The 72089-nt window shown below is 37.3% G+C and overlaps 1 protein-coding gene and 1 long non-coding RNA gene across 2 annotated transcripts; one reads left to right on the forward strand and one right to left on the reverse strand.

Moving 5' to 3' along the window:
* Positions 1-5324: 5324 nt before the first annotated feature.
* On the reverse strand, positions 5325-7098 carry LOC141638055 (uncharacterized). The gene is made up of 3 exons (XR_012541979.1): positions 6967-7098; positions 6098-6158; positions 5325-5453 (listed from the first exon to the last, which is right to left on the reverse strand). It is a non-coding gene; the product is annotated as an uncharacterized LOC141638055 (long non-coding RNA).
* A 5736-nt stretch (positions 7099-12834) lies between these two features.
* On the forward strand, positions 12835-34306 carry LOC141638053 (uncharacterized). Its single transcript, XM_074447501.1, has 17 exons — positions 12835-13223; positions 13332-13497; positions 13584-13892; positions 13991-14080; positions 14265-14732; positions 14937-15044; positions 16121-16251; positions 16334-16466; positions 18453-18801; positions 18906-19396; positions 19781-19960; positions 20037-20195; positions 27491-27565; positions 31213-31357; positions 31863-32044; positions 32421-32636; positions 33412-34306. Exons 1-17 carry the CDS (start codon positions 13066-13068, stop codon positions 34045-34047), a joined length of 3996 nt encoding a protein of 1331 aa, XP_074303602.1. The 5' UTR covers positions 12835-13065; the 3' UTR covers positions 34048-34306.
* Positions 34307-72089: the final 37783 nt, after the last annotated feature.

The following is a 72089-nucleotide window of genomic DNA, read 5'->3' on the forward strand; positions in this document are numbered from 1 at the left end:
GAGTTCTTTGGAGGGTAACAATTCTCACACAAATTGACAAAATTATAGGTAGATATTCGTTATAAAATGCTTTCAAACAACAATCTCAAGATAAATATCAGAAATTATTTTTTGATATTACCCGGCCAATGGCCGGGCATGAAATTTAGTAACTATATGAACTAAGAAATGACCCCAACCTCCTTCCTACAGTAAGCCCCTTATACTAAACCCGACAAAACTGACCCGACCGACTGAATAGGCCCAATCCTGACCCACACCTGAATTGAGGAACTGGATTTGACCCAAAATCCGACTTGAATGTTTACTTTTGCAAATGGATCATTATATACAAATAGCTTGAAAACAATCCACCCGAAAATAACCTGAATCTGAAATGAGTCGACCCAACCCGGGTTGTACAACCTAAGCCCAAACCCAAACCCAAACCCGACTTGATTAATCTGTTTGCCATGTCCCACCCCCTTACTCTCCCACCTCGCCTAACTACGGCAAACATATCCTATATATATATATATATATATATATATATATAGAGAGAGAGAGAGAGAGAGAGAGTCCGGATCCGGTGAGGCCGTTAATTATGGCGAGGCGGCCGGACTCACCAAAATGATACATGTTGAGTGGACTGTGATATATTGCGCGCTACTGGGCTTAGATCAAAATTGACCCAATTACATTATTACAAACAACGTTCTTTCTTCATCATCAAACCTCCTCTCAGCCATCTTTCCCAAATCAATCTCCATAACCTAATCAATTGAAGTAATTGTTCGTAGATTGCAGCGATTTTCCGATCAATTGTAGCGATTTTCCAATCAGTTTGATCTATTCCAGATTTTTTTCGATCAATTTGATCAGTTCCGGCGTTTTTTCGATCAATTTGATCAATTTGGCGATTTTCAGATCAATTGTAGCGATTTTCCAATTGCATCAATTCAACAACCCCCAAATCGCCATCGCCTCTCGCCTCTCGCCGCCGTTGTTACACAATACACACCAGGGTTTACTCTGCCTTTGTTCCCTCCTCTTTGCTCACGACGCCTCTGCGGCTCTGCCCCTGTTTCTCTGCTCTCGACGCATTCATCGAGTAATAGCTAGAACATCAAAGGTGCGCCTTACTACTTATCGACATATAGCATCTATAAGTTTTGTCTATTGCTTTTCTATACGCATTCATCGAGTAATAGCTAGAATAATTGAATTTTTGTGAACCATTTTATTGCTATTTGAGTAGTTAAGCCGATTTTGGTGACCATTTTGGGTCTTACGCTGCTGCTGTTGTTATTGTATTCTACAAAAATGTTTTTATTTTAGTTTTTGGAATATGAAAATTGTTGGTTGCATGATAGGGTCGTGAATTGTGTATACATTTTGTTGTTGTCAATTGGGCATTTTGAGATTGGTTAATTTGTTGTTAGGTTATGCTAATGGTTTTGACAGGAATTGGGGATTACACGAGTATATTGTAAACCGATTAAATTTTATGATTGTGGCTGACTTTACTTTTGATATACTTCCTTTCTCTTAAACGGTGTTCAGCTTTGACTATTTGTTTTCCCAAGTATATAAACAGATACATTGTGGAATGCTTCATGGTTGATTTTTATTTTCATATTGTGCGTCTCTTTTTTTGCACCACCAAATGCGCCAATATTGCTTCGATTCAAGATTAGGATGTGTTCATCGTTTTTAGTTAGATTTCTGTAGTGATAGTTGAGGAAGAGTTTACATGTCAGGAAGCTAGTTAGATTTCTATAGTAATAGTTGAGGAGGCTATTTAGTTTGTCAATGATTGCCATATTGGATTGTTATGTATTGTGATATTTAAACCTTGTCGTAATTACTGTTAATATCATCTGTTGAGTGGAAATCTACTGACCAAAATTCGTCTATTAGCTCAAATTGCTAGAGCATTATGAGATTTCTGTAATGATCCTTAACATCTAATGAATTCAAATGTACATCCTAGAGTCTTACACTTCAATTGATTGTCAAGTGTCAAGTGTCAACATAAACCTACATTTGAGGCTTAAAACATGAAATTTCTTATACTCTGGTATTGTCAGTCTGTCACTTGAAGATTAGTTTGAGTACATAATCATGCATGGGATTGCTTTCTTGATTTAAGTCGTTTAGGCAAGTTTGAGTAGAATGAAATCCTGTTACTCTGGCACTATATTTTGATCTTGGGCAATGTAATAGGTGTACCAATGTTGTCATCTTTCAAATTGGAGCGGAACACGTAACATTTGTGTTTCCATAATAATAAAGCAAAACTGAAAAAGCTGCTAATTTGGTCATATTCGGACAAACAAAGTGGTTGTTGATTATCGATTTAATTATGAATCCGATTGGTTTTAATTTATCAAATTTTCAGGTTTACTTCTATTGATAAAATTTTGTTATAAGTGATAAGAGATAACCTGTTTTGCTCTTCTCCTGATTTTGTGAATCTCGGTCCTTATGTTGTGAATCCTATAGCTTGTTTTGTGAACCTGTAAGATAATTTTCTAAAACTTGGTCATTATAGGTGTTAGGAATCACCTATTTTGTTCTTTGCCTTATTTTGTGAATCTCAGTCCTTGTGTTGTGAATCCTAGAGCTTGTTTTGTGAACTTGTAAAATAATTTTCTAGAACTTGGTCACCATAAGTGTTAGGAATCACCTATTTTGCTCTTTGCCTTATTTTTGTGAATCTCAGTCCTTGTGTTATGAATCCTAGAGCTTGTTTTGTGAACCTGTAAGATTATTTTCTAAAACTTGGTCACCATAAGTGTTAGGAATCACCTATTTTGCTCTTTGCCTTATTTTGTGAATCTCAGTTCTTGTTTTGTGAATCTCAGACCTTGTTCAGTGAATCGTGGGGCTTGTTTTGTGAAACTTGGTCATCATAAGTAGTTAAAGTCGCCTATTTTGCCCTTTTCCTTATTTGGTGAATCTCAGACCTCGTTTTGTGAATCTCAGACCTTATTCTGTTAATCTCAAACCTTATTATGTGAATGTCAGACCTTATTCTATTAATCTTAGAGCTTAATTTGTGAACTTAGAAGCTAATATTCTTAAATTTTGTTATAAGTGATAAGAGATAACCTGTTTTGCTCTTCTCCTGATTTTGTGAATCTCGGTCCTTATGTTGTGAATCCTATAGCTTGTTTTGTGAACCTGTAAGATAATTTTCTAAAACTTGGTCATTATAGGTGTTAGGAATCACCTATTTTGTTCTTTGCCTTATTTTGTGAATCTCAGTCCTTGTGTTGTGAATCCTAGAGCTTGTTTTGTGAACTTGTAAAATAATTTTCTAGAACTTGGTCACCATAAGTGTTAGGAATCACCTATTTTGCTCTTTGCCTTATTTTTGTGAATCTCAGTCCTTGTGTTATGAATCCTAGAGCTTGTTTTGTGAACCTGTAAGATTATTTTCTAAAACTTGGTCACCATAAGTGTTAGGAATCACCTATTTTGCTCTTTGCCTTATTTTGTGAATCTCAGTTCTTGTTTTGTGAATCTCAGACCTTGTTCAGTGAATCGTGGGGCTTGTTTTGTGAAACTTGGTCATCATAAGTAGTTAAAGTCGCCTATTTTGCCCTTTTCCTTATTTGGTGAATCTCAGACCTCGTTTTGTGAATCTCAGACCTTATTCTGTTAATCTCAAACCTTATTATGTGAATGTCAGACCTTATTCTATTAATCTTAGAGCTTAATTTGTGAACTTAGAAGCTAATATTCTTAAATTTTGTTATAAGTGATAAGAGATAACCTGTTTTGCTCTTCTCCTGATTTTGTGAATCTCGGTCCTTATGTTGTGAATCCTATAGCTTGTTTTGTGAACCTGTAAGATAATTTTCTAAAACTTGGTCATTATAGGTGTTAGGAATCACCTATTTTGTTCTTTGCCTTATTTTGTGAATCTCAGTCCTTATTTTGTGAATCTCATACTTTATTCAGTGAATCTTAAGGCTTGTTTTGTGAAACTTGATCATCAAAAGTGGTTAAAATCATCTATTTTGCTCTTTTCTTTATTAGGTGAATCTCAGACTTTGTTTTGTAAATCTCAGACCCTGTTCAGTAAATCTTAGAGGTTGTTTTGTGAAACTTGGTCATCATAAGTGGTTAAAATCACGTTTTTTGCTCTTTTCCTTATTTGGTGAATCTCAGACCTTATTTTGTGAATCTCATACCTTATTCAGTGAATCTTAAGACTTGTTTTGTGAAACTTGATCATCATAAGTGGTTAAAATAACCTATTTTGCTCTTTTCTTTATTAGGTGAATCTCAGACTTTGTTTTATGAATCTCAGACCTTGTTCAGTGAATCTTAGAGCTTATTTTGTGAAACATGGTCATCATAAGTGGCTAATATTCTTAAATTTTGTTATAAGTGATAAGAGATAACCTGTTTTGCTCTTCTCCTGATTTTGTGAGTCTCGGTCCTTATGTTGTGAATCCTATAGCTTGTTTTGTGAACCTGTAAGATAATTTTCTAAAACTTGGTCATTATAGGTGTTAGGAATCACCTATTTTGTTCTTTGCCTTATTTTGTGAATCTCAGTCCTTATTTTGTGAATCTCATACCTTATTCAGTGAATTTTAAGACTTGTTTTGTGAAACTTGATCATCATAAGTGGTTAAAATAACCTATTTTGCTCTTTTCTTTATTAGGTGAATCTCAGACTTTGTTTTGTGAATCTCAGACCTTGTTCAGTGAATCTTAGAGCTTATTTTGTGAAACATGGTCATCATAAGTGGTTAAAATCACGTTTTTTGCTCTTTTCCTTATTTGGTGAATCTCAGACCTTATTTTGTGAATCTCATACCTTATTCAGAGAATTTTAAGGCTTGTTTTGTGAAACTTGATCATCATAAGTGGTTAAAATCACCTATTTTGTTCTTTTCTTTATTAGGTGAATCTCAGACTTTGTTTTGTGAATCTCAGACCTTGTTCAGTGAATCTTAGAGCTTGTTTTGTGAAACTTGGTCATCATAAGTGGTTAAAATCACGTTTCTTGCTCTTTTCCTTATTTGGTGAATCTCAAACCTTATTTTGTGAATCTCATACCTTTTTCAGTGAATCTTAAAGCTTGTTTTGTGAAACTTGATCATCATAAGTGTAACAGCCCTAAATTTTCACGACCAAAACGGTAAAGAATATATGGAAAATTCACGGCTGTCACTCCACACTTAGCTAAAAATGCCAGGTGCAAGGTAAATACAGGGTAACCCTTAAAACAAAGTACATGTCTCAAAATTGTATCAAATAATTAAAACGTTGCAGCGGAAGACTAAGTCTTACAAAAATCCAAAACAATAAGTATAACTCAAATCCAACGATATTATAAAATTATAAATAGATTAAAACAAAGCCTTTATTCAAAATCCTTCCACGCTCGTACAAATCCCCGGATCCAGCATGCACTCATGCAGCATCTCAAGCATCTCAATTGTACCTATCAACTGTACCCAAAACATAAATAGGTACAGGTTCCAGTGGGGGAACGACCCAAAACATAAGGACGTCAGCGAAAGCTGAGTTTAAGGAAATAAGGAATATTGACAAATTCAAAAACAGTATTACCAATTAACAAAGCTTTGAAACCAAAGTAAAAACAAGAAATATATTCCAAAACCAATTGTTGTAAATCCAATAGTATTAATCAAACAATTGAAAACCAAAACTTTTACCACCTGTGTGCCAAGGTCCTACCCTTGACACGGTCTAGAGGCACCACCTGTGCTTTGTTAGACTCATAAAAGTGCGCACCTCTCACATTTGGGCAGTCAGTAGGATGGAACCGCCAAAGGAGAAAGTCTAACTACCTAGCGAGTGGGGGCCGGACAATCCCCACCCAAATGAACTCGGGCCAAGAGTTTAGTTTCGGGACGTAATCCCAGGAGCGTCAGAGACGACCTTAAACCATCTAGACCAGAAGAAACCAAATTTTCCAAAGCGGCCAGAGCCGAAACCATTCCAATGTGGAATATTCAAAAATTTAGAAATACAAGTAGAATCTCATCAATGTCACAATATTACAAAAACAGTTTAATGATTAATCCGAACATGCTCTTTAATTAAATTTAAAAAGGGTAAAAGTCCTTACCTCTTGAGACGGTCAAGCCAATCTAGCTTAATCCAAAAATCCCTTTATTCGAAACCATAAGCTACAATACACCAAGTCACCGGATTACAAAATTATTCAATATTATAATAACCCCAAGTCTACAACATAGATCTATTTTCATATAAACATGATCTACATACCGAATACTGTACTAAACTCATTTTGAGAAAATACTAAATTGCTCAATGCTAAGACACATTCCAATTTATTCATCCATTAGTCAAGTACTCTAGTCCAAGACAACAATTATGATGCAAACAATACAAAACAACTCCATATCCCAAACTAATATAAGTACACAGTAATTAGATATTCACAATCTGATTTGGCTAGCTTCAAAATTTGACGCAACCATAGAGTTTCAAAAGCTCAACCCAATCCTTTCATATTCACGCTAACGCCGTTTATCACGCTTAGTTATTTCCGAACAACCTTCTTATACATGACTGAATTCACATTAATACACTTGCACTATTTCTGTTCTATGTACCCATAGTATCACCTCATGGAAGTATATTTACAAGCACTAAGCTCAAGATCCATAAACAAATCAGAAGTTGTAAACTCCTCAGTCCAATCCCAATTTCAACTCGACATATAAAATAATCTAATGATCAACCAAACCAAGATATTACTCTTATCAATTAATTTCGCCTTAACCTTAAAACACCCGATGATAAAAAAAAACTATACCAATAGTCATCACCATTAACCACCCATATTCAGCTCTATGACTAAGAACAGAGTAGCACACACCAACTTATAGTAAAAATAATACGGTGACGTAAATTGTATTGCCCTTAAAACGAAATCAGACTTATAAAATAATACTGGACAAAATTACTTACAATTTTATATAATATGAAGGAAGTGACAAAGCGAAGGTGCGGTGGTTGAACTCGAGATTAGGAAGCCCCGCTCGCCGCCGTTAAGATTTAAGAATGATCATCGTACAAGACAATACAAGGGAAAAGGAAGGATTTGTGTGTGGGTGCGGAAAACCAAATAAAAAGAAAGTGTATAAGGAGGATGAAAGAGTCATGTGTTTGTTTGATAGGGTTTCATAAATTGTAATTTGTTTTCTTTTTTCTTTGTAGGTTAAAAGTTGGGTTCAAGTCCAAGTCAAAGCCAAAATCGATCTTTTAAAACAATCTTCCACTTTCGGAATTTTCAAATAAAATTTCTTTCTCAAAGCTTGAAATATTTTGTTTCACATTAATAATAATAATAATAATAATAATAATAATAATAATATATTATTATTTCTTTACATTTCCTATTTGAAGACAAAACTCAACAAAGATCGAGAAAGTAACATTCTATAGATAACTTAGAAAATAATGGGGTGTTACAATAAGTGGTTAAAATCACCTATTTTGCTCTTTTCTTTATTAGGTGAACCTTAGAGCTTGTTTTGTAAAACTTGGTCATCATAAGTGGTTAAAATCACGTTTTTTGCTCTTTTCCTTATTTGGTGAATCTCAAACCTTATTTTGTGAATCTTATACCTTATTCAGTGAATCTTAAGGCTTGTTTTGTGAAACTTGATCATCAAAAGTGGTTAAAATAACCTATTTTGCTCTTTTCTTTATTAGGTGAATCTCAGACTTTGTTTTGTGAATCTCAGACCTTGTTCAGTGAATCTTAGAGCTTGTTTTGTGAAACTTGGTCATCATAAGTGGTTAAAATCACGTTTTTGCTCTTTTCTTTATTAGGTGAATCTCAGACTTTATTTTGTGAATCTCAGACCTTGTTCAGTGAATCTTAGAGGTTGTTTTGTGAAACTTGGTCATCATAAGTGGTTAAAATCACGTTTTTTGCTCTTTTCCTTATTTGGTGAATCTCATACCTTATTCAGTGAATCTTAAGACTTGTTTTGTGAAACCTGATCATCATAAGTGGTTAAAATAACCTATTTTGCTCTTTTCTTTATTAGGTGAATCTCAGACTTTGTTTTGTGAATCTCAGACCTTGTTCAGTGAATCTTAGAGCTTGTTTTGTGAAACTTGGTCATCATAAGTGGTTAAAATCACGTTTTTTGCTCTTTTCCTTATTTGGTGAATCTCAGACCTTATTTTGTGAATCTCATACCTTATTCAGTGAATCTAAAGGCTTGTTTTGTGAAACTTGATCATCATAAGTGGTTAAAATCACCTATTTTGCTCTTTTCTTTATTAGGTGAATCTCAGACTTTGTTTTGTGAAACTTGATCATCATAAGTGGTTAAAATAAATGGGGGTATGATTTTCTTTCACATTCTTTCAAGATGGAATGAACTAAAGCAGCACATATTCAAAAAAACCGCAATTAATTTTGTTCCTCAACATGAACGTGGAAAAAGATCAGAAGCTATATACATAACTATACTAGTACAGAGCAAAATACCAAAGTGACAACTATTTCTTTTCAGCGTAGCAGTTAACCAAAAAATGGAAAGTTCCAAGGTAAGGACTAGAGCACACCTCGAGAATCAATTTCTTCACTCGTTCCTCTAATGGTAGGGGGGCAGAGATAATGGAACAACTCACATAATGAAAACTAGTGGAATGATTTAATTATTTTAAAACCAATTAGCTCAAATGGCAGAGCGTTGTGCAATGCACAAGGTGAGTCGTTCCTCTAATGGCAGGGGGAGCAGAGATAAGGGAACTCACATGACGAAAACTAGTGGAATGATTTAATTATTTTAAAATCAATTAGCTCAAATGGCAGAGCGTTGTGCAATGCACAAGGTGTGGGTTCGACTCCCATGTTGGTTATTGACTGCTACTGTTACTTCAAAGCCTAATTGGTATTTCTCTAGTGGATTTTTGGGTTTTGGCCTTTTCTGTCATGTCCAATTGCACCCAATTTAGATCATTTCTAACATTGACTTTACAAAAGGACTCAAAATTGTAATCCTTTGCTCCTTTAGTGGCTCTGCACGACGTTTTGGCTTATGCACGCCGTTTGTGCACATCTAAGATTGAGCTTCTTCTACTTATCCTCAATTTTGCACATCTGAGTACAGATTTGGCTAACTCATCCTCAATGTTATTGTATTTAAGTTTAATACACTAAATTCTTAAATTAACTAGACTATATGAGATTCGAACTCATACCTTTGTGCAAGATTTGCACATTGCTCTCCCATTTGAGCTAATAGCCGTTAAGATATACGAGTACATAACAAAGATTAAATAAGGGGAACCTTAAGCTAATAGCTAACAAAGATATACGAGTACATATAGTATGTTCATTAGATGGCTGGAATTAGTGAGCTAGTACCAAATTGGTAGCCAACATGCCTTAATAGTTGGAAAACAAATATTAGGTAGTTGTTTGAAAAAGCGAGTTATAAGGTAATAATTTCAGGATTGATGAATGACATGTACTTCTCGACCAATTTCTGTTCCTCCACTGAGCTTGTTGAACTACCTTTCATGTGTTTCTTTAATATTTCCACCGTGTTAGTTTGACCTTCACGCAGCGCCCAATTTAAAGCATTGCTTCCATCACGAGCCTGTAAATGACACCGGTGACAATTAATTGCATGGAGATGATAATACGGGCATTTAGTCTAAAAATCTGAGTGTAAAATATCTAACAAGCGTGCACATAATTTACGCCATATGAATTGCATTTAGAGAGGTTAAGTCTGGAAATTTGGATTGACAATGGTGCGACATTATCGGCAAACCAAACAGCGCCAAGAAGAATAATTGAATAAAGCTAACAATGCTAACACGAAAACTGCTGGATATGCAAGTATTATATATAAATGGATACCAAGATTGCCTAATTCAACATGAAGATGTAACATTCGGTTCAATAGGCTCTCTCTCGAGTAGCTAGCGATGGATGAAACAAGTATTGTGATACAAATATGGTTGACTTACGGGGTTAGGCTTCCCCTTCTCGACAGTGGCCATAACATGTCACCAACACAACCCTTTGGGTAACCTGTTAAGCTTACCCAATGTTGGTGTGAAATTGTCTCTAAGGAGGCCAGAGACCAACTGATGGAACAAAATGATACGTACTCCATCCTCGACCATTACTATAGCTACTAGAGTTATTTGTCGGTCATTCTAGCTATAACAAACAGGAGAACCAACTTTACCTGCAATGCATACACCATAGATTAAAAAAAGGAAACAAATGTCAAAACCCGTGGAGATAATACAGCTTCAGATTATAACACAACTGTACTTCGCAGAATTGTCGGGACTTGAAAAATCAATTGGTAAGCATATTAGAACTTGGTTCATTTCACTCTGATTTTTCACAACCTTCACAAACATATCAGTACATTATCTAACACAAATTACAGTGGCGTATGCCAATAACTAATCAATCCCTAAAAGTGTATAGTACTCCATACTCCATAATAAACAGTAAAGAGAAAAAATCGTGTATAATTAACCTAAGTACCTAATTACGGTTTTACCACTAATATAAACACGAGTAAAGCATGGCACATTATGAATTTATATGATTATAATAAAGTGTTCTGAAATAAAAGCTACACAAGCCACAAAATTAAACCTCCATAAAAACAAAATAATAAGGAATGTAAGCACAGTGATAGTGGTGAAGACGAGATTAATCGGAGAAGACGGAAGGAAAAGTACGGATAAATTGAAACCACAAACTATTCAATTGAAAGTACCTGAGTTAATGGCGGGTAGCGATTGACGAAGTGAAACTCATTATTAATGGCGATCGAAAGCTCAATAAACAATTAAACCTGCGTAAAAACAAAATAATAAGGAATGTAAGCACAGTGATAGTGGTGAAGACGAGATTAATCGGAGAAGACAGAAGGAAAAGTACGGATAAATTGAAACCACAACTATTGAATCGAAAGTACCCGAGTTAATGGCGGATGGCGATTGACGAAGTGAAGCTCACTATTAATGGCGATCGAAAGCTCACCTTTAATGGCGATTAATCAAAGTGAAGATGAGTTAATTAAGGATGAGTTGAAGAGACAGGATGAGGAAGAAATAATTGGCGGATGGGAAGCTCACTAGTAATGGCGATCGATCGAAAGCTCACCTTTAATGGCGAAATTCGAGCTTAAGCAAGATGAATATGGTTTGAAGAGAGAGAAAACAAAAAAGACTAAATGAAGGTGATGTATAGAATGTGTCGTTAGTTAGGAATAATAAAGGGGACAGGTGTCATAATCTGATGAATCTATAATAGTTAGATCCAATGGTTTAGAAAGGGTTCAGCTGCCTCACCCTAAGAAGGGTGCCTCACGAGATTCAATTTCTATATATATATATATATATATATATATATATATATATATATATATATATATATATATATATATATATATATATATATATATATATATATATATATAAAACTGGGTTGAAGCGATGTGGATGCGCCACGTATCAACCCAGCATTAAATACAAGTATTAATTACAGCTGAACATTAAATACAAACATAATAAATGCTATATAAATCTCAACAAAGTATTAATTAGAGTTTAATAAATGTATTATAAAATTAGATATAACAATTGCGGTGATTTGATTTTAAATTTATATTAAAAGAATTTTTGATAAAAAATCTAAAATGTAAATAAATACGTTTATTCCGAAAAATGCATTCATATGAGTATAATTTCCATTACATTTATTGAAATATTTTGATATGTAGAGATGATTAAAGTGAGTGTCTCACAATTTTTTACATTTACCCAAAAAAAAATATTTTGAGAAAGTTATAAAACTTAGACCATTAAATTCAGTAGGAAAAATATTTTTAAAAAAGTCATTGTATTTATTAAAAACAAAACTTAAAGAAAACTACTAAGAGATTTGTTTTTATAGTGTGGAATGAAAAAAATTATAATACGAGAAGTTGAATACATATGATCGAGATTTTGGTTGGTTTTTATAGTGTGATAACGGGTATGTGTACGAGTATGTATGTACACAACGATCGCGATTACATTTGAATAATAAAATAATAATAATTATTAAGTAATATAGTATTATAAACGACATGAAAAAGTAGCAAACACCTTACAATTTTCTTTAATATCTTCAATTAAATATGTATACGTCAAGTATAAAATATTGATTATGACTAACTAAAATATTTTACTTTTAGTTAAATATTTTATATGTTATGTTTTAAATACTTTGAAGTTAAACCTCACAAAATAATATTTGAGAAAGTTCAACCTATTTTATTTATAGATAAACTCTTAAACATCATTATATATAGTTGTTTAAAAAAATAAAAGGTGCAAATTTCTTACAAATATGTTTGACACATAGCACATGCAAGACACAATCAAAACATTTGAATAAGTTGAGTTTGGACCCTATATATTTGATACATAAATATCACATACACTTTATACATAAAAAATAAAAAATTACATAAAATTCTATTCACATAATTTTGAACAATTTTAATTGATTTTGAACATAACGTATCATGAAATGATATGATTTGAGAACTTAGTGTTGATTGCTGCATTATTCGAATAAATTTTATTTTAATTTTAATTAATATGATATTTGACCAGTCACAAATTTATTTAAAAAACGTTGATCATGCATAATTAATTATCACTTATTAGTTTAAATTAAAATTATATGTATTTTATTTTAAAACATTGAAGTTAAACCTAAAAGAATCAATTTGAGAAAAAAATAATTTATTTTTATATATAAGTAAAAATATTAAAACTTATGTATGAATTATATTATTTTTCATCAATTATAATAATAAAATTATAAAACAGGCCGCGTGAAGCGCGGATAGTACCTAGTTTTACATATATAGTCTAGAAAATTTGTGAATTGGTTTTGTTACTTGTATAGTTCCAGTTGAATTGAATGGAGAAGAAGGTGAAAGTTGAATAGAAAAGAGAAGTGGAGAAGCAAACACCCAGATTGAATTGAATTGAATTGAAGTAGGACGACGGACGGCGATGGAAAGCAGTAACAGCGGCGTATTCAGAGAGCTTAAAATATGGTGTTTAGAATTACTCCAACTGGCGCAAACCCCAAAGAAAAACTCCCCTGCTCTTTCTCAATTACTCCTCCTTCTTCGCTCTTCTCCTCCTCCGTCTCTCCAACCCCTTTTCGAGTACGTCCGACTCTCTTTTTCACTTTTGCCTCTAAAGTATTGTTTCACACCAAAACGACCCTCCTTATTTGTGTGTGTGTGTGTGTGTGTGTGTGTGTTTTTTTTCAGCTATGTTTTGTTCCCATTATTGCTTCTATTGGATTCAGCCGTTAGCTGCAGGTCTTCTCAAAACTCCCCTTCTCAGCCTAATTTTATCAACGATGCTGTTGCCGAACCCGTCCTTCACTGTCTACAGGAACTCTTATCCAAATGCCATTTAGCTTCTGTTAATCAGGTTCGCCTTTTCATTTCAACCCTTTCTTCTGCCTATTCATCATGTATTTCACATTTTGACCTCATGTTTGAGTCTATTTTTTCCAGTTGACTGTGTTGATAAAGAAATTAACATATGGTGCTATGTTATCTGCAACCGAGGCTTCCGAAGAGTTTCGTGGAGGAGTGGTTAAGTGCTTTAGAACATTGCTTATCAATCTAAGTCCTTGTTTACAAACTTCTTGCTCCTGTAAACACAGTTTAGCCAAACCCGAACTTTTAGACACAACACACTCCAAAGCCTTGACTGCTCAACACTCGACCTATCACTGCCAACCACCCGACTGCTTAATTGCATTTCTTCAATCACAAAGTGCTTCAGCTGCTCTTGGTCACTGGCTCTCCCTCCTTCTCAATGTATGCTCAACTCCTCTGTCCAATAAATCTTTTACATGAAGCCGGTTGACATTTTACAAACTCAGTTGCACTTAGTAATATACTTCCCTTGTGCAAAGATTGCAGATGCTGAGGTTGGACGGGGTCTTAGGGGCAGTGCAAAGCTCCGAGTGGAAGCTCTTATAACCGTACGAGTACTTGTAGCAAAGGTAAACCTTAAATTATCTTGGGACCTGTACTGAACATAAAAGGGTAGTTGTTGAGCTTTCTTTATTCCGTCCCTATCTAGCCATTCACAGAAAACATATTTCTACCAATTTTTTCGCGCTCCTTTTAGATGGCATTGACAAACCTTTTTCTGGCATATTGACGAAAGTTTTCTGTCTCTGATAGGTTGGTATTCCTGATGCCTTGGCTTTCTTTCTACCTGGGGTTGTCAGCCAATTGGCCAAGGTTTTGCACGTCTCCAAGTCCATGATTAGTGGGGCTGCTGGAAGCACAGAAGCTACTGAACACGCTATTAGAGGCTTGGCCGAATTTCTCACGATTGTCCTTCAGGATGATGCTGATGCATTTGACCTTCATATGTCCAACGAGCTGCTTGATTTGAACTCACACGAGTTTGGATCTTCACAATCATACCTAGAAAAGCTACGGCACCTGCATGATAAAGCTCAGGATCCTAGGCACACTTCTGGTGATTCAAGTGGAATAAATGTTATCTCAAACCAAGACCTAAGTGCTAAGCAACTTCGCAAAGCTGGTGGTGGAGTAGGTCCTTTATACGTGAAGCGTACACCAGAATGGATTGAAAGAGCTACTAACAATGTTGACAAATTGTTGAGCAACACATTTCCGCATGTATGCCAATAGAATGGTTCATTTGTCTATATTTTACCACACTTAAGAATCAGGATCGTCTCTCATGAGCTGAGACAATTTTGAAACGGAGTGAATGATATCTCCAAAGAAGTTGACTTTTGTCCATGATGACCTTTCTGTACCTTGCTCTAAATTTTCGTATATATTTTGCTTAATTGATTTGCCTTTTGGTATTCTTGCCAGCTATGCACGCATCCATCAAAAAGAGTGAGACATGGACTTCTATCAGCCGTACAAGGGCTATTGTCAAATTGCAATAACGTTTTGAATGGGAGCAGATTGATGCTTTTGGTAGGATGCAATTTTTGCTGTTAAAACTTATATGCTTGTTATTGCTGGCCTGCATGTAATAAATTCTGTTGATCACGAGTGGATCTCAAGTTTCGCAAAGTCATAACTAGTTAGCTTGTATGACTTTCAGCTTACAAAAATGTTCTTTCCTTCCTGCTAACTTCAATAGATAAAAATATAAAATAATGAGAAAATGTAGAGAAATTTAGAAGAATGTGGGATGATAGGGCTGAAGATGAGCAATGGGAATGCGTGCCTGAGAACGAAGAATCGGCTACTGACCTTTCCTCTTTGTTGCTGAGTCTTTGTTTTTTGCCACTTACCTTTAGCATTGTTCAGGTTGAGTTTGTTTCATCCTGTAAATGTTTTGGAAGAATGTTTTTTTTTTTTTTTTTTTTTTTTTCTTGATTTTTAGCTAAAATAATTCATGATAGCTTTAGGGCGTTCCTTGATATTTCTCTTTTATACTTAGAAAATAAGTTCTCTCCCATCTATGAAAAACCACAAAATCCTTCATTTAGATGTAAGCTGTAAAGATTAGCTTTCCTCTCGTGAAGTTAATGCCTGCTTAAGCTGGAAACATATTACTCAACAACAGCAACAAAATCAGTTCCACAATAATTTGGGCTGGTTAAAATCATACACCTGTGAAAATAAAAATATAGAAACTAAAGGAAAAATGTAACTCTCTATGAATGGAAATTCTTATATTAATTTAACCTGTGTTTCATAGAAGTTTCTTGTAAGTACTGTGAGCATTTCTAAATTACCATGACAATGCTAGCGAGTAGCGAGCCCTAGCTCTCTGTATCTTTCATATTGTTAAAAGACCTTTGGCATGGTATTAAATATCAGCCTTGCCTGCCACAGCGCATTGCGACCGAGTTATGAAGGCTTACGTCGACTGTATATATTGTGAAACGACCAAGACCAGGCTGTGATTCCCGATTCCAGGATCAAGTATCCAACCAAGACTTAATACCATGACATTTGTGCAACGTTGTCAGCTCGTCACATTTCTGCTTTAATACCTGCACCTTTTACTCATGCTGTTTCGCTTCTTGTATTATTTGTAGGAATGCTTGTGTACATTGGTTTGTGATGATTCTAGAGAAGTGTGTACGGCTGCACAAGATTTTCTTGGATGCTTGTTCGTATCACATGGGAAACTTACTGTTCAGGCTGATATAGCTGAACTGTTCAACAGGTCTGTTCTTCGAGGATACATGATTTTAACCTTGTCAAAAGTCTCATTTCTTCTAATTTCTGCCACTGCCTATTAAAATCAGGCTACTTGAGAGGCTGCCAAAGGTGGTGCTTGGAAGCGAGGAATCTGTGGCTTTGGCTTCTGCTCAGCAGATGCTTGCAGTGATTTATTATTCTGGACCTCAGCTTATCATGGATCACCTTCTGTGCTTTCCTGTATGTTTTTTCTTTTGTGAGAATATTGGCTTTTTGTGTCTTGTTTATATGATATACCATACATATTGAATGTACTAGCTTAATGTTTATGAAATTGATGGGACGCTTCCTATTTCATCTTCTAGGTGTAGTAAAGCTATTTTTTCAGATGAACATATTTTTTCAAGCTGCTTTCATCTTCCCACACCGTGGGAAATCTTAAGTGCTGGCTAAAATGAAGAGTTTGCACCTAGTTCCGAAGCCTTTCTCAAATTTTTGGCTTATTTCTTGCCAAAGCACATGACCTGCACATGTGCCTGTTACTGTCAAAATGTTTGCCAAAAAGTTTTCTGGTTATTAGATATGTTCGGGTCATTCCCTAAGCTCTATTTCCCTTCTCTTTTCCATTTGAACTCAATTCTCAAGATTGGGTCACATATTGACAAAAACATATTTTGTTCTCTCCAATGTTACTCCCGTAAGCTGCCGTGTCACGACACTTCGACACTTCAATTTAGACCACAAATAAGAAAAATTCGAACAAAATAGCCGTATCCGACTCTCCGGCACTTGTCCGACACAGTGTCGGAGAGTCGGAGTAACACAGGTTCTCTCTGAAATTTTATGTTAAGCTAATTAGGAATTTTAATTTTTTGAATTTACAATTTCATCTAAAATTTTTGTGGTTCAATTTTTGCACTCATTGTGTAATGGTATGGGCTTTTCCAGTTCACTCTGTTTAGTAGACGGGAAAGTTGTTCTCTCAATCTGTGGTTAAAGGGCCATCTATTTTTTGTACATCATTGTCATTGACTTCCCTCTTTTCATGCATTCACACTCACCACCTACTTTTGTTGCTTTACTGAATATTCTTCTCTTTTAACGCCCTACATGCCTAGGTCTATCAAGCAAGAGAGTAAGTAGAAAGAATGATTATTATAAGAAACTGACAAGAAGTGGAAGGATAATGAGATTAAAGGATTGACATCTCACTGAGGAATACATATCATTGTTTTAGTGAAAGTGATGAGTAAGGCAACTTCTGAGGCTATTTTGGAGACAAGGAAAAAAAAAAATCTTTGCAAATTGGCCTAAATTTCAGTGGTGTAGATAAGTTGTTGAGAGATTGCGTACCTTTTTCTCTTCTCCAAGTGCTAAGCATCACTTTGTTTTGATTCCTTTCGCGGAGGTGTATCTGTGGAAGTACCATCTCTATATGATATGTGGTTCTAACTTCTAAGTGAACTTAACTTATATAAAGGTGATTGATCTGTATTTTATTTTTTATGAATTGAGATTGCTTTAGTTTTCTACTTGGTGAGTTGTTACTAATTTTTTCACTTAACGTCTATGGTGATATCTTGGCATAAAAGAAACAGCGAAATCTTTCATAGGCCAGATTTTATACCTGCTGAATGCTGATATTGTGTGTACAATTTAGACCTAGTAGAATGGTCTGGACCCCGAAGATAAACTAGCGAAATCAAACTTGATTCGAAACCCAAATTGACCCGATCAGTTCGAAACTTCAGTTGAAATTAGCCTGACTCAAAATGACCTGAAATGACTGTATCTCAAATTCAAATGACCTTGGTTGGGTAGAAGTGATCTAGACTTGACCCGGCCTGAAAATGTACAGTCTTCGAAACTTCGTCATTTTTATTCTTAAGTTGACCTAAAATATTGATGACCAGATTCTATCCAAATGATCCATGTGCGAGGTGTAGCAGTATATGCTAATCTATTAATAACGCTTTTGGTCATGCATGTAATCAGTGTGATTTATGGTATTTAGATCTCCATCGTGATATTGTTGGGCTTCTTGCATGTAGCAATATCTGATAGCTTAAAAGTTGGCTGGTCATTACATAGCTTTTTTCCTGGATGAATATGTTTTTTTAGCCCTCAAAGACTCCGCTTAAATGTTAATACTACTTCCTCTGTGCAGACATTGTTGATTTTTGTCAATCATCTGGACTGATCGTCTTAAATGTGTGGCTCATGCAGGTTAAGGCAGCCAAGTTGTTCGATGTATTTGCTCTATGCTTGAGTCAGGAGTCTGTGTTTGCGGGTTCTCTTGGGAAATTAGTCTTGTCAACGCCTTCTGCAACTGGATACTTGCATTCTCTTACGGAACTAAGGGATGGCAGTAAGAACGCAATCAGTGAACATTCTGTCGTCAGGTCCAAAAGGTCAGAAGAGTCTAGTATGAATGCATTGGTAAAAGAAATGAAGCAGCCATGCAATGATTATGAACTTCCGCGCATGCCTCCATGGTTTGTCCATGTTGGCAGTTCCAAACTATACCGAGTCCTTGCAGGAATTCTTAGACTAGTGGGTCTATCATTAATTGTTGGTACTATTATTTTATATGTTCACCAGTTTTTATCTTGATATTCTGATCAGGTTAATGAGCACGTATAACATCTTTTTTCCTGATCCTATATCTGTTTGTGACAGACTGTAGGAATGAAGTTACATTGTTGCAAATTGTCGAGATTCCTCTTGGATTTTTGCGTAAATTGGTTGCTGATTTCCGCAAGAAAGGCTCCAGTAAAGAAAGCTGGGAATCTTGGTACGCAAGATCACAATCAGGACAATTGCTAAGGCAGGCTAGCACTGCCGCTTGTATTCTCAATGAGATGCTGTTTGGCATGTCTGATCAAGCAATTGATGTTGTCAAAGACATATTTACTGTGTCTGTATTGAAAGATGAAGAGAAACAAAACAGTGATGGGTTTCCTTTCAACCACTTTCCTGCTAAATCATATTGGAATGTTACTCAAACACCGTGTGTAAGGCAGCATGTCATTGATTGCGTGGGTATTATTTTACACGAGTTCATGTCTCCTGAAGTTTGGGATGTCCCAGTTGCACCACTTGTTCAATCGGGCAAGAAAACTGAAAATATTAATATGCACTTTTTCCGTGATGTTGCAATGTTACACGAGGCACGGTGCTTTTCTTAGCTTGATATCCTAATTGCCACTTTTTTTTCGTGCATCCTTACATCTTACTCCCTCTGTCCCCATCACGTTGCCCCCATTTTTATTTGGGTGGTCTTTATTTGGTGGTCCCCTTTTTCTTCGGTGGTCAAATGATCGTGATTTTGACAGATATTCTCTAGCAGCGTACAATAGTCCCACCTTTTTAAAAATGATAGGATGAAACTAGTCGGATTGATAAACGACACATGAAATGTTGTTCGCTGCAACTTCACTAACACGAGGAGTTAATGGTAGATATCGGTTGACCACTAAATTCAAATGAGGTAAAAAAAAATTGGGATGGAGGTTGTAATATTTCACAGATTCTGAACATGTCTGGTTCCACAGGTGCTGATTGATGGAATTGGAGTCTTTAGTATATGCCTTGGGAAAAATTTTGTATCAAGTGGGTTCCTTTGTTCCTCCCTCTATTTGTTGCTTGAAAATTTGATCTGCTCAAACTCTGAAGTCAGGCACGCTGCTGATGCTGTGTTGCGTGTGATTTCTGCAACATCTGGGTATCCAACGGTAAGAGCTAATATGGATCCTTATACTCATGCATCTCGTTTTTCAGTTTGCTCATGTTGCTCCTATCTTTATGCAGGCTGGACACCTAGTTGTGGCTAATGCTGACTATGTTATTGATTCCTTGTGTCATCAACTGCGTCATTTAGATCTGAATCCTCAGGTTCCAAATGTGCTCGCATCGATGCTTTCTTTCGTAGGAGTCGCTCATAAGATATTGCCATTACTGGAGGAACCGGTAGGTGTCAGTTTTTGGTGTGTGTTTTGATTGCTTAGATGTTGTCAGGCTCTATTTTTGTGTTTTGATTGTTGAAAACTGACTTTTTTTGTGGAGGCCAAAAATGGACAAGGACAAAGGAGAATGTTCAGTATTTTCTGAATTATTGTCAATGGACGCAGTCCCTACTCAATTTCCTGATGGTGTCTGTGACTGTTGTAAGTCATATTTGTTTTCCTTTGACTTAGAGCCTGTAGAAGTTTGGACCACTACCACAATCCTACAAAAACAGTGACCTCAGAATGTGTGTAGGATCGTCTCTCTTGGTAAGGAATAGGCACAGGGTTTTGCTAGAAACTAACTTAAATGTAGGTCACTCTGCCCGTCTGCCACCACCATTACCTTTAATTAATTGGAAAATTGCTCTCAATAATCCCGAGTTTCTGCCATTTTTAATCCCAAAGTTTCAATCTTCCCATAGTAATCCTCAAGTTGTCAACATTATTCTAGTTTTGCACCGATCTCGTACGGCGATATGACGTTAACCTTCTGGTAAAAAAACCGAACTTTTTAAAGTAAAACTATTACAAAATTCTGAAAAACAGTGATTCATTTTTTTAAATTTCTGAAAAAAAATTATAACTAAGCTTTTCTGAAAAAGCCATGTAAAAAAAAATCAAAAATAAAAACATTTGTTTTAAAATTCTGAAAAAAATTTATAACTAAGCTTTTTTTAATTTTTAAAAAGAATTGTAAAAAAAGGTTCTGAATTTTAATACATTAAAAAATTTGTCGATTTTTTTTAAGCAAAATTAGTTTTCATGTTTTTCGGTTTGTGTACAAATTATTTGATGGAAAATTAAAGGCATTAGAAATAGGTGCAAAACATTGGCAACTCGGAATTGGGAAAATGTGGATTATTTATGGCGGACCTGTCAAATTTAGGATTATTAGAGGCAATATTCATTAAGTTTATTGTTTGCTTTCTGCTACCTTTTTTTTTGCCAAACACTTACGAAGTTAACATTCAGCCAATTTAGAAGTAACATTTTAGCGATGACTCAAACTTTTTTTTTTCTTTTGCCCAAAAATCTACCTAATCTTTTTTATCTTTGTTTCTCACAAAATTACCCAACTTTATTTTTTCCGCAGTCTTGATTTTTTTTTCCGCCAATTTGGTTCTCTCTATTTGTTACTCCCTTCTCTACATTCAATTCTATACATATTCCTTATTTGGATATTCCATTCAATTCTATACATTTCTACGTTTAAGTAAGATGTCTTGATAAATCACCAAAATATTCTTACTCTATTTTTTGCGGTACAAGTGAGAGGGTATATTAGTAAGGGAGTGTATGGTTGAGGGTAATCAGGAAAGGGAGTCAAAGTTAATGATTCCCTTTGTTAGTGTTTGTTTGCCTCTCTCAATCATTCTCTTTGCCCTTCCCTTACCCCTAAATCGTTTTACCTCCTTACCCTTCACGCTCCGAAGGAATGGGATTCCATTACCCCTCTTACCCGCCCACCACTATAACCCATTATTATTGCACACCCTCCAGTAGTCCATCACCACGACAAGGCATCCCCGGCGCCAGCCACACACTCCCCTCCACCTCCCTGTTGCGGCCACACCATTCATTACCACTTGGAACCGTCAATGCCACCAATACTCTACCACCGCTCTATGTGACATACTTATGACCGCGACACCACCAGTCCACCATCGCCAGCAACATCGGCAACGGGAGGCCATTGTGGGTGGGGCTAGAGGTGGTCATCGATGTTTGTCGTGGTGGTGGTTGGTGGTGGGGGGATTAATTGGTGATTGTTTTGGTTATTGTAAATTGGTTATTCCTTTCGTTTTAATTGAGTAACTAAACAACATTGTAATGTTCGTGTAATCTTATTCCTTTCCCCCTCTTTCTCTTTCTTTATTCTATTCCCTTTCCCTTTGATGAACCAAACGCCCTCTAAGGTTAATGCTTAGAATACACCTTACACTTATTTTACTCTACCTATAACTTTGCACAAGCATATCTATAGAATGGAAATGAAAATGAGAGAGTATTACCCCCACGAAAGTGCATATTACTAATTTATTGGCTTTTGTTATACACTCAATGACTCAAATAAAAGGGCATTTTATTTAGCTTCCCTTATTTTCTCAAATAAGGTTCTTCCTCAATTTCAAGTCCCGATTAGAAGTTCGCATTATGGTTGACTTATTTTTTTGGATTAATTGATAGGAATACTCTGAACTATGGGCGGCCTGCTCAAAATACTCCAAACTCTATTTTAACTACCAATATAACCAACTAATGCTCTCCTTCGCTTTTATTATAATATGTGACCGGCTACCTGCTTTGTAAGTGAAAAAAATTCTAACACTCCTCTAACCCCTCTTTCTCTTTCTCTTCTTCTTTCTGTGTTATATTCACCTAAACCATTAAAGCTCACTCTCTTCTCAAGCACACACAACTCCATTAATGATTTAAATCCGCCTTGCACCACTTTCTACCACCCTAACCCAACCCATATTGTCACAACCGCCAATCATCCTTCTCACCGAAAACCGATTCATCAATGGTATCCAAACCCGCGCACCACAACCTCTCTCCACCCCGTACCACTTCAAGTCAACCTCGCCACAACAAAATAGCATCTCATCATGAACATACTACATCTCAATTCAACACACACCGTCAAAGTCACAATAAATTAAGGATCGCCGGAGGCCAAGAATTATTCAGTTCACAAACAACGACAATCAAGCAGTAACGAAATCATTGATGCTAAATCTCAAAACAAGTACTCCGTACAACTGAATAACACAAATAATAGCATAGAAAGAGCAAAAATTAAAAGAAAAATTAAAAGAAAAAAAAGGGAAATACATTTGGGACGCTTGGAATTTCTGCGAGTAGCGAAGGATCGGTGATCCGGTGATCTTTGAGTTTGAACTACTCATCGATTATAATCAAAGAGATTTCCTAAAGATATTATCGACTATTACCCCAAAAATAATCAAGAGATTGCCCAAAGATGGATTACTGAGAGAGAGATTTAAGGGGTTTTTGTTTGATGTGTGATTTAACTTTAAAATTGTTGGTTCATTCTGGCAACAGTTAAATTGTACTCCCTCCGTCCCGGTCATTTGTTGTCCTTTGGTTTTGGCACAAAGACCAAGGAAAGGGGAGGGGGCCAATGACAAAATGACAAGTGGAATAAATTGAGTGTGAATGATCAAATTACTCTTCAAATTCATTCTTAAAATAGAAAGGACAACAAATGACTGATACACCCCAAAATAGAAAAGGACAACAAATGACCGGGACAGAGGGAGTATATTGTTTAATTTTCGATTTTAGTTATATATAATACTTACTCTTTATCAAAAAAAAAAAAGGAAGACAAATAATTTGTAAAGGAAGAAGATGAATAATGGAGAAGGAGGAAATAAGGGGTAAAGAAAGAAGATGAAGACTCATAAGGAAGAAGATGAAGACTCATAAATGAAAAAAAAAATGGGTACAAAAAAAAGAATGACCTGCTACAATAAGTTAACGAAACAACCTATCTATTCAAAGCGAAAGAGGGCATTAGTTCGTTATATTGGTAGTTAAAATAAAGTTTGGAGTATTTTGAGCAGCATACTCATAGTTCGGAGTATTCCTATCAATTAATCCTATTTTTTTCTTTCTTTTGCAAATTATTGGATTATAGAAGAGAATAAAGTCCCTAGAACAAGTAAAAGAAGACAAATGAAATTATGTAAAGTGGGAAATTAATGGAATACAATAATACAATCTCGGGAAACAAATGACGTAAATAAAAAATAACAGATTTTAATTAGATTAATAAAATAAGAGTGAAATTTGGAAAAAATGAAATAGGGGAAAAATAGAATAGAAAATAACATTAAAGGAATAGAAGACAAAATTGTGAAATATGATGAGAGTATGAAGTTAATGAAAAAATAAGGTAATTAGAGAGAAGGGGGGGGGGAGGGGTGAGATAAATAAGTTTGGGTAACAAAAGATGCAAACTAGAAGAATATAAGAAGAGAAAATGAAATCTGGGGAGTGAAGTAAACTAGAGAGAAAAATAAGAGGTAACTTAGACGACAAAGTGTGAAAGATTAAATAAGAGGAATAAACAAGGAAAAAGATAATGGGGAAAAATTAGGCAACTTAGATAAAAAAAGGAGTAAAAATGGTATTTGGTGGTGTTCTACAGAAACGAAAGTAAAGTCCTGAATTCGGCAAGTCCACGCCTGAATGATGATTAAAAGCGGTCACAATCTCTCATTTGGTAGTGTACGACATCATTTGGTAGTGTACGACAAATATTTAAAAATAAAAGGTAGCATAAAGCAAAAGCTAAAATAAAATATAGCGTGGCAGCATAGTGACCTAAATTTAAGGTAAAATATGATAAAAAAACGTGAGCAAACTATTTAAAAGACCACAAGAATGATTTAGGCCCTGTTCTTTTTGGCTTATTTTCACTCACTTGATTCAAACTCTATTCGATTCGGCTCGGCTCTATTCGATTCGGCTCGTTCGGCTATTTCTATTTATTGACTCGGCTCCATTCGATTCGGCTCACTCACTTCATTTACTCTACTAAATTCAGCCAATTTCAATTTTGCGAATCTTAAACTTAATAGTTTTTATTAATATTATTAATATTATATATTTATTATTATTTTGCGAATCTTAAACTTAATAGTTACTATTACTATTACTGTTACTGTTGTTGTTGTTGTTGTTGTTGTTGTTGTTGTTGTCGTCGTCGTCGTCATCATCATCATCATCATCATCATCATCATAATTAATTTATTATTAATTAATCATCCTCTATTATTATTATTATTATTATTATTATTATTATTATTATTATTATGATTATGATTATTATGATTATGATTATGATTATGATTATGATTATGATTATGATTATGTTTATGTTTATGTTTATGTTTATGTTTATGTTCAGCTCTATTTAATTCAGTTCAGCTCAGCTCCATTCAGTTCAATTCAGCTCAGTTCAGTTTAGCTCTAAAAAGCCAGAAAGAACAGGGCCTTACTAGGCTTTCTGACTGCCATTTTCAACTTATGCGAATATTGGAATGTATCTAGATATCTTAATCAAGTCGTTATGTCTCAATTTCGCTTAGAAATCGGTCACTCGTGGGATAAATAAGTTTGGGTAACAAAAGATTCAAACTAGAAGAATAAAAGAAGAATTCGGCAAGTCCACGCCTGAATGATGATTAAAAGTGGTCACAATCTCTCATTTGGTAGTGTACGACAAATATTTTAAAATAAAAGGTAGCATAAAGCAAAAGCTAAAATAAAATATAGCGTGGCAGCATAGTGACCTAAATTTAAGGTAAAATATGATAAAAAAAACGTGAGCAAACTATTTAAAAGACCACAAGAATGATTTACTAGGCTTTATGACTGCCATTTTCAACTAATGCGAATATTGGAATGTATCTAGATGTCTTAATCAAGTCGTTATGTCTCAATTTCGCTCAGAAATCGGTCACTCGTGTCGATTATGGCCTTTATGGGTCAGGTTAAAGCGAGTAAAGTCATCTCCGAATTGGTCACTAATGGGTTGGGGTCAGGTCGCCCTCATGTTGGGTGTTCGTTTGGTTTGGATCACGTCTTCAAGTTTGGACCAATAATTTCATGTCATTAAAATTATTCTTCAGTGCTTTATTTTATTAGTTTTGTTGTATGTTGAAACAATTAAGAAAGTTGTCGATTCAAACTATAGGAGCAGAGTTATTATCGGGCTGGTTTGGCTTTGGATCGGATCGGATCGGGTTGGGATAAATATGGGTTATAGGTAATTGGCTTAATCTTGGGTTGGCTCGGGTTAGTTTGGCTCATCAAATTGTCGGGTTCTAACGGGTCGGGTTTCGGGTGGTTTGCTTTTGCCATCTTAATTTTGCGTAGGGGGTCTTTTTCCTATATTGATGTCGATATCGTAGAACGTTAAGATTCAAAAATTTACACCCATTTTAGAGAAGGATAACATAAGATGATGCTTCATAATTCCGTTTCAACAGAAAGAAATGTTTTTTCTCTCATGTTTTCCCCAATCTTCTTTGTCATGCGGACTTTTCTCTCTCTCTTATTTCTTTTTGAAGTAGTGTGGTTCAGGTGTCGGTATATAGAGTTGCTAATCCTTAATCCTTATAGGCTTAGAGTAGTTTTGTTGTCCGAAAGTGAGAAGTAAAGGTTGCTATTCTTTTTATTCTTATAAATTTGAATGTCAGAAAAATGCTTGTAAACAAAAGAACAAAAAACATCATTCCAGCACATTAATGGCTTCTGGATTTGACCGTGATGGGAGTGGTATGGGGGTTTGAAAGGATGGGATGACTCATAAGGGAATTGCGTCGTGAAATGCATCAACGGCCTGACACTTCTGCTTCACTTGGAAAGATAGTTTAGTAATCATTTTGCTTTGTTCTATGATACTAAAAAACCAATGGATAGTGAGTCTTTGGTAGTTTAGCCAAATTGGAAATGGAAACAATAGATAGCTATTTGAGCAACAGAAAGAAGAACACCGAAAAGACAACAGCCAAGTATGAAGCTCATTTTTTAGCTGGGCTGGTGGTGTCCAATACATTTAATATATAACCTTCTCCTTGACCAGTACAAAACATGGTAGGAATGACGGATTCTTAGATCAAGATATATAACAATAATTCGTACCAAGGTCGGGACGTTGTTCATGAAAAGACCCACTTCTTTTCTTTAAGTTGTGACTCCTGACAAAAGTAATTTGTTTGCCAGAAACTGTTAGCAGTATTTAGTCCCCAACTGAGACACTACTTTTCATTCCCAAGGCCAGCATGGTTTAGCCAAATCCATGAATAAAAAGACATGTAACGGATGAGATATTCCTAAAGGCTAACATGCTATCAAAATTAATGGCGAAAACCTGAAGATAGTGCAAGTGTATAGGAGATATTGTTTTTCCTTTTCAGGCCTTTTTTTTTTCCTTTCCTCATCGTCGATCTAGTCTTATTTTCTTGTCTTTTTTGAGGATATTGAGTTACTTTTAAATCTGTTTCTTGCTCTGAGTTTGGCTGTTGTCTGTTTTCTGTATGCTTCTACTTCTGCAGATTAAGGGGTAGTTTTCTTTATACTCACTTTAATGTCATCTCACTATGCTGACAGTTATAAAATGTGATGTTTCTTATTTAAACTACCATTGTTCTAATATAGTGTGTATGTATGTCATATTTTCATTCTTTATTATGTGTCTCATCATCTGAGTTATCTATGTAGATGCGATGTGTGTCCATGGAACTGGAGATCCTTGGGAGGCATCAGCACCCAGAGTTGACTATTCCTTTCTTGAAGGTTTTTATTTTCATAACTTTGTTTGGCTTGTTTGCAAATTTTACTCGTTCACATCCTTTAGACTTCAAGGCCATATGTATCCTGTTGCAATTGCTTCCTATCTTTGCTGATTTTCTCAGCATTTTATAGAATGTGCCTGGTGTCTGAGTTCATAATGGTTTGTCGAAAAAAAATGTAAGAGCGATATATGCAAATAATGCAATCATAACTAGTTACCACTTCTTCAGTTCATTACTTACTAGTGTAGCTCCCGTGCTATAGCACGGTTTTTCTAGATGGAAATGTAAGAAAAATTAACAATTAAACTATTGGTATTTTTCTATTTTCAATTATACATCATATATTTATGGCTACTTTTATTGTGTACAAAATCCGAATATCATTAAAATGAATTAGGGGAGTAGTTAATTAGAGAAATATACTAAGTACTGTAAATAGTAGTTAGCGACGTAGGCGGTAAACTTAGGCGGAAAAAGTTTGAGATTTGTTGTTTTTTTTAGTAAAAAGGGGATGTTAAGTGATTCTCTAAAATAATAATTATTGCATTATTGAAAAATTTAACAACTTTTAATTTATAATTACTAATTTTATTTAATTTTAATGAAAAAATAATAATTATGAATTTAATAAAAAGATTGGAGTTATAATTATTAAAACATATTTATTGAAAAGATAATTTTATGATACTTATTTCCTAATTTAGGTAGATGCTTTTTGGAGGGAAAACTAAGAGAATTTTTATTCTCTTAGTAGTAGGGGGATTTGCACTGAAAATAATGCACCTGCTCAGTTCATGACGACAAAGTTGTAGTGTGATTCCTATGGTCTGGGTTTGAAGAGGTAGAAATATATGCAAGCTTTACCCTAGTTATATGGTAATCTCATCATTTATAGTGAAGACTTCTCCCAAAGTCGATCAATATATTTTTAGCTTAGACAAGGGCTTTTTGTCAGAAACTTTTATCAAAAAAACTACCTAACATTTTTATCTTTTTTTCCATTTATTATCTTCCGAATAAAAGTGGGTCTATCATCAATTTATCATTTATATTACTCCAAATTAAAAGGTCAGAGTATGAATTTGCTTTACTGTACAAAGAGGAGAAAATGAACTTGGTACTATAAATGGGGGTATCGAGGGGAAAAGAAGACAAATAAAATTGGGGAAAACAGGTGAATATGTGGAACAAAGAGGTGGATTAAAGGAGAGATTGGGTAAACAAGAGCCAAAATCTGGGATAAAGAAGGTAAAATAGAGGGGGAAAAATAGTAATCGTGAAATTGAGAAGTTAAAATAAGGCAATATAGTTCTATAAAGTTGAAATATAAAGTCAATGTAAAAATAAGCTAAATTAGAAGTTTAAAATAGGGAAAATGAAATTGAGAAGAGGCAAGCTAGTGGAATAAAGAATAGAAAGTAAATTTTGGGGAAAATGAGGTAAGAAGAATAAAACGGAGTCTAGAAAAAAGGAGGTAAACTAGAAAAAAATAATGAAAAAAAGGTTACCTGTGTGTGTGTGTGTGTGTGTGTGAAAACTAGCTTATATTTAGGGGTCTTTGCAAAATAACTACTTTTAATTTATTTATTTTTGTTTTATACTACCGTATATTTTCATTTTTTTGGCCACAGACAATCAAAGTTACTATTCCGGCCAAAATGTCAAATTTCCGACATTGACTTAGTTATATTTTGCAAAAAACTACCTTACTTTCTTCATTTTCTCACAAAAGTACCTAACCTTTTTTTTTCCCTGATAGCTACAGTACAGAACTACTTTTTTTGCCCTAACATTGATTATTTTTTTTCCCAATTGTGTTTTTGTTTTCTTATTTCCATGTAAGTGTGTGTATTAATAAAAAAAAAAATTCTATTTTTTTCACCCATATTAAAATTACATGTACATAAAGTTCTCTCATAGTTCAAAGTTAAAATTTCCTCCCAAATTTCATTTCCGGACTTAGTTTTTTAATTGAACTCCTAAAGTACATATTAATGATGAACATGTTTTTGGCAAAAATTCTGAGTAAGGATAATACACGGAGAACATGAGGAAAATAGAGGGGGAAAAAAAGACAAAATGAAATTGGGGAAAAAGAAAGAAGATAATCAAATACTCCTAATACAAAGTAAGGGAAACGAGTGAAGTGAACTAGAGGAATGAAAGCAGCAATTTAGATTATAGCTAAAAGATATATAGAAATTTACAAGGGAGGTAAAATAGAGAGAAGAGAGATAAATTGAAATGGGGGAATATAAGAGAAATTGGTGGAGTAATCAAGAGGGTGGATGAGTGAAATTTAAGGTATAAAGAGAGCGAAAATAAGAACAAAAGGTAAATACAACAACAACAACAACAACAACAACAACAACAACAACAGAGCCTTAATCCCAAAATGATTTGGGGTCGGCTGACATGAATCATCCTTTAGAACCGTCCATGGGTGAACGCACACCTCAAAATGCGAAAAAAAATAGAAAAGGAAAAAAATGAAAAACAAAAGGGAGAGCGAAACATAAAACAAAGTCAAGGTAAATTTATAGGTTTTAAAATCGAAGTCCGGATTTCTTTTATAAAAACTTAAAATTTAAATCGAGAATAAAGATTAAAACGATTTTAAAAACCGAAGTAGAATTTAAGGATCCGGAATACCTTAAAAGTAAACCAAGTAAAATATATAAGAAAGTGGTTGGTAAAAAAAGTGTAATAAAGGAGAGAACAAAAAATAATTTTTTTTAAAAAATTAAATAAAAACACTAAATATGTCAAATAACATCAAATACTAAAAATCCACATGTATTCTTTCTCTCCATTGTGCCCTCTCCGTCACCATACTCTCCTCAAGCCCGAGAAATCTCGTATCGTTTTACAAAAGGTAAATCAGATAAAAAAATAAGAGAAAATAATATTGAGGAAGGATGACCTAACTTGGAGAAAAAATGAATTTTAGTAGAGTCGCGTTTTACAAAATCAAAAATCAATTTTAGAATCTGGTAAGTCAATGGGATAAAATTGAACAAAAGTAGCTGAAATAGTCACTTTGTTAGTATTCACCTTCGCTAGCCTTATTTTGTGGTCCTGTGGCAGTAAGTATCAGCAATACAACATTTAAATGAGTTAATTCAGTTATTTGAGGTAAAACTAAGATATACATTTGTTAAACTGAATTTAAAGTACGGCAGACACTGTCTTCTTGCACTCTTCTTGTGCCTCACCCTCACTTGTAAAGGAACTGTCAAGAGTTTGATCTGAATCTTTTATTAGAGGTTTGTCAATTAAATTTGGCTAATTCAAATCTTGGTTTTGTCCCAATATTTTGATCATGATGTTTTCAGTATTGTAGTACTAATCTGTATATGGTGATCTGGTTTGGAATGCTACTTTTAATTAATGATATCACTTTCTGTATGTCGCTGCCTACATTTGTCTGTTTTGTGCAAGACTATGTTTGACTGTTTGAGTACTAGTCTTGTAGTTCACCAAACCACTTGCTTGAGTATGTGGTTAGGTGGTAGTAACATTCAATTTCCAACATTTAGCAAGGTATTTTTTCCTGTTCACTTCTGCTGCGTGCCTGTTAATTTGTTGGATATCTAATTAATGACTGCTATAAATCAAAATGTCTCACTTTAAAATTCGTACTTGTAGGCAGTTGAAGAGATTGCTAAGGCAGCTAAGCATGAGGCTGATGGACTACCTTCTCAATCCGAATCCTATTTAGTTGCTGTCAATGCTAAAGCCTCTGATGTTAAGATAAAACTTAGAAGGGATGATTTAATTTCTGGAGAATCAGGTACTTAAACCTCTCTCTCCCTCCCTTGCTTATGCAGGAAATCTCCTCCTTGTCTCTGGCCACTGTTGTTCTAGTTTCCCTCTCGTATTGGAAATTCTATTCTTGACGGTTGGGTCAACTAACTCGCTCACCCTCCAATGGGCTGATTTTGCGTATCTTGTATGGAGTATTTGAATTACATAATTCATATCATGATGTTTGTTTAAACCTATGTCACAATGCTGTAGTACGTAGGTATCCCCATTGGGGATTATGAATTAGACAACAGTGCAATTTAGTTGAGCTGTTACGAAAGTTAACTCTAGTTCGTTTTCCTGTTACTTTTGTGTGTCTTCTTCCAATAGGCCCTTGGTTAGAGACCTTAGAGTTAAGTTATTCTTGTGTTGACAAGCTTGTTTGGTTCGGTGATCTGTAATATGGGCTTTTAGCCAGTGCTCCGATGGAGTTTATCAAACTTATCTCTTAATTATATCATATTTCATGACTTAACATCGTGCACATGCAGATGATGGATTTTTTGGTGATGTAAGCATGGAGGAGTGGGAGAGCATTTTGTTTCAGCTGAATGACAATAAGAGGTATCGCCGGATTGTTGCATCTATTGCGGCTTCCTGCTTGACAGCTGTGATTCCCTTGGTTGCCTCCATGAAGGAGCCAATTTGCTTGATTGCGTTGGACATAATTGAGGTATGTTCTGTCCTTTTTTTTCCCCCAGTACTGCTTTTACATGGCTGGTTCATTGTAAAAGTTGAATCTGTTGCTTGTGATATTTAATCATTACTACCCCGTACTTGAGTTATTTTAGTATTACTATTTTGTTTGGATTCCTGATCATAACCTTCTTTTTGGGGGCATTTGACGATTTGTTCTGGCATTGTAGTAGCATATTTGCTTGATTATGTTTGTGTGCATCTGTGTTTCTTCATATAGTGCATTGATGTTTGTATGCTTACCTTCAAGATTCTCTACTGGTAGATGTAGCTTAATGTTTCATATGTGATATTGGTCCAATCTAGTATGAAATGTCGTCAATTTCTTTCCTTTTCTTGTGCCATCCCCAAAGCATGGTATTATGACTCTAGCAAAGGTGGAGGAAGCATTTGCGCACGAGAAAGAAACAAAAGAAGCCATAATAGAAGTTGCATCTTTGTGTTCATTCTACAATCTTAACGACATTCTAGATGCTGCCGAAGAAGGGGCTGATGAAAATAGATTGCTTCCTGCTATGAACCAAATATGGCCATATTTGGTGGCTTGTGTCAGGAATAAGATTCCACTGGTGAGTATGTCATTACACCACATTTTCCTTTCATGGCAAACTTATTACTCTGTTTATCTATTCAAATCTTCTCAAGACTTCTATATTCTCTGTAACGACCATTAAGAAAGAAAGATATTGAGGTGGAAAGGCTTTATAGACAAATTTTTACATGGTACCCCTACACTTTTTAAATCTTCTCAAAACTTCTATATTGAGCCTAATAGAGTCCTTATGTCATGGGATGATAAATGACAAGCTTGGTTACGCGTCCAAGTAATCACTTAACGCCTAAAACTGAGTTTAATTGACGGAAAATAAAGTTTAGGGGTACACTTAGTGATAATGACAACAATTAGGGGTACCATGTATGTTTTAAAAAGTGTAGGGGTACCATGTAGAAAGTCGAAAAATTGAGGGGTACCATGTAGAATATCCCATAAAATAATGATGGTACCTGCCCCCACTCCTCTCCTTTCCTTGTTATGTCATTTTTAAAACTGAGATATTAATTATATCCAATTTCAATAGTGCAAAGAGCTGAAGACTTGATATCCTGAAATTATGGGTTATGAAAAGAATAAAGTAACAATGGTCACTAAACAAGTTGCCCGTATTTTATTGTGACGTAGCAGTCATTGGGTGGAACTCTTGATTTAATTTTCATTTTGGGTAACTCAGAAACCTCTCATCGTAGTTAACAGAGGGATAAAGTTGCATACATTGACCCGCTACTTGCGGGAACCCTTGAGGTAATTGGTAATATTGTGATCTGATATATATTCAATCTTTGTAGCCTGTTCGGCGATGTGTAGAAGTGGTAAGCAAAGTTGTGAGAATCTGTGGCGGAAACTTCTTTACTCGCCGTTTCCATACCGATGGATCTCATTTCTGGAAGCTTCTAACAACATCACCATTCACAAGAAAATCCATAAGAAACAATGAAGCATCACCTTTACTGCTGCCATACAGAAGCACTTCTCGGACATCAGAAGATCCTGTCTCTGAGTCGTCTAACCTGCAAACCCAAAAGGGAGTTCTCCACATGATTGCTAATTTATCGCATGACAAAAGGAGTTCAACAGCTCTTGACATTGCACTCAAGAAAGTTTGCGGTCTTGTGGTGGGTGTGGCGTGCAGTGGCGTAGTTGGACTACATGATGCTTCCATAGATGCCCTTTCAGGGCTAGCCACTATGGATCCGGATCTGGTTTGGCTTCTACTGGCCGATGTGTATTATTCTTTCAAGGGTAGAGATATAATTCCACCCCCTGTATTTCCAGATCTTGCACAAGTTATGCCGCCACCTTTGTCTTCCAAAGATTACCTGTTTGTGCAATATGGAGGTCAGACTTATGGATTTGACATCAATTTCTCTTCAGTGGAAATCGTCTTCAAGAAACTATACCCAGAAATGTTCATGCTACCTTGATTTTTTTGTATTACTACAGTATAGTTAATGAAAAAGTGTCATATTATTCTTGTAGTTTTCTGTACAGATAAACCTTCGTAGTCTTCGGCCTAGGCTCGGCAGTCTGCATCTTGCTACTGCTTGTGTTTTTGGTAAATGGGCCTATGGCTGTTAATGTTGAGGCTACCTGAAGTCGATCATGCAATATTAGATAAAATTGTTTGTACTGGGCATGGACTTAGGGGTGGCTAGTTTCAATCAAATTTGTTTTTTTTCTTTATTTTGGCAGCAGTAAAAGTAGTGATTTATATTTTCATTGGAGGTTCTTTTTATAACGCCCAAAGACTTACCTTGATAAGTAACCATTTTAATTTGAAAACTTGCTATTTTAATTTGAAAATAACAAATTTTTATGATAACCAAATCTTCATCGTTTCTTGATCTGGTTTATTTTTGTAAAATAGAATCATTAGTTTGATAAGCGGTAACTTTATCTTCAAAACTTACAATTTTAATTTGGAACTTTGACACGATTTTCATGGAAATTATCTCCGTCTTCTCGTTTATCCTTTCCATTTATTTTCGTAAACTAGGATTTTAGATTCAGTATTTATTGTTTGACAATTTGGTATTTTAAGTATCACAAATTCTTATTTGTGACGGAGGGTATCCGTCACAAACAAGAGACGGGTACCATATTCTCTCACACAAAACCCATAAGGGTGAGAGACAAAGCACATGGGGTGGGTGCCCACCTTGTCCCCTCTACCCATTTTCACTCACATAATACCCGTCGCAAGATCCGACTCGTCGCAAGCAAGACTTATTGTTTAAGTATTTAGCTTTGTTTTTACAAAGTACGTACTAGGGGTTTTATTTTAACGACGGGTTATATTTTGACAACTTGTCGTTTTAAATTGAGAACTCAGAACCTTCTGATTAATATCTACCTCCTCGAAATCGTTAGCGGGGTTAGTTGTCAGTTTCATCTCGGGAAGATGACACTTTTTTTTTGAGGGCAAAACAAACGGATTTCATTACTAAGCCAACAACGAAGCATCCAAACATACAAGCGGTGAAATAGACTCCGGAATCGACCCAATTCAATACCTCATCGAGTATGATATAGGCATTAGATTGGCCAATCCATGAGCCACCGAATTACCGTCTCTACGAATAAAACTAAACTGAATATGACAATTTATTGGGAAATATGGATACTTGGTTTTGTATTTTGTATTTTTTATTCTAACTAGGCCGACATCGGGTGTACCGAGTTTCGGTGAACTCGGTAACACCCTAATAAAAAAAATAGAAAAAAATGAAAAATTAGTTTTTGTTTTTGAGCCAATATTAAAGGGATAAAACCGTAATTCACCATCTATTATATTAATAAAATTAAGAGAAAATTGTTGATTACAGCTTTTTAAAAACCACTTTTTGAAAATTACAGCCTTATATAATTTTTTTTGTAAATTACATCCAGAATATCACTTTTCTTCTAAAATTGCACCAGTTTGAGGATTCCGGTGAGTTTTGTCAAAATATGACCGATATACCCTTGTCTTATTTTAAAGCTTACCCAGATTTCTTACCACCTCTCTCTCCTTTCATTGTTTTCGTCTTCTCCTCTTCTCTCTCCTTCAAATTGTGTTCTGCACTGTACACTTACAAGCTATACTCATTATTTGCCGATCTCCGTATATTAATTACCGATTAAAATTTGGGTTAAATTCAATTTGGTTGCTCAATATCTCAACACCACTTTTACCCTAAACTTCCAAGTTTTTCAGCACTACTATACCCTAAGACGATATCGACAACACAATGGTGATAATGGGATGGGGAACAATCCACTAATGGCGGATTGTACTTGCCTGGAAAAACCATGTTGTTTTTAAATGCCCCTAATTTGATACTCCGTATAAGGTTATTTTGTCAGAATATTACCAAAACTGAAGAACCGTAATTATTTTCAATTTGGGGAAAATTGATCTACTAAGTATAGAAGAGAGATGATGAAGAACACTAATTATTTTTAAGAGAAAATGGAAACAATAGAATTCAATTAAGTTGATTAGGGTCGAATTTGAAGAAGAGGGGCGAATTGGATTAGGTGAAAATGTTGAAAAATGGAGAATTGGGAGAGATGGAGTTGTGAAATGTGATGAAAATAAGAGATGAACATGAACATAAGAGAATAGAAAAGATGAAGGGAATGGCATTTTCGTCATAAAAGATGAACTTAAATGACAAAAATTCAAATTTGCATCAATTTTCAATCGGAGTAAATATTTTGGCTGTAATTTATCATCAGAAGTGATATTCTGGATGTAATTTACAAAAAAAATTATATAAGGCTGTAATTTTCAAAAAGTGATTTTTAAAAGGCTGTAATTAACAATTTTCTCTAAAATTAATTTATAATAAAAGATACCAATTAAATCTAAACTATATCTAATATTACTAGGGGTGTGCAAAATCCGGTCCGGACCGGAAAAATGGACCGGTCCGAAACCGGAATTAAAGGATTTGTCTTTTTCATAGAGAAATCTATGATCAAAGATAGAACAAGATCCATTTTGCATCATATCTAAGGGATTCCTTAGTTCGGGCCGAAAAAACAATGTCACTCGATCATTATCAAACTGACTGCAATCTTTTTCTGTCCGTGAAGATCCCACCAGAGCGCCTTCTACTTTTAATAGACCATGAACTAGATTAGAATCATTCTCAACGAGTCCATAAGAAGTGATCCCCTTTTTTCCATCGGGTCCGGGTAGAGACCAAAGATCTTGAGCGACCGATCCGGCAGAACAACTCAAAAGATAAAGAAGTATCGTTAATTTCTTCATGCTCGTTCCAAGTTCGAAGTACCATTTGTACAAAGAAGAATCCCCTTCGTTACATGATTTCTTCTTCATATAGATAGATATAGGATCTATAGGGCAATTACTTAAAAGTACATTTTGTGCAATGACCCTTCCTATCGATAGAAAAAGATCCCATGATCCTGAACCGATCTTACGGGGATCGAAAATCCCAAGTTTGTCTATGAAGAGCGGATCTAATTGTATTAGTGTCTATAATTGATTTCTTCTGTGTAATACTAATCGATAGGACCTCATTATTAAGTGCTACAAGATCTCGTACATTGGAACCCATGGTTATGGACCCGAATCCATTAGTATGGAACATTTTCTTTTCCAAGTGAAATCCCCTAGTATATGAAAGAGTGAAAAAGTGCTTTCGTTGTTGTGGAATAAGAAGCCTTCGTATCTTAATACATGTATTTAATTTATTCGGAGCTATTAGAGCGGGATCCACTTCTTGAGGAATATGAGTCGAAGCAATAACAAGAATATTTCTAGTGGACCATCTTTCACAATCCCTAGAGAGATAGTTCACTAATAGGCCGAAGGATAAGTAATTCGACTCATTCACATCCAGATCATGAATGTTTGGAATCCATATTATGCAAGGAGACATTGCTTTTGCTAATTCGAATTGAAGGGTGATATAAAATTGGCCGATTTTCGGCATCATATCCATAGTTAGCGCATTCATCATAGTTAGCAGCTCCAGCTCCGTATCAAGGTCACGATCGATATCGTCACTAACATCAATATCATCACTAACATCAATATCAATATCGTCACTAGCATCAATAAAAAAACCTTTAAGCTTGTTATCCAAGAACTTGTTCAAAAATACCGTAATAAAAGGAATATAGGAGTTTGTCGCTAGGTATTTGACCAAATAGGATCGTCCAGTTCCTATAGAGCCTATCACTAAAATACCCCTAGAGAGGGATAAGGCTAAGCGGAGCGAAAAGGGTTTTCCATGAGATGGGAAATGAAACCTATTAGCCCCACACGAGATTTGTGAATAAGTGATTGTCTGATAATGAGCAAGGAATACCCGTCTTTCTGCTAAACAAGATGTATTGAACTCATAATTCATTAGATACTTTTTATGAATGTCAACTAAGTATCATAAGTAAATTGCTCCCGGTTGTTCAATCATTTGATAACCAGAGTCATTCTTTAATAAACGATCACTATGAGTTAGACTCAATAGAATTTGATCAATCCTTTTTTCTGTCGTTAAAGTGGATAACTGAACCAAAAATTATCTTTCTTCTTCATCAATCGAATCACTGCTCGCGACTCAGGATTCTATTTTATCCTCAATCCAATCACCGTTCACCCTTTTTATTTTTCTTATCAATGAATAGATCTCTTTACTTATATGAAATGAATAGATCTCTTTACTTGTATGACTTAGATGTCTCGTATTTCTCGAAATAGTGATTCGATTGATGGGATTTGGTATGATACTTATGAGATCGATGAGATTAATATTAAAATCTTTTTTATTAGAACGTATTGATTTGACCCCATAAGCGGGACCACCACCCAATGGCATGTTGCCACGAAGCGAGAACCCCATATTTCTTCTAGGGAATCTCCTAATTGTTCCGAGCAACGAGAAAGAGATTCTTTAACCGAGAAGAAATTCGGTTCGATGTAGGATACCTATCCGAAGTTTTCGCAACTCAATCATGTATGATGGAGTCATCAAAGATTTGACCTCTTCGAACTCATGTCGTAACTCACTAGAGGCTCGGAAAACAAAGAAAAGATGTGTACGAACGAGATATCCAGCAACAAGAAGAAGAAAAAGGATTGAATAGAAGAACTCCCGAACATTTGGCGATCCCAGATGTGTCCATATCAATGGTGACTCATTATTTCGATGAATCATTTCTTCGGACAGAAGAAGATTATGTAAACACTTGTTCGAAATCTCACTTATCAAATTCCATTGTGGAAGACACACTTTTTTCTGAAGAATTCGCCATGATATATATGATCCGTGCATAATATCATGAAAAATAGATACAAATTTTTGACTGCTACTTAGTATCGGCAATAGGCCTGAAAAAGTATCAAAAAATAGAAAATTTAGATATTTGTACCCTGTCGAAGTAAGGAACCATGGCATATATGTTTGGAATAGATTCCATTTTGAAAGAGTTGAAAAAGCGCTATCTCGTTGAAAGGTTCTATACATCTGCCCTTTCTCAACGCATTTCTTTAGACAAAGACTCCGTTTTTTCCTCTTTTCCGATGGTAAATATTTATCAGAACATGGAGTGTAAATCAAACCCATGTTTGAATTGAAATTGAGATACTGATGCAAGTTTTTCCTTTCTGAATCAGATAGATTCATATCTGAAAGAGGTTGATAAAACGCTCTTTCAAAATGGACTATTTGTCCCTCTGTTAGCGGTGTTCCAGAAATGTCTGTGATCGAGTCAATAGTTCTACGAACGAATAGATCGGATCGAATTGTAAAATCGTTAGGTATGAATATGTTAGATACCTGTGACTCGATTGGTGAAATAGTAAAGCATGTTTTTTTTTACCGACACACAAAGCAAATATTTTGTTGCGAATGAACAAGATATCGAGGAATTGTCTATACGTAAAATCATAATTATTGATACGGGCCTTTTCCATATAAAAAGGGAATCTTTTGTTACAATAGAAGCAGAAGTGATGTGGATTATTCAAGAATCGAAGTCGATTTGTTTTATAAAAAGAAGATATCAATGAACTTCTATGAAATGGTTTTACGGGATTCAACCAATTGTTTTGATCGTGGGATATCATTGAGAAATAGGAATCCGTCTTACCATTCCTGTGATTATTTCTAGTATCGAATGAGTCAATCATCCACTTTGGTATCTTATTGAACAAAAATGGTGATATTGTTCTTCCATTGATCAATAATTTAGATTTTTGGAAAGTATCATGATCATTCAATAAGAAGGCTTTTAATTTTTTCAAATGAACGATTTGAAGACCTATTGATTCTAACAACGGATTGTAGAGTTGATCATTCGGACCTTTCAATTCAGAAATGTGGATCTCGGACCTATGAATGGGGATATTCCCGAAACTCACAAAGAAAAAGGGAAGTGAGTTAGACACAAAGAGAAGCAACTTGGACAAAAAAAGAAGTGACTTGGACAAAAAGAAAAGAAGTGACTTAGACAAATCTTTTTTGTCGATAACCTCAGACCAATCAATCGGATATTTATTAATATGTAATCGACCGAACACTACTTGAAAACGGCTCTCCGCTTTCGAAACTAAATGTTCTGGAAATTCTTGGTCCCATTGAACCATTTGTATCTATATGCATCAGGATCCTGATTCATGAATCTCTCGGTTCGAGAAAGAAAAATAAGAGGATCGAACCTTTTCTTCTGGCTCTTTTTCAAATTCGATAAATGTTGGTTGATCGTATATTTCCTTATAGTTCTATGATTCAGAGTATCGTTTCCTATTTGATCCCTTTTAATTCCATATTCGAGCTGTGATCGGATCGATTCATTAAAAATAATCGATTCAATAAATTCCGGTTCGATCCACCATTTTTTAAGATTCCGATTTCCGGTCCGGTCTTGGACCGAAAAATTCCGCTCCGGACCAGAAAGACCGGAATTTTTATTTTTTAATTTTTTTCAAAAAATATTATCTATAAAAACAATTTGGGCTTATCGAATCCGGTCCAACCGGTCCGGATTTTTGGACCAGAATTTGAAAAAGTGGGTATATAAAAATTAAATAATTCCGGTCCAACAGGTCCGGTCCGGTCTTGGACCGGAATTATTCCGATCCGGTCCTGGTCCGGAATTTTTAATTCCGGTCCGGTCTCCGATCCATGGCTTTTTGGGATTCCGGTTCCGGTCCATTCCGGTTCCGGTCCGATGCACAACCTAAATATTACACATAAATCATATCATAACAAACAAATCTTCATCTTCATCATTAAATCACACATTTACCAATTGATGAAGAAAAGGACTTCGTCCATCACACCTTACCAATTAACTAGGTTAGTGTACATAATTTGTGTAGTTTAATAGCTTTCATCATGCTTGCTTCAGCACAAGAGTAGTAAACGGCAGTGTAATTTGACATTGTAGTAGAACGATGTAAATACTTGATCCCGAAAGTGTATCACGCTCAAAATGACCCAACTAACTTATTTAATCTAGAGTCATCCTATAATGACTAACTATATATATCAGGTGTACTCCGATTTGAATTCAAAATGACCCACAAATTTAGCGTAAGGTCAGAGTTTAATCCCGACCGAATACACTCGAAAATTGGATAAATTTAAACGAAATGTAGGTTTAGATAATACGGAACTATTATAAAAAATATAAGGAGTATGTTAATTATTCTAATGTTTGAGTTATGTTATTTTGACTAGGTAGTATATGTATCGAACACGACACGATGTTAAAGTATCAGATACGGTTATTTTGTGCAAAATTTTCATTTTTTGATCTACTATAAAGTATCGAAATGTCGCGTCGTATCGCTTATCGAAACTGATACGACAATTATGTGAAATATTGGAGTATAAAGGCTTAGAATCATTAATCAAGAATGTACATTTTTATGGTTCCACCAAATATAGCTAGCACACAATCACGCATAATCTTTTAAATTTGTTATTATCATTATTATTGTTAAATTAATTAATTAGGTTAAGTTCCAAAATTACCCTTTAAAACTAATTAATTTTGAAATCTTAAATTTTATGGAGGGAAGCAAAATACATAGGTAAATTACATTAATACCCCTGTGTCGCTCAATTTGAGTAACACCCGGTGTCGCCATCTCATTTTCCAAAATTATTTGATTTTTTTGGACTTTTGGTTAATGGGCTGGTCTTATGGTAAGAGACCGCCTTATTAAACAATTTGTGATTAAGATTATTTTTTTTGGTTTAAATGAGCGTACTATGTCGGAGGTGAAAAATAACCCCTAATTTCATGATTGGGGTAAAAGAGCGTTTTACCATTTGAGCTAACTCTTGTATAAAAATCATATATATATATATATATATATATATATATATATATATATATATATATATATATATATATATATATATATATATATATATATATATATATATATATATATATATATATCTTTTTTTAGAATTGGCTTAATAGAAGAATAGCCCAAAAATAAAATTTAATTAAGTTATAATTAATTTTTATTTTTATTTTAACAACCCAATATTATATGATGAGTACTAACATAATTAAAAGTGCAAGTCATTAATATAATACGTATCTTATATCATCAAAATAAAATATTTTTCTACAAGTTTATTAACTAATCAATTTCACTTTTTGTTATTGGGTTAGTCCAATGTATAAAATGATCTTACATAACAATTTGTGAATAAATAATTCCATGCATCAATCCATAAGACTAGAGTTGTTCATGGACGAAACGACCCATTAGACACCCCAGACCAGGCCCGTTAACAAAGCGGGCTTGGACAATGTATTTTCCAAAATTTACGAAAGTTTGGCCCTCAAACCTGCTCAAAATCCGCTAACCCGCATTTCCATGAGCCAAAAAATTCATGGTGACCGACTTGCATCCGGCCCAACCGCATTTAATCACCTCTACATAAGACCATCGTCGACAAATTACTAAATATCGTCGACAATTAACGTAAATTTCCAAGTTTGCCCTCCATATCATAACTCCATATCCGTCTCACCAAAATGCAATTTCCGTCTCAAAACACAAATGCAATTTCCGTCTCACTAAAACACAAGTCACCGTCTCACTAAAATATTTCAAACAAAAAAAAAAGTCGGGTTTTGTAATTAACAACATGAACGGGAACGATTTTAACAACGATTCCAACAATGAAGCTAGTAACGAGGTTAGTTTACGATTTAGTTTTGTTAAAAATTTATGTTTTATTATCGTTTGAATCCCGAATTAGGATAGATGCCATGAATGTAGACGGAATTATGATAGAATTTGTGACGTATTTATTTGAAAAAAAAAAAAAAAAAAAAAAAAAAAAGTACACGTTCTGGGCCTGGACGAAGAGAATTTTCGTCGGACACGGTCTTGACGAAAAATTCTTTCGTCAACATGGGCCTTGGACGAAAGAATTTTTCGTCCAAAACCAGTGCCCTGGACGAAAAATTCTTTCGTCCAAGGCCCATGTTGACGAAAGAATTTTTCGTCAGTTTGGTTTTGGACGAAAATTTCTTTCGTCAAGGCCCATTCGTGTTTTTTTTTTTTTTTTTTTTTTTTTTTTTTTTTTCCGGCTCCTTTTGTATAAAACAATTAAAATAATTAATTCCCGTCTTTGTATTATATTATTTTAATTTTTAATTTTTTCCGACAATTCAAATAATTAACGACCGTCTCGTCTTTGTATTATATTATTTTAATTTTTTATTTTTTCCGACATTTCAAATAATTAACGACCGTCTTTATATTATATTTTTTTCATTAATATTTCTGACTCATTTTTTTCATTAATATTTTTTATTTACTCCGACTCTTTCCGAAGCAAATAATTAATTAATAACTAATTTATTGAAATGCGTGCGCAGGTGATTAACGATGGAGACGGTGTTGATTACTCAGATCATTTTACGACAACCAGATTTTTGCATCTAGTACTTTGAAGCGTTTAATTGGGCATATGAGATCGGGCTCCGACTCGGGTTTGGTATAAAAAAAGCAAGCAACAAGAAAGTTGGTCGTAACACGAATTTGAGACAACGTTATTTTGTTTGTCGGATGGGTGGAAAAGGTCCCGTAAATAAGGATGCCGATTCTTTAATGAGGGGTAACACCGCTACCGCGTGGTGCAATTGCAAATTTTCAATGAAAGTTGTTGAATTAGAAGAGAATAAGTGGCAGCTTGTGATGAGATCCGGGTTTCATAATCATGGTTTAACGTTGTATTGTGACGGCGACAGATACTTTGCAAAGCTTGATGACGAGGAGTTGGCTTATATCGATGCCCAAGTTAGAGCTCACGTTAGACCGACAATTATTAGTGCGGGTTTGCATCAGCGGAATCCGGAAAAGTCAAGACCTAATCGGCGACAAATCTACAAACCGTTCTCGAAAGTAAGGGCCGAGGAAAGAGAAGGGAGAAACCCGGCACAACATATGTTAGCACTTGCGGTTCAAAGATAAGTACGTTCATTATTGGGTCAGCGATCGGGAGACCGACGAGCTAACCCACGTGTTCATGTCTCATCCTGAAGCCGTTAAGATGTTTCGATCATACTATTATGTGGTACAGATCGATTCCACGTACAAGACAAATGAATACCGTCTTCCGCTTGTTGAGATGGTTGGAGTCACACCCGTCGGGAAGAGCTTTGTCATCGCTTATGCTCTTGTGACGCATGAGTCCGAGGAGAAATATTTGTGGGTCCTACGGAAACTGAAGGGGCTGCTAAATGATGCCGTTCAACCTAATGTTATTATTACGCGATTGCGAGGAGGGTTGTTGAACGGGATTCCCATTGTTTTTCCGGATTCGTCTCACTTGCTATGTCTTTGGCATATATATTCTAACGTGGAGACGAAAGCACTTGATATCACGAGTCAGGATGGTTGGGCTAAGCACGTAACCTTTACTTTGTTTACTGCGGTTGTCGAGGCGGAAACCGAAGAAAAGTTTAATGTTGCGTGGGGCAAATTGGCAAGGGAATGGGCGGGAGTGGCGGCTTATATTGAGAGGCAATGGTTCCCGCACTTGGAAAAATGGGCCAAGTATAGAACGAACAACATAACTCATTTTGGCAATACTTCTACATCCCGGGTTGAGTCGGCTCATGCGAATTTGAAGAGATGGTGAATAGCGAATGGCGCGATTGATAGCATCCGGAGTCGGTTTCATTCTTTGATGGAAACGCAACATGTTGAGATCCGACACTCGTTGGAGTTATCTAGATCGAGGCGGTTGACGGGGATTCAGCGATTATTTTCGGACTTTCTTGCAAAATATCAAAGAATGCCATCATGGAATTGCGTAAAGAATTCGAAAGAGGTGCCAAGATGACGGAAGATGCCTTGACGATCGATTGCGGTTGTGTAAAGGCTACTACACTTGGTTTGTTATGTGCTTGTTCACTTCACCGCATTTCTAGAAACGGATCTCGGGTCCCTGTTGATGTGTTACATGCATTTTGGAGGAAGTTGGATTACGATGGTTCGGATGCAATGCCGACTTGTGATGATGATCGGTTGGAGGAGTTATTCGATGAAATTCGGAATGCAGATCCGAGTATGAGATCATCCATGTTCGATGCCCTTTACTCTCAGATACATCCGGATCAGGAGGATGTAAACGAGCCTCGGGTCAACGAGAACCCTAGAGGACGTCCGAGTAGGGGAACTCGTAGAGATCCGTCCGCCGTTGAGCATGCACGGGTTCGTGTTCGAGTAGGTACTCCGTCTTCCCAACGTACTCCGTCTAGTACCCCCTGTTCTACTCCGACGATTCCTGTTACTCCGTCGTCTACTCCCCGTTCTACTCCCCGTTCTACTCCGTCGGTTCGTTTTACTCCGTATCGAACCCCCCGATCCACTCAAACGGGCCCCGGTACACCGTCTACCACTGCTACCACGACTACGAGGAGTTTCGGCACAACGTATTGCGCACCTCTTGAGGTCGACTACACCATTGGTGATTTGAGGTATTTTCCTTATCGTGACTACCTGCCTTCATTTTTTCACGAGTATGTAGAAGCATGGTTTAATCCTTACGGAGACGGTCATTGTGGTTTTCGAGTTATCTCACATCTTTGTTCGGGGTGACCAATCTCATTTCACGATGGCTAGAACAGAGTTACTTAGGGAAATTCGTAGTCCCGATTACCGTGATCATATCTATGGCCGGGGAGATTTGATACGGAGGTAGCTAGAATTACATTTATGGATCGGACATCGTGTGGCTCGGGTAATTGGATGGACGGTTTCGATCTATATGGTTATGCTACGATGTACAATTGGGTGATATGTTGTATTTCTACATTTGACGATCGAGAAGGTCAGCGACATTGGAATGGTTGTTTTACTTATTTGCCTTTACGAGCCCCCCCCCGGAGTACGTACCCCATATGGTGTCTTATGGGTATTACATGCGGGAAACCACTATTTGCGGCTCCGGGTACGCCCCTTGTCACCTATGCCTCCATTAGCTCCTTGTTGGGTACATGATGCAAGCGTAGCTCATTATAATAGCCTGTATCGACATCAGTTTCGTATGTGGCGCGAATTTGCGAGTTCATCTTAGCTTTTATTGTATCTTTTATATTATATATCCGAATATTGTACCTTATATTTTATTTTTTTTATCCGATTATTATAGTTTATTATCTTCTGCATCCGATTAAATGACTTAAAACGTAATTTAATTAAAACAATCCTTGAAACACAATTTGACATATTTTAATTAAAACATTACTTAAAACGCGTTTTGACATAATTAAAACATAAACCAATAAAAACATAATTAAAACATACCAAACCCTAAATAGCTAACCCTAAACCCTAAATCCCAAACCCCAAATCCCAAACCCTAAATCCCAAACCCCAAATCCCAAACCCTAAATCCCAAACCCCAAATCCCAAACCCTAAATCCCAAACCCCAAATCCCAAACCCCAAATCCCAAACCCCAAACCCCAAATCCCAAACCCCGAACTTAATTATCTTCCGATGATGAAGATGACGATTCCTTATCTTCTTCATGATCTTGAATCTCAATTTCTTCAGGTTGGGTAGACATATATTGAGTCAACAAATCATTCAAGTAGAGATAAAGAATTCCTTGCCTTAAGCACTCTACCAAAGACATAAGTCGATAGTCTTGGGTAATCGATCACGGTGAGAATGCGCTCAAAATATGTTAAGATGTCACTTTTTAACCTACGAAACTCCCACATCTTCTCGGTTAATGCTTCATCAGAGACAACCTCATCTGTAATTGCTGGAGTTAGCACATCTTCTCGGTTTCCTTGTAAAATTATACAAAGGCTACCAATTGGAGGCTCTTCAAGCATGTGCCATACAGTGGCACTGGGAACAACTGATTCAAGACGCTCAATTAGAATTGGTAAATTTTGAACAATTAGGTCGATTCTTATTTGATAAACTCTGGTTTTTTGTGCATTTGTGAGATCCATTTTAGAATTGTATGTTGTGAATAGAATTGGATGTTGTGATTAGAATTGGATGTTGTGATTGAAATTGAAATAGAATGGCCTATTTATAAGCTAGTAATTGTAACGGCTATTTTTGAATTATAACGGTTATTTTGAATTATAACGGTAACATTTGAATTATAACGGTAACATTTGAATTATAACGGTTATTTTGAATTATAACGGTAACATTTGAATTATAACGGTAACATTTGAATTATAACGGTTATTTTGAATTATAACGGTAACATTTGAATTATAACGGTCACATTTGAATTATAACGGTAACATTTGAATTATAACGGCTATTTTGAATTATAACGGTCACATTTTTCCCTATATAAACATCTACATAATGTTGTAATTTTGCATCTTCAACCTTTTCTATTTTCCAATCATCTTCATCATCTTCCATTTTCTTCTTTAAATCTTTACTTATGTCAACATCATCCTCAATGTGGGGAACCCGACCAATTGAAGGCCTTGATTTTAAGAATCAGATTTGCAATCGTTGTAAAAGAAACGCTATCATCATGATTTAAAGGATGACTAATAATCCGAAGAAAGCTTTTTTAAGTGCGTACCTTGCGATCGTTTTGTGTCGTGGTTGATCAAGATCATTTAACAATAACAAAAAAGTTGAATATAGCATGTCAAGATGAAGGTGATGATGCATCAAGTGGAAATGTCATGAAAGAGCAAGTGATAGGTATAAAAAGGAGATTTAAATGACAAGGATGATGAAGTTTTATTTCAAGTGTATCTTGTATTTGTTTGTTTTCATTATGTTGGCCATTGTCATGAAGTAGTTACTATTTCCAGAAATGTATGAATTTGCATCAGTTGTTATGTATTCAAGAAATTTAAGAAATTTAAGAAATTTCAGAATTTAAAACCGTCATGTTTTTTGAAATAAACAACGTTCAAATAGTCAACTAACATAATAATCCAACATAAAAAATGTCTTCAAAACCGTACAACATAAATGAAAACAAACACAAACTAGTTATCATCCTCTTGGTCGCTATCAGTGTACACACCATCGATCTCTGAACAACATCACCGGGTGTTTGACGAGGTCCTCGCCGACGTATGATATCCCCACCCTCTCAATCAATGGGCCGACGTCCTTCATCATCTTGCGGAGGAAGGCAAGCTGTTTCTTGTCATCCTTAATTTTTTTGGCCTCGTAAAATCGAAACATTACAAAGCACGTGCGATCTGCAAATTGACAAGAACAACTAAAACATTATAAACATTATCGAGAACAAGAAGAAAATTATATCGATTATTACAACAATCGTAAGTAATATTATTACCTCGCGGGAATATCAAATTCCTCATGTGGCGGGGGCATCATGGTGGTCGGGATCAATGATCAACGGGTGAGAATTCCCATTATACCAAGTCACATAACTGCTCCGTCTCACCGGGATAGTAAGCGGGTCTCGATTTACGAGAAAGTGAACCACGTGATCCTCCCAAAGCAATCCCAAAGATGATCGGTCTCCGCAACCCCACCCCTAACCTCGTACCCTATCCCCGAAAGGCCGGACGATGCGTTGTCAATCTCATCATGGGATTGGGTATGATCTGCACATACCCAAACTGTCGTAAACACCGATCTGGCTGGTACGGCTCCGCTATGTCCATGAAACGAATACAACCGGTATACAAAGTACGAGGATGATCTTTGCTCTCCCGACGCGGCCCGTACGGATCCCACCTAATGGAAGCACAAGTAAGCCCATCTAACAACCTCCGATACTCCAACAATTTCTCCGCATTTTGAGCGAAGGGACCAACGGATCTCCAAGAACACGACCGAGGCTGAGTAGGGTCAATTGCCAAAGGTGGACCGGGTCTGAACATAGGAAAATACTCATAGATCCACGATTGCAACAAAGTCAAGCAACCACCAATAGTCTTCACACAAGCACGTGAAGCCACTCCCAACTGTCGGTACATGAAGGCAAGTACACCGGCTCCCCAAGCGTAGTCATGTACACCATCAGCATCATACACTAAAGAAAACAAGCGAGGACGTAACCTATCACGATTTGTCGACAAAAAGTGTCGACCCCAACCACTGACCAAAAACCCCGAGCAAAAACAACATCACAATTAGCTCTCGCTAGTTTCACAAACCGCATCTACCAATATACCCCACTCTTGTAAATAGGGACCTTCTTCGTAGAGTTTAACGGCAACCTCAAGCTGCTCGATGAAATCCCAAAAAAGCCACAAACATGCATAAGAGGATCCGCCAACGTCCCGTCGATTTTCTCCACCTTACAACGATTACCATCAACCCGAACGCCTAAGATCTGCGCAACATCGTGAAGGAGTATGGACATCTCCCCAAAAGGCATGTGAAAGCTGTTGGTGTCGGGTTGCCATCTCTCAACAAAAAAGAAATAAGGGGCATGTTATAATTCTCGGCCATGGAATCTAATAGGTGAGAAAGACCGTCACCGTCATAAATAGTCTTAACGGCCGGAGGGAGTTGCCAACAACTCAACAACCTCGTCTTACCAAACCGGTGGTAACCCGTCAAAGCGGTCGACCGACCTCATTAGGAGTTGACCATAAGGTGTTGGCAATGTGGCCCCCAAAGCTAGGAATCACGTGGGGAAAATCGGGACCACCGGGAACACGATGATCGATCAACCAAGAGACATCCTTACCCGACTTCTTCTTCGGAGCCACCACACTACTAGAACTACCATCCGACCTCGCCGGAAACGCCCCTCCTCATTCCGTCTACGTGGCACCCTACGCACTCGCTCAATACCCGCCTCCTCCTAACCTATCACATCACCAGACCGAACCAGCTCTTCCTCCACCCGCTCATCAGTCCACGAATCGGTACTCACATCTCCAACCTCAGTCTCAAACTGGAGCCCCTTTCGAGCTCGAACGTGACGGTCATTTCCTCCACCGGCCATCTATTCCAAAAAATAAAACAAAGAATTTATAAATATAAGTTTAAGTAAATTAAAAATTTAAAAAAAAAACAAAAATAACCCGGAACGGGGTTTATTAATAATAATTAATTAATATTTTACGTCAACTAAACGAGACGCAACAAAAATATATTTACAACAACTTGATTACTTAAATTAATAAAACAAAAGGGGTTTATTAGTAATAATTAATTAATATTTTACGACAAAACGAGACGGAAATAATATATATTTACAACGCCTTCGGCACGGACGAGAATTATTATTAATATTTATTACTTTATAACGATAACAAAACAAGACGGAAAAATTTTTTTTTCAAAAAAAAAAAAAAAAAAGTCTCGAGAAATTCTAAAACAAAAAAAAAAAAAAAACGTAAACAATGGGCCAGACGAAGGTTTTCTTCGTCCCAGACCAGGCCCAGACGAAGGATTCCTTCGTCCAAAGCCCAATTCAGACGAGAGAATCCTTCGTCTGGGCTTGGTTTTGGACGAAGAACTCCCTCGTCCAGGCCCAGATTCACGTTTTTTTTTTTTTTTTTTTTTTCGATTAATTCATACGATAATTGCGTTTGATTCTCCCTAAACACGACTAAATCCGATTGAAATCATAGCACCTATCCTAATTCCGTCACTAATTTGGCATCTATCCTAATTCCGTCACAAATTTACAACCTTAACAAAATACTACAAAAAAAATGTTAATAGTAATCACATACCTTGTTGAATGCTTGAATTATGCGGTCGATACGTTTTTTTGTTGAAATTTGAGTCGGGTTTTTTTTTTTTCAAAATTTCGAATTTTAAAGGTTGTTATTGAATAAAAAGGAAAATATAAGGGGGAGTGTGAGGGAGGGGCAAAATTGGAAGTTCATTAAAATTGTCGACGATATTTAGTAATTTGTCGACGACCTTTAGCAGCCAGGATAGTATGTGGGGTCAACTAGGAATATATTCACCACAAAATGTAGCCCAATGGACTGGCCCATTAAGGCTTTAGAATGTAATCCTTCCGTAAATCACACAACACACTAGACAAACTTTCAATGAATATATTCTTGCCCTCCATCAATGATCAAAGATGAAAGTATTCATATTAGGATTTTGAACTTCTCATTCAAGCTTTTGCTTCCAATATCATATACTCCGTATTAAAGCTCACCTTGTCTCAAATATACATTAACCTATTTGAGGTCACTAAACAAACATCGTGTATCTCATTACTATATACATACACACATTATATCGTAGGGATTATACTCGTACATATATATTATAGTGTAGGGAACTAGGGATAAAGAGATTCCTTCCAAACCGTAAGGTTCGATTTCAAAACCGATACACAAACGCCACCTTAGTAGCATGTACATAGTGACAAGAAATCAGTGATGCACGTCTGTCTAGACAACAATACACCAAAACCCGATAATTCAGTGTGGTTACTCAAGAGTACAAACCTTAATAAACGACAATTAGAGAGCATTTACGTCAAATTGCTAGGTTGGTCGTCATCATCAACGGGTTTAACCGTAATCCTAGTTAAACTGAACTGAACTAAATATAGTTAAACCTAAAATGAGTTGAAATTAAGTACAAAAGAATTAACCTGGCCCATTATACCATCACTATAATATGTCGGGATCAAACTAGGAAGAGATATATTCACCACAACCGTCCTTTAAGCCTTTAGAATGTATTCCTTGCGTAAAAAAACATCATCACAAATGAGTGTGTAATTTCATAACTACTTACTTTTTTGTGTGTGGTATATGTTCATCTATGACGGCTAAATTATTGGCCCTCTTTATTAGCCTGGAACGGGCTAAAGCTCTTTGTATACCGAAGCTATTGATCCATATGGACAACTCTTCCAGTGTTAAGATCATCTAGGAGGACTAATTAGTTAGCAATAACCTCAAATTTATTGTTAAACGATGCCAAGATTTGCTTAAAGAGACTCATTGGGTAACCAAGCTGGAGCATACATACAGAGAAGCTAACAGAACAGGCTTGCAGATTTATTGGCCAACCGCGGAGTTAATTCTTGCACCATTCCCAATCTAGATGTACCTTTTAATAATTTGCGTTCTATCCTTTGGGAGGACATATTTGGAATTGCTATTCCCCGTGTAATAGCACGTAGTTAATTTTTGGCTTGCCTCTCATTAGTACCAAAAAAAAAAAATGAGTGTGTAATAGGAGTACACTGTACACTACTAATCATCCGACGAACAAAATTACTTAATAAATATATAAAATAAATTTTTATTTTAATAAAACATATTTTAAAGGGTTATTAATGAGAATACTCTAAACTATTGGACCCCTTCTCAAAATATTCCATACTTTAAATTAATTAGTAATACTACCAACTAATACACTCACTCCCACATAATAGAACAGGTGGAAGGGCTACATGTTCTAACGGTTGGCCTTTATTTAAAATTCAGTTTTTCGTTTTGAATTCACCTTTACTTTTTTTTTTCCTTTCATTTATTACCTAATCTACCTTTTCTTCTTCATTTTTCTTCTTCCCTCCTTCTACCTGTTCATCTGTTCGTCCATCATTGCCATTGTTGATGTAATACCCGCCCTTTCAGGGACCCTTTGACCATCGTTGACTGCCCTTAGGAGCGGGAGTAATCTTAGAAAAGTATGCCAAAACCATCTTGGGGAGCGTGTTAAGAGTGGTACTCGATAGAGTAGAGGCTACTCGATCGAGTAGCTGGGTTACTCGATCGAGTAGGGGGCTACTCGATCGAGTATGTTGGGTACTCGATCGAGTACCGGGTTTTCAGCGAGGGTTTTATATCGCGTTTTGTTAAATCCGCAAATCACTTCCGCCACTTTCCTCCTATCCTTCAGTCGTCCCTTTCCCTTCCCTTCACCTCAAAACCTCCATGGAAGCCTTTTGAAGATCCTTGAACCTTAGGAAGGCGTCGCTTGTGTCGGGTAGCGGTCTCTTGCTGACTTTTCTCCCTGGTAGGCTTTGCTTGGTCGCTGGATATGTTATCTGTCGGCGTGGATTGGTTGAGGTTGCTTAAAGGTAGGTTCACCTACTCAGTTTCTGTAGATGGTCTAGTGTGTCGGTCGTTATGGTAGTATTGTGGTTGTTTGATATAGTAATTGTAATTGTACTGTGTTTGTGGTTGTGATTGCTGTTGATGGTTCGCGAGGCGTGGCCTCGGCTGAGTGGGGTCACTTGCGGGAGTGACTTCACGCCCTAGTTTCGCCCTTCGTGGAACCCGCCACGGAAGGGGATGTGCACATTAATGGACAGGGTTATCGCTCGATTTGATGAGCGGGGATTTGGTGGGTACGGCTGCGGTCCCCCACTGGCAGGGCTGGTCCAGTGGACAGTCAGTGACAGAGTTGGTTGGATTATGGTGATTGCGCTTGGGACTGATAGCAGTGTTTGTATTAATAATTGTAGCTGCCGTTGTTTTGTCTTATCTCAGTACTGACCTTGTGTGGTTGTTTGTTTGTTATGTGTCTGCCGTGATCCCTTATGGTGAGCAGTCGGTCTTAGCAGGTGTTGATGTTGTTGATAGCTGAGGTCCGGGCAGGGATGAGTCTTCACGAGATATGATAATCATAGCGAGTAGTCTTTGAGTTGTACCTTTGTATCGTATTTTGGTTTGAATCACTTGTAATATAACTTAATAGTTCTTTTATTGACGTTTGATAATTACTTTCCTCGGGCAACCGAGATGGTAACGTCCTTATATGCTAAGGAAGGCCTAGTTAAGGCTCCTCTGGATATGGGAGTGTTACAAAGTGGTATCAGAGCGACGATTTTGGAACCTGTAACAAATGAACATAATGAACGTAGGGAGTCTAATAAAATGAACCTGGTGTATGTGTAATGGGAGCCCCGGCTGATGCTAGATTTTGGGTGAGTAGGCGCCCTCATTTCAAAATCTTGGCCCCATGACACTTAAGCCAGTCACATGGTATGGGAATGTGGAGTCCGTGTGTCTAGGTGTAATATGTATGTTAATTGTCTTGGGAGCTACCTTCGGTTAAGCCTTGTTGGAATTGATAGGGGTGTATTAGTGATATATTAGACCGTGTATGGTAATTGTCGATGGGATTAGTGAGGTTCTTTGGATGATTAGTGAGCTTATGTAATGGCTATGAGATATGTGACGAAAGTTTACGTGATAGGAATGCGTGAAAATGTGGAACTGAATGTTGTGACATGAAGAGCGAACATGTAGATGTTTGCTATAAGTTAATGATGACGGAAGTCATATACGAATTTATAAATCCCTAATAATCACTATGGTGATAGTTATAGTATAGTAGAATTATAATTCGAGATATAGCATATAGTAATGCGTTCATGCCTACTTGTTGGTTGAAATTTTCCGCTGCGTAATGTGTGATTCGTACTAAAATAAATTGCTTATGATAGAATGTGAAACATGGTAGATTAATTTGTTTTGAAAAGTATGCATTTATGTAATACGTGAAAGAAAGAACTAATGTTAATCATCCGCTTCAACTTGAAGTAAGCATGAGTTTGGTAGTAACATGTAAAACAAGTTTAAGTGTAATAAAATGACACGACTAGGTTTATAAATAACTCGGTGGTGTAGACCGAGTTGGGTAATTTGTATAACGTAACGTGATATGTCTCTTAGTTGTTGAAGGGTTGTATTTTGCGCGACAATGGTTATAAAACGTGATTGATTGTGATAATTAGTGTCGAATCCCGAACTTAGTTTGGAATCGACACGCGGCGTTGTTTTGCAGGTATCCTCGAGTTACTTAGTGTTCGGACCGAGTACTTAACTCTACTTGACCGAGTGCGAGTGCTTACTAGACCGAGTAGACCTCACTCGATCTAGTTAGGAGGCTATAACGTCGGGATGTGGGAAAATTCCTGCAGATACTCGACGATTTAGCTCCTACTCGATCGAGTAGGGTGGTACTCGATCGAGTACCCAAGGCACTCGATCGAGTAGGTTCTTTGTCAAAGCGAATCCTACGGGTTTTCTTAAAACCCCTAATCTTTCTATTTCTTCTTCTTATTCCTCTATATTTCGACACACCTCCACCTAATCTACTCTCAATTCCTTATTCCCTCTCAGATCCTCTCATTCTCTTGGGTTAGTAGTGAATATTGGGGTTGATTTCTTAGTTTAATTTCGTTTCTCTACTTTGTTCATCAATCAAGGTATGCTATTCTTCCTAATGTACATGGTTTATTGCTTTGAATGTGTTAAAATAGTGAAATAATCTGAAATTTTCGATTTACATGAGTAGGTAGTTGCTTTTGATAGTTGAAATATGATTCACATGCCTCCTTTCCATGTTTGTTGGTGACTAATTGCTGTAAATTAGATTAGGAATTGCAAAATTGAACCCGAAATTTCTAGGGTTTCCAAAATTGAAATTGATTTTTGGTTGTTTTACAATGATTAGATGGTAGAATTGAGCCTTAAGTATTGTTTATATCATGTTGAAGGATAGATTTTGATGATTTTACCCTTAGAAAGTTGCCTTAAAACTCCGTCTTAAAAGTGCCTTAAATGGAAATTCGTGATTTATAATTGAAAAATTGATGTTGTAATTGACAGTATAAGCATGAGTTGAACTTCAATATGCTAATAGAAACGATGATTGATGAATATATGCCGAAATTTTCACAATTTGTAAAAAGACCGTCGAAAATTTTAATTGAGTTGTGTACATAATAGTGAAGGGTGATAATGATATGTTATAAATTATTCTTTCTCTTGAATTAGTAACATGCGATTAGAAGTGTGTTTGGAATAACCTTAGAATCATGCTAGGATATTCGAATTTGTTGAGCATATGTAAACGCCATGATAATTTCTTGCACAACTATGGATTATGAGTAGTAATAACCTGCGCTTACATGTCAAATTTTGAAAGCTATTTGGTGAATGTGTGTACTTAGTTTCATGTTCAAAGCTAACAGACGTGAATTATGTGCTCCACATGCTGAAAGTTGTTGATAAATTGGTGTGCCTAGCTGATAAGTTGAATTCAAATTACATGAAATCAATACTTGCATGTTTATATAAGTTGCTTGAACATATGCCTTAGCGGATCCGAGACCGAACCTTGGACTCCGCCAAAGTAAGCGGGGAGGGGTAACCCACCCGAGACGGGGGGGGAGTGGACTGTGGTACCCGCAGTCCCGAATACCCTACGATTGTTTTTGTTGACTTCAAGCAAAGGGAGCGTTTTGTAGCCTTACAAAAACGCAAAATGAGACCTACAAAGTGTATAGACACCTCTGTGTTAGAGGAGTTGGAGATAGAGACGGATGTCCGTCACATATTCGAGACCTTGGGTTTTACGGGTTTGTATAGGCTGAGGAAGCATACCTACCCTTTTCTTACCTTGGAGTTCATGAGCTCTTTTAACTATGACCCACGGGTCGTTGTTGAGTTTAGATTGATGAATACCAGTTTTCTGTTGACTATGGATCTGTTTGCCTCTCACCTTGGGTTGGCCAAGCCTCCCAAGGACTCCATTACCGACATTCCAGCTGAGTGCGGTGTTTGCCGCCTAATGCCTTGCTTGACTGGGAAGCAAGCTCCCACCTCGAGCAACATGCTGATTAATGACGTTCAGTATATTACCTTGAGAGTCTTTCTCCGTTCTCTCTCGAACCTCCTCTATGACCGAAAGGATATCAGTAAATTGAATAATCATGAGGTTTTACTTCTGATGTCTTACCTCAACCCGGAGCGGGCCAGGAAAGTGGTCTTTAATGCTCCTTCTATAGTTTGTGCTGCCCTTGCCTTGATGGTTTCTTCCTCTTCTCGGTACCTGAGTTGTGGCGCCATCGCCACTCGGCTAGCTGAAAAGCTAACCTCCTTTGAGGCTTCTTCGGCGTACGTGCCTCTAGCTACCCCAGTGCCTACCATGGACCGTGAATACTATCTCGACCTGAAATGGTTGAGGACCTTGGCTGACGGTAGCCTAGCGTGGAGGGTGTGGGGGATGAGTTGGATGAAGGTTCCAGCTCCTGAGCACCTCCCACCCACGGAGCCCTTGGAGCCGACAGTAGTGGCGGTGGACTCCGATGACGAGGAGGAGGAGGATGATGACAGACCCCGCCAGCTACAGACCTATCTCATCGACGGCACCATCCTTGAGGAGATGCCGGAGCCGACGAAGGGCGAGAATGCGGGAGTTCAGGTGGTAGAGAGACCTAGAGTGGTGAGGGGACCCCGTCGAGTGAGGGAGAGGGCCTCGGAGACAAGGCCACAGCCAGTAGCACCACAGCAGCAGCAGTCTTTCCCTTGCTACCCTTACCTCGACACCCCGGAGACGCGATCCAGTTACCTAGCGGAGAGAGTGTCATCTACCTTGACACTCCGGAACATGCACGAGATGGCCTACGCTCAGGGGATAGGGACCGAGGGATCGCATCCAGTTTGGTGGAGAGGAGTTGGGGACTACTCAGGGGTTTTCCATTCCTACGGGGTGGATCAGTCGACGTGGGGGGCACCTCAGTCCTTCCCTTACGGTGGCTTGACCCCATGGTACGTGGGCCCAAGAGCAGGAGCAGGAATGGATGCGGGGATCGGGTCAGCAGGAGCAGGTACTTCGGGTGGTGGTGATGATGAGGTGATGTTTGAGCAGCAGCAGGAGTGATACTCCTTGTCTCTATCTTCATTCATGATTGTTAGTAGTAGTTGTTGTTGGTAGCGTGGTTAGATTTTCGGTTGTTTTAGTTGAAACTTTATTTATGAACTTGTATCGATAGGCCATAAGGCCGGATTAGCTACTTTAACCGTTTGCAGGATGATTGAGAGTCGGGGCGTCACCCCGACTCAAATTATGTGACAGTCATGTTTATGTATGTTGGTCTATAACGGGTTGTGTAAGGTACTTGGCCGCAGGTACTCGACAGAGTACCCCACACTCTATCGAGTAGCTGCAGGAAAGGAAGAAAGAAAGCATTCTGAACTCGGGCTACTCGATCGAGTAGCCAAGACACTCGATCGAGTAGCATGGCACTCGATCGAGTACCGCTACATACTCGATCGAGTAGCAGCACTTTATTCTGGGGGTTTTCGAAAATTAAAAATGTTCAGTTGTTTTATAATTGCGAGTTTAATGTTTAAACTAGTTGTGAGTGCGTAGTAACACCTTTGAACCGTTAATTTCATATGTTACAAGTCGTGATTGAAGTTTATAAGCGTATTTGTCACAGCTAGTGAAGCAGCGATAGTTTCTTGTACTTTAATATTGCATACGCCTCATTACGATCTAGTTATCGGAGTTGTAACTTTGCCTATATTTGTGCATATCATTTTAACGTGTGTTGTCAACGGTAACTAGTTATTCCGGTGACTTGGGTATGATTTCTAACTTAACGAGTGTATAATTAGCGAGTAATGTCCACAACAAATAATATGCGTTGAAATTTGGATGGTGAACTTCGGGGATGAAGTTCCTTTTTAGAGGGGAAGAGTAATGTCGCGAAATAAAAAGGTTGTTTTTGAATAATGTTTTGCTTGTTTATAATGTTGTTGGTAGTTGTTTATTATGTTGTTGGTATCACGTGTTGCTTTAAAAAAAAAAAAAAAAATTTTTTTTTTCTGAAGTATAACGACTTACTTTCTTTAGTCCTTTAAAGTGAGTGTGATCGTATTTGAATCACGTTGCCAAGTAACATGGTGGCATTAGTTGTACCACATGAAAGTTGATATGAGACATGTTCTAGATTGATGGTTGGATAGTAATTATTGTATGTTGGGAGATCGTGAGTGACGATTCGCATTGCGAGTTGGATGTTTTATATATATATAAAATAACGGTTGACTGTGATAAAGCTTGCATGATAGTGGCAAGAATCGATAGGTATAAATGTGGACGGTGATGATGATGACATGGGGGGGGGGGGGGGGGGGATGGTGTTTACAAGGAGTAATGGTTTGACCGGGAAGATTGGTGAGATTGTGTTGGTTCCGAGTCATGAGCGGGAGAGGTGAGTTGAACTTCGGGGACGAAGTTCTTTTTAAGGGGGGAAGACTGTAATACCCGCCCTTTCAGGGACCCTTTGACCATCGTTGACTGCCCTTAGGAGCGGGAGTAATCTTAGAAAAGTATGCCAAAACCATCTTGGGGTGCGTGTTAAGAGTGGTACTCGATAGAGTAGAGGCTACTCGATCGAGTAGCTGGGTTACTCGATCGAGTAGGGGGCTACTCGATCGAGTATGTTGGGTACTCGATCGAGTATCGGGTTTTCAGCGAGGGTTTTATATCGCGTTTTGTTAAATCCGCAAATCACTTCCGCCACTTTCCTCCTATCCTTCAGTCGCCCCTTTCCCTTCCCTTCACCTCAAAACCTCCATGGAAGCCTTTTGAAGATCCTTGAACCTTAGGAAGGCGTCGCTTGTGTCGGGTAGCGGTCTCTTGCTGACTTTTCTCCCTGGTAGGCTTTGCTTGGTCGCTGGATATGTTATCTGTCGGCGTGGATTGGTTGCGGTTGCTTAAAGGTAGGTTCGCCTACTCAGTTTCTGTAGATGGTCTAGTGTGTCGGTCGTTATGGTAGTATTGTGGTCGTTTGATATAGTAATTGTAATTGTACTGTGTTTGTGGTTGTGATTGCTGTTGATGGTTCGCGAGGCGTGGCCTCGACTGAGTGGGGTCACTTGCGGGAGTGACTTCACGCCCTAGTTTCGCCCTTCGTGGAACCCGCCACGGAAGGGGATGTGCACATTAATGGACAGGGTTATCGCTCGATTTGATGAGCGGGGATTTGGTGGGTACGGCTGCGGTCCCCCACTGGCAGGGCTGGTCCAGTGGACAATCAGTGACAGAGTTGGTTGGATTATGGTGATTGCGTTTGGGACTGATAGCAGTGTTTGTATTAATAATTGTAGCTGCCGTTGTTTTGTCTTATCTCAGTACTGACCTTGTGTGGTTGTTTGTTTGTTATGTGTCTGCCGTGATCCCTTATGGTGAGCAGTCGGTCTTAGCAGGTGTTGATGTTGTTGATAGCTGAGGTCCGGGCAGGGATGAGTCTTCACGAGATATGATAGTCATAGCGAGTAGTCTTTGAGTTGTACCTTTGTGTCGTATTTTGGTTTGAATCACTTGTAATATAACTTAATAGTTCTTTTATTGACGTTTGATAATTACTTTCCTCGGGCAACCGAGATGGTAACGTCCTTATATGCTAAGGAAGGCCTAGTTAAGGCTCCTCTGGATATGGGGGTGTTACAAAGTGGTATCAGAGCGACGATTTTGGAACCTGTAACAAATGAACATAATGAACGTAGGGAGTCTAATAAAATGAACCTGGTGTATGTGTAATGGGAGCCCCGGCTGATGCTAGATTTTGGGTGAGTAGGCGCCCTCATTTCAAAATCTTATCCCCATGACACTTAAGCCAGTCACATGGTATGGGAATGTGGAGTCCGTGTGTCTAGGTGTAATATGTATGTTAATTGTGCCGGAGCTACCTTCGGTTAAGGCTTGTTGGAATTGATAGGGGTGTATTAGTGATATATTAGACCGTGTATGGTAATTGTCGATGGGATTAGTGAGGTTCTTTGGATGATTAGTGAGTTTATGTAATGGCTATGAGATATGTGACGAAAGTTTACGTGATAGGAATGCGTGAAAATGTGGAACTGAATGTTGTGACATGAAGAGCGAACATGTAGATGTTTGCTATAAGTTAATGATGACGGAAGTCATATACGAATTTATAAATCCCTAATAATCACTATGATGATAGTTATAGCATAGTAGAATTATAATTCGAGATATAGCATATAGTAATGCGTTCATGCCTACTTGTTGGTTGAAATTTTCCGCTGCGTAATGTGTGATTCGTACTAAAATAAATTGCTTATGATAGAATGTGAAACATGGTAGATTAATTTGTTTTGAAAAGTATGCATTTATGTAATACGTGAAAGAAAGAACTAATGTTAATCATCCGCTTCAACTTGAAGTAAGCATGAGTTTGGTAGTAACATGTAAAACAAGTTTAAGTGTAATAAAATGACACGACTAGGTTTATAAATAACTCGGTGACAGGTAGACCGAGTTGGGTAATTTGTATAACGTAACGTGATATGTCTCTTAGTTGTTGAAGGGTTGTATTTTGCGCGACAATGGTTATAAAACATGATTGAATGTGATAATTAGTGTCGAATCCCGAACTTAGTTTGGAATCGACACGCGGCGTTGTTTTGCAGGTATCTTCGAGTTACTTAGTGTTCGGACCGAGTACTTAACTCTACTTGACCGAGTGCGAGTGCTTACTAGACCGAGTAGACCTCACTCGATCTAGTTAGGAGGCTATAACGTCGGGATGTGGGAAAATTCCTGCAGATACTCGACGATTTAGCTCCTACTCGATCGAGTAGGGTGGTACTCGATCGAGTACCCCAGGCACTCGATCGAGTAGGTTCTTCAGACACGGCGAATCCTACGGGTTTTTTAAAACCCCTAATCTTTCTATTTCTTCTTCTTATTCCTCTATATTTCGACACACCTCCACCTAATCTACTCTCAATTCCTTATTCCCTCTCAGATCCTCTCATTCTCTTGGGTTATTAGTGAATCTTGGGGTTGATTTCTTAGTTTAATTTCGTTTCTCTACTTTGTTCATCAATCAAGGTATGCTATTCTTCCTAATGTACATGGTTTATTGCTTTGAATGTGTTAAAATAGTGAAATAATCTGAAATTTTCGATTTACATGAGTAGGTAGTTGCTTTTGATAGTTGAAATATGATTCACATGCCTCCTTTCCATGTTTGTTGGTGACTAATTGCTGTAAATTAGATTAGGAATTGCAAGGGCTGAACCCGAAATTTCTAGGGTTTCCAAAATTGAAATTGATTTTTGGTTGTTTTACAATGATTAGATGGTAGAATTGAGCCTTAAGTATTGTTTATATCATGTTGAAGGATAGATTTTGATGATTTTACCCTTAGAAAGTTGCCTTAAAACTCCGTCTTAAAAGTGCCTTAAATGGAAATTCGTGATTTATAATTGAAAAATTGATGTTGTAATTGACAGTATAAGCATGAGTTGAACTTCAATATGCTAATAGAAATGATGATTGATGAATATATGCGAAATTTTCAAATTTGTAAAGACCGTCTGAAAATTTTAATTGAGTTGTGTACATAATAGTGAAGGGTGATAATGATATGTTATAAATTATTCTTTCTCTTGAATTAGTAACATGCGATTAGAAGTGTGTTTGGAATAACCTTAGAATCATGCTAGGATATTCGAATTTGTTGAGCATATGTAAACGCCATGATAATTTCTTGCACAACTATGGATTATGAGTAGTAATAACCTGCGCTTACATGTCAAATTTTGAAAGCTATTTGGTGAATGTGTGTACTTAGTTTCATGTTCAAAGCTACAGACGTGAATTATGTGCTCCACATCTTTGAAAGTTGTTGATAAATTGGTGTGCCTAGCTGATAAGTTGAATTCAAATTACATGAAATCAATACTTGCATGTTTATATAAGTTGCTTGAACATATGCCTTAAGCAGATGCCGAGACTGAACCTTGGACTCCGCCAAAGTAAGCGGGGGAGGGGTAACCCACCCGAGACGGGGAGGGGAGTGGACTGTGGTACCCGCATGATCCCGAATACCCTACGATTGTTTTTGTTGACTTCAAGCAAAGGGAGCGTTTTGTAGCCTTACAAAAACGCAAAATGAGACCTACAAAGTGTATAGACACCTCTGTGTTAGAGGAGTTGGAGATAGAGACGGATGTCCGTCACATATTCGAGACCTTGGGTTTTACGGGTTTGTATAGGCTGAGGAAGCATACCTACCCTTTTCTTACCTTGGAGTTCATGAGCTCTTTTAACTATGACCCGGTGGGTCGTTATTGAGTTTAGATTGATGAATACCAGTTTTCTGTTGACTATGGATCTGTTTGCCTCTCACCTTGGGTTGGCCAAGCCTCCCAAGGACTCCATTACCGACATTCCAGCTGAGTGCGGCGTTTGCCGCCTAATGCCTTGCTTGACTGGGAAGCAAGCTCCCACCTCGAGCAACATGCTGATTAATGACGTTCAACATATTACCTTGAGAGTCTTTCTCCGTTCTCTCTCGAACCTCCTCTATGACCGAAAGGATATCAGTAAATTGAATAATCATGAGGTTTTACTTCTGATGTCTTACCTCAACCCGGAGCGGGCCAGGAAAGTGGTCTTTAATGCTCCTTCTATAGTTTGTGCTGCCCTTGCCTTGATGGCTTTTTCCTCTTCTCGGTACCTGAGTTGTGGCGCCATCGCCACTCAGCTAGCTGAAAAGCTAACCTCCTTTGAGGCTTCTTCGGCGTACGTGCCTCTAGCTACCCCAGTGCCTACCATGGACCGTGAATACTATCTCGACCTGAAATGGTTGAGGACCTTGGCTGACGGTAGCCTAGCGTGGAGGGTGTGGGGGATGAGTTGGATGAAGGTTCCAGCTCCTGAGCACCTCCCACCCACGGAGCCCTTGGAGCCGACAGTAGTGGCGGTGGACTCCGATGACGAGGAGGAGGAGGATGATGACAGACCCCGTCAGCTACAGACCTATCTCATCGACAACACCATCCTTGAGGAGATGCCGGAGCCGACGAAGAGCGAGAATGCAGGAGTTCAGGTGGTAGAGAGACCCAGAGTTTAGGGGTACACTTAGTGATAATGACAATAATTAGGGGTACCATATATGTTTTAAAAAGTGTAGGTCTACCATGTAGAAAGTCGAAAAATTGAGGGGTACCAAGTAGAATATCCTTAAAATCAAATGTCTAATATAGTACTACGTACAATGTTATTTTTGTTTTTTTAGCGATTATTAATTTATTTATTTTTAATGGTGTCAAATATAGCGCAAGACTAGTATACGGGGGATCGGATTCGAACTTGCGATATATTGTCTCGATATATCCGACTTAACCGCTAGACTAAAATCTCTTTAGTATTAATTATTAATTTATTGTTAATGAGCTATATATTACTGATGTGTTTTTTATTTGTATTAGCTTCGCAAGTGTACTAATGAACGTTGTAGCTTGCAAAGGTCGAACCCTAGGGACGAAATTATGGTTCTAGGATCGTTTGTTTAGACTACTAGTTTAGCTCAAAAAGGGAAAAGAGGTTGATTTGAATTAACTAAGGAACAAGAATAAAAGCAACAAAAGAAAATGATTAAAGCTTGAGATGATAAAGACAATGGTTAAGAGACTAGGATATTGGGTTCACTCATATAGTTAAGGGGAGACATGCATAGGGTGATAAATTCGAAAGCAAAAGCATAGAAAAGACTCTATCTCTCGATATGAGACTAATCCCTAATCATGCTAATCAACTCAACTACAATTTTATCATGCTAATCCTATTTACTATCCAAGTTCTCACTCAACAAGCAAAGATAGATAGTGAAAGCACTTAAACCATCATTCAAGCATTAACACAAACACCTAGCATGCATAATAAAATTGAGATGCTTAAACTCAAGAATTATATCTTTCTATACTATAATCTACCCTTATGATGCTATATGAGACTCCCTTCTATCCTAGTAGGGCACTACTCACACATAGCTATGATAACAAACACAAAAGATGGGTGCTTTGACATGTAACAAACAAGAGGAGACATAATGTAAAGCTGGATTAATTAAATAAACTTGAATATGTAAACAATTGAAAGATAAACAACAATAGAGAAGAGATTATACCAATAATGAAGACAAAGTTACAACCTTTGATTAAATAGAAGAGTAATCTTCACCAATCTCCAATTAACAACCCAATACTAAATGTAAACAATCCAACAATACTAATTCTAAGCTAATATAAGGAGTAATTAATGATTGATTAAGGAAAGATTAAAGTTTTGATTAAGGGTTTGCATAAGGTTAAGGAAATAATTTCAGATCTAGGGTATGTATTTACAATTGATTAGGGAGGGGGTATTTATACTATTTCATTGGATTAGGGGAAAGGAGGAAGTAAAGCCCAAAAATCGCAGCTGTTGTCCTGTGCCGGCACACCGGCTGCCGGCCTCCTCAACCGGCAGCGACATCTTCAAATTCTGGCCAAAATAAGACTGGGAATCTCTCTGCTGGTGGACCGGCTGCCGGCCTGCCGACAGAGAGTACTCCTTCTTGGATTTCTTCTTCATTTCTTCAAAAGGAGAAGCATGTGCCGGTTGACCGGCTGCCGGCTATACCTGCCGCAAGCGAGCTCTTGTAATTTTAGCTCCAAAAAGCTTCCTCAATTTTGGCTAATTATGGGCGTGTGTTCCCTGCCGTTGGGCCGGCTGCCGGCCTGCCGGCAGAGAACTCTTCCTCAACATTCTTCCTTTCTCTTCTCACCAGGTAGTGTTCCCTGCCGATGGACCGGCTGCCGGCCTGCCGGCAGAGAACACTGCTTCAGCATTTCTCCCTTCTCTTCCTCATGCCTAATCATCGAACCGCCTCTTTTGCCCCGACTCCTCTATAACCGCCTCAAATCCTGCAAGAGGGGCACAGAATCATAGATTTGGGTATCGGGCACATAATGCAAGGTAAGGCGCACAAAACCGACTCCATAAGAGTCGGAATGCATGGAGGAAGAAGGGAAATTTGGTGCAAATAAATCATATATCAAACCTCCTCACACTTGAACTTTACTCGTCCTCGAGTAAATCCAAAATAAATATGCAAGACACTACTATGGTAGGTATCAAGAGTGCGTGCACGATATAAGCACCACTCAATTATGCTACTATATAAGCCGATCGAGTATTAGCGCACTCTACGCCCTTTCAACTCACGTAGTTTTGCTTATGAGGTAAAGCATGACTCATGAGGCAAGTGAGGTCTTACAAGAAAAATGCGATGCATCCAATCATGTGAGCGCGAAAGCAAGTAATAGAATAAATCTAACAAAATGGTCTACTTTCCTCATCTAAGCGACCGAATTTTCAGCTCAAAAACATGGTCTCGGTCGGGAAATACCGTCTCAGAGTCTCAATGGAGGTGCCAACCCCCTAGACATGGCCTAGGCAACCCTAATGTGTCCAATAAAGCTCAAGAAACGGATTCTAGAGCGGGAAAGGGGAAAGAAGGACTAGACCTCCGAGAATTACAAAGCCAAACCAAGATTCAACCAAAAGACCCCATGACTAAGGGGACCTAATTCAACGACATCCTCACGGTTTTCACTCGTCTTTCATTAGAATTCCGGGTGTTTTTGTGCAAATAGTGACCAAAACACTCTCCTACTCCGACTCGTGAGAACGTTCCCGTAGTCTAATATGTAAGACCGTCCTATGTCCAAATGAGATGCAAAATATAACAATGCACAAATCATGAAATAAGGGTTGTAACGGGCGAGGGAGTAGGACAAAACGGGATTAGTGCAAGCACCGTTTGGACATGTGGAGATCAAATCAAGAATTGCCGATACATCACATCCCACTTCTTATTGCAACACATGAGACACGTCTATGCCCTAACATAGAATTGAAAACCAACACTATGCAAAAATTGCATAAACCCAACTCAAATTGGAAAAACTTGAAAATACTCCTCTTATTTCAACAAATGAGTAACGTCTACACCCTAACAAGAGTTCGGTTTCCCAAAATCAAGCAAAAATTGTGTAAACCCGACTCACTTTGGAAAAATATCAAATTGCCCCTTATTCTAGCAACGACTTTTTCTACCCCTTTAAATGATGAGGAGGGGTGTTGCTTGCCTTTTTCTTTTCCTAACACATATATATACAACACAACTAGCTCTTTTTGGATTTTTCAAAACTTTTTCACTTTTCTATTTTGTTTTTCATTTTTTTTTCATAACCTCTTATTTATATACAATGCCAAATGCATGCTAAATTTCAACCCGAGTGGATATGTACACTATCCACTATTATGACCCAAATCACCTCCTAAAACACTACTACAAAGCCGACCAATTCTTGATCAAGGAAGGGTGGATATGGAATGTAGCTATTTTAGTGGGTTTGCCAAATGGAAAGGCTAAGGCTCAAAGGGGGAGAATAAAAAAGGGAGATAATGGAAGGAACAAAACAAGACAATTTGGCTATGCGAGGTTCATATGCATGTGAAAATAATTTTTTTTTCATAACTTGTGCACAAAAATGAAATGCAAATCATGGTCTAAGGACGGAATGGCGCACTTATGCGTCTAGACATAACATGTCCCGCGAGAAGACCTACTCACAATCCTAAATGAGGGTTGGGTATGAATGTACCAACCCTAGGAGGCCCTAATCCTCACATATGAGTAGCTAGGTTGAGACTTAGGTCTAGCCTATGGTCAATGGTCTCACAGGGCGGCCTAGACTCGTTAGTCGGGTCCCAAATTTCCACGGCTAACCGATGGACACGGGTGCAACCCGCGGGGATGGGAAAGGTACAATTGGGACTTGACTCATCCTTGGGGTATATGCTTCCCTCCCTTGACCACATTTCAAGCACAATATTATATACAAACTAAGTGTAACAAGAAGGAAACACGACATATATGTACATGTGACAATGCATGCAAGAAATGGAAATGACATAAAGGAGACGTGAAACATTTTGACTAAACTTAGCAGCATATCAACACCAACAATCCAAAAGTTCTCCAAAGGAACATCCAAGGCATAAAATCCCATCCTCCTTCAAATATACAAGATATATAAAGAAAGAACGGTAAAGGAGTAAGAGATTAGAACGAGTTTACCAAGCGGTCTTCTAGCTCCTTTTTGCCTCAAATGGTCAATGCCTATGCCAAAGGTTAGCCAACAACAAAGATATATATAGAATGCAATGTTTTTGTGATTTTTTTGAAAGTTTTTCAATTTTTTTGATTTTTTAAAATTTTGTCAAATTTACAAATTATTAACAAATGTTCATTATTTACAAATATATACGAAGTAGATATTTCCCTCCCTACACTTAAGACTTACATCGTCCTCGATGGAACGAAATGTAGGGAGGAAATGGAAAAAGAAATAACATGTTTTTGTATTTTTGTAATTTTGTTTCAAAATAAAGAACTTGTTTTTGTATTTAGGGGTTTTTCAAAATTAAATAACATGTTTTTGTTGTTTTTTTGGGCCTCCTCCCCACACTTGCTATATACAACACCCGGTGACGGGGGAAGTGTGGGTGGGAGGCAAAAGTAATGAAAAAGAACGTGTTTTTGTGTTTTGTTGATTTTTTGAAAATAAAGGACATGTTTTTGTATTTTTTTTGAATATATGGAATCTCCTCCCCGCACTTATCTATGTACATAGTGTATGGAGGAGATTCGGAAATTAAAATGCGTGTTTTTGTGAAATTTTCAATTTTTTTTGTGTTTTTAAATGGGGATGCAATGCATGAACTAGGCTACATGCAATATTGAAATAACAATGAAAACTATGCTAAATGAATGCAATTCCTATATGTGACAATATATTACAAAATTGAAATCTAATGCAAGCTTAAATGAATATAACTACATGATTCTATTCTACATATCATACAACTAACTAAATGCATACGAAATGGAAATATGAATGAAAAGTTTGGATTTAGGGAATCATACTTGACTTTGGATTTGAAAGGGAGAAAAAGTAAGCCAAAGACTAGGCCTCCTAGGACTCGTTGTCCTCCTCATCATCATCCTCTTCCCCGGTTCCAAACTCGGACTCCCTAAGGAAATCATCGGTGTTCATAGGGGCGAAGGGGTCGCCAAATCTCTTGGTAGAGTCGATGAAAACCTCCGTGCCCCCTCCCGAACCACCCCCAACCTCGGGTCACCCAAAAATGGAGGTGAGCCTCCATACCATTGCGTATCATGCCCCTCCCCTTGGGAAGCGGAAGGGGGAAAAACCAGGGCGGCGAAGTAATCCGGCCGAAGATTGATGTCGGCATAAACAAACTTCCCTTTGTTGTGGTACCCACCATCCAGCTCGAGGTAATAGGAAGGGTAGAGGCCGTATGGGTGCTCCTAGTTCCTCCTCCTATAGTCATCGTAGACCGAAAATTGACCCACCGATTGGTCATAGTAAATCCGGTCCAACCGTTGCTCTATACCACGCCTCTCACTAGCGGCCATCTGCATACCTAACCGCATATCATTCATGAAAGTGATCAAGTCGGCGTGGAATGGGGTCGGTGGAGGAGGAGGTTGGCTAGAGGAGCCCTCACCAAAGTTGCCACCCCATGGTTGAGGTTGGAAGGGTGGTGGTTAGAAGGATGGGTTGGGCATGGAGTATTGGAGACTAGATGGGGTCTCCGTCCGGTTGTCCCTCCCGTAGACAATTGTTTGAGTCGGGGGAGGTTGGGATTCGTCGGCTCCGCCTCAATTTCAAGGAGGTATGAGTCTTCAATGGGTTTAATTTTAAATTTGGATGCATTGGGAATCGAGACCGAATTCTTCTTTTGAATTTGCCAATAGTCAATCCCATCAAAAGGATTGGCCTTAATCCACTCAAGTTTTTTTGTCAACCAATCCTTCGTGATATAGGTTTCTCCACGAATCCAACGCAAGGTGGAAAAATCCACCGGGTTGTCAAGACATTTGGCAATTCGGGTGATGAGGCCACCCACATGAAGGGGATCTCTTTGCCCCGGAGATTTTGCTAGCTTGCTCAAGTGAAGGGCCAAATGATGACCCACATTTATCTGGTAAGAGGTTGGGGCCGTGAGCAAGTAAGAGCCCAAAATTTCTAGCTCAATGACACGGAACAACCACGGTTCATCAGTTGCAAAAACCGTACACCCCATGAATCGGTTCCATATTCTCATAGGGGCATTATGGCAAGCAATTTTTGGTCGTTTCAATCCATTGCGGTCCTCTAACCCCGAGATGGCCTTCCAAACCCTAGAAAAGTGCATGTTCTCGAGTGGCTTGTGGTTTGGGGAGTTTGTTAAACCAAAAATTCGGCATAGCCTAGCAAGAGACATGGAGTGGTCTCGGTTCATTAGTCGGAAGTGTATTTGGGCAACCATTTGTGTTTGCCGGTGTTTGTCAAGGCGGAAGCTACTAAGAAACTCCCAAGTGAGACGGGGATATGTTTCCTCATGCAAGTCATACATCCCTTTCATCCCAACACCTTTAAACAGTTCATATGTCTCCATATCCAGTCCCAAACTTCGCATTGCAGGGCGACAATAAATCTAGTTGGGGTAAGGAGACGATTATTGAATAAGATAAATTTACCTTTCTGTGCTTGAGTTACAAACACCACATCCGGAAAGTCGGGATCCGGGTTGGTGTCCGAAGCCGCCGCCTCAACTAGCCTTTATTGAGCCAAAGCCATCTCTGCCCTAGTCCTCTTGCTACCCATGTTTTTGGTTGATTAAAGGTGAAAAAGTGAAGAGGAGTGATGGGTTGATGGTGTTAGAAATCTATATCTCATTATACTCAACATATTCAAATATGTTATAATTAATTTAGTCATAAAATTAATTTAGATCTTATGCATGCAAAGATAAATTAAAAGAGAAGAAATCATCAACCCTTACAATGATAATTTCGGTTTTATGGGCACCAACAAGATCTCCTTCTTGTTAGTTCTTGAGCTTTCCAATAATGGATAAACAAAGATTCAAGTATAGAATCTCTCTCAAAAGTGAATACCCAAGGAAACCTCTTAAAGACTAAAATAATATGATCTAGTATTAGGATTAGTCTTACATAAAATTTTGACACAAAATATTTTTGTTCTCTCTTGTTTTTCGGTTGAGAGAGAAGAGATTAGTGAGTTTATTTCTCTAGAATTTTCACAAATTGTAGAGAGTATAATATTTTCTTACACTAGAAAAATTATATTGAGAGTGAATGAATAATTGTGTAACCAAAAACTCTTGGCATCACACTTGAGAAAACCGGTTGGGGGGGAGTTTTTTTAAGCCCAATGCATGCAATAGTTGCTCTTCTCAAAAGCTATAGGGTTGTATGGCTAGTAGTTAGCTTTCATGATTGTGTTTTCCACTTAAAACAATTAACACAATTTTTCCACTAACTCCACCAAAATTTCGGTACATATCTATAAAATGGGAGGTCCATTTTATTTTGTCATTTGTCAATTGTGACATATGTGACATGTTACTTGACATGTGAAATTGTAATGTATTTTTAACATATTAAAAATCAACATACTCATAAAATATGTCATTTACAAAATCGACTAGTAATTCGTAATCACTTGTACCAAAACGGTTTATCAAATTATAAATTACAACGTCTTGTATTTATAATAAATTATTCATTCAATTTCAATTCCAAATTGTTTCGTAAACAATAATTTTATCTAAGTAATAAAACAATTCAATTACTTAGACCGTATCTAATTTAATCGAATTACAATAAGACACGTTAACTTTACTCACAAAATCATCCGTCAATTTTAAGCAATTTAATTAACTCGTATCGGCATACGATTAATTAAATAATCAATTAAGAGTATTTCCCTATAGGTATGACCTAAGGGGATCAACTGATCATCACCGTCGCACGACGTAATGTCAAACTCTAGTCACCAATCATTACCGATATGTGTGGACCAGTTGATTTGTAAAATATTACATCCCACATGTATTCTTAAAATGAGATTTAAACATGTGATCATCATGATCAACAGTTGTGATCGCATTATTGTCGGAGGACACATATTCCAACAATCTCCCACTTGTCCTCGACAAGTGTGCGTCACCAATTCTCTTGTCCTATTACTATCTCCCACTCAATGCAAGGTGTCTTTCAGGTCGTACTTGCAAGTGATCATATCGAGAGTGGTTTCTTCGATCTGGAGAATAACTGATTGACCGGAATTATCTACCATAGATACCTTCCGAGCGTGGCCACACATTTCCAGTTCATTACTCCTCGAGTGGCCCTGAGATATTGTTTTAACCCTGACAAGGGGGTGGACAATTCCTATCGCACTTATTCCCTTCGACTAGCCACAGCCATCATAACCCAAAATATGCCCATTTGACCCCATTTACGAAGGTCGTAGTAACATAAATCAAAGTTAATCTAAAACTGTGCCAC

Source organism: Silene latifolia, unplaced genomic scaffold, assembly GCF_048544455.1.
Source record: "Silene latifolia isolate original U9 population unplaced genomic scaffold, ASM4854445v1 scaffold_168, whole genome shotgun sequence".
In the NCBI taxonomy this organism is placed as follows: domain Eukaryota; kingdom Viridiplantae; phylum Streptophyta; class Magnoliopsida; order Caryophyllales; family Caryophyllaceae; genus Silene; species Silene latifolia.

Excerpts from the sequence above, each read along its gene's own strand:
- LOC141638053 (XM_074447501.1), top strand. The coding sequence starts at position 13,066 with ATGGAAAGCAGTAACAGCGGCGTATTCAGAGAGCTTAAAATATGGTGT. Across the intron at positions 13,498-13,583 it reads ATTTAGCTTCTGTTAATCAG|TTGACTGTGTTGATAAAGAA; the intron begins GTTCGCCTTTTC and ends TATTTTTTCCAG. Across the intron at positions 31,358-31,862 it reads TTTAATTTCTGGAGAATCAG|ATGATGGATTTTTTGGTGAT; the intron begins GTACTTAAACCT and ends GTGCACATGCAG.